Genomic DNA, 72,089 nt, shown 5'->3' on the forward strand with positions numbered 1-72,089 from the left:
TGGTGTGTTACATTTCTATATAATTAAAGTTTTGCTGTTACCTGGAGGAATACCCTTCATCTCATTAAATTCCTGAAAGAAAACTACCATATTTCTTTCCTCCCATGACTTAGTGATATGTCTCCATGTATAACTATACCCTGGAGCGTAATTATGTGTCTTCAATATAATGCAAGTCAAACTATTAATTATTTGTCCTTGGAAGTCCTTACTTTCAGGTATAAGAAAATAAGAGAGAAAAAAACAACAGAATGAATTTTCAATCCTGAACAACAAAATAACAAGTTATTTTCTACACAGGAACTAGCCCCCAATTTAGCAGATATGTTCTATTTAAATGATTAACATCCTGATTTCATGCATGTTCAAGTATTAGTTTGAGCCAAGTGAGACTGCAAAGTTCTTAAGTAAAAAATGGTTTAATAGCAGTAATTTTATATTGCTGAACGTAGCAGAATACTTGATTTCCAATTATTCTTTTAAGAAACATTAGCCTACATTTGGGTTATCATTCACTTGAAAGGAATATTTGTTTCCCAGATTGTTTTTAAAACACCTTGAACACGTTTGTGTAAGAAGAGATTTCATCTTTTCCAAGCTTAATTATAATCATATTTTTCAGCATATGTCTAGACTTGAGGCAACATAATATTATATATAACACCAACTAGACTGCCTCTTGACCGAGGGGTGCGCCTGCAGCTGACACAGGCCCATATTTGTGTTCAGCTGTCTATGATTTTCTATAAGAACATGATTCAGCCTTTTACCAGGACTGAGCTTCTCTTGTGATCAGTGGAACATTTGGCCAACTTGATTTTTTATTTCATTTTTTTTATTACAGATATAGCATATTCTCACTGTGGAGAACTGGAATATATAATTGGATCAAATGAAAAAATTAAAACAAGTTTTTACCTAGAACACCTCTGTTACTATTCTGATGTATGTTCTTCTAGTTTTTCCCCTATATTTACATAAATCAATATAGGTGAATGCATTATTTATTTGTGTGTGTGTGTATGTTTGTGTGTAGTTGCATAGAAAAAAATGGATGGTTGATGGACATACCTTATGTTAACATGCTGTTTTATGAATTCTTAGTACTGTAGTATCTATCTTTTGCTCCTCTGCATCTATGAACATTTTGGGGCAAACACTAACCTATTAACAATTGCCCCCTTATTTTAGAAATATGAACATCTGTATATCCCTTTGAATCTAGTATGCAAATGTGTTCTTCAACTCATGTAAAATCAAATGTAATGGAAACAAAGCTTTATCTACTGAGTTCAAGGCAAAATAAAATTAGCTGACTACTTAATAAAGTAAAATTAGAAAAAAATTAAAGATTCTGGGCTAAATTACTTCTCAATGACTATGAGAAAATAATTGCTAAAACTACATTTTAATTTGGATTAGATAGCCACTGTTACCTAAAATGTTTCATAAAATGCTATGTCAGTTGTTCTTTTTAGGTGTAACGGAGAAGAAAGGAGTTTAGTAACTAGGTAAGTTTGGACATAGGTATCTTAAGTAAAGGAGTTTATTTGTCATGGTTGTTTCTTAGTGTGTATTTCTTTTGTTCTTAATACAGACTCTCTAGCTCATTTTCTTGTTTTTTTTTAAGTTTATTTATTTAGTTTTGAGAGAGAGAATGAAAATAAGCGGGGGAGGAGCAGAGAGAGAGGGAGAGAGACAGAATCCCAAGCAGGCTCCACACTGTCAGTGTGGAGCCCAATGCGGGGCTCAAACTAACACACCACAAGATCATGTCCTGAGCTGAAATCGAGAGTTGGATGCTCTCCCAACTGAGCCACCCAGACACCCCAGACTCTCTAGATCCTTTAATATGCAAATGCATACTGCAAATGTCCAGTAATGGAAAGTAGGATGCAATAATTCCCCCAAACTTTTGGCCAAGGAACTTCTCCACTCCCTATATTTAGAAAATCTGATTAGTCCTTCAGTGAAAAATTCTTGACATTCTTTTTGTATGCTTGGCACATTCTTTTTTGTAGCTTCTATTTAGTTGTCTGTCTAAGTTGGACTGTTAACCTTATGCAAATTTTCTAACATGATAACCTCATATGACTAAACTCTTAAATTCAGTAACCTTTACTCGTTAGTCCCCAAGGTATTTCAACATCAATTTCTACTGCTTAATCTTCAACTCTGAGATTTTCTTTTATCACCTCTTCTGTCCCACCTCTCTCACTTCTCTCCTTGATTTGAACAAATTTCCAATCACTAAACATCACAGTCCATATTTCAATGTACTTCTTTCTTCTTTCTTCCACCTTGGGTTTGTTTATCAATATAATCAATTGGAAACTCTTTAAAAAAATGTGTATTTATTTTGAGAGAAAGAGCATACGGTATGTTGGGGGGGGGGGGCAGGGAGACAAAGAGGGAGAGAGAGACAATCCCAAGCAGGCTCCACGCTGTTAGCACAAAGCCAGACAAGGAGCTGGATCTCATGGACTGTGAGATATTGACCTGAGCCAAATCAAGATTGGCTTAACCAACTGAGCCATCCAAGTGGCCCTGGAACTCTTTTAAAAGTCATTGTAATGAACAGCCTAGATTTAAGGCCACTGCTTTGTGTATTTTCTCCTAGTTACAGCAACAAGTTTTTCAATTCTAACAATGCCTTAAAATCAGCAAGTCAGAATATTGTATCTTTTTTTTAATATTTATTTTTGAGAGAGAGTGTGTGCATGTGAGCAGAGGAGAGACAGAGAGAGAGAGGAGAGACAGGATCTGAAGCAGGCTCTGCATGCTGTCAGTGCAGAGCCTAATGAGGGGTTCAAACTCACCAACTCCAAGATCATGACCTGAGCAGAAGTGACTGAGAACACTGAAATGACTGAGAATCTTTTATCTTTTACCTGTTCTTGATTGTACTGGATCTCAGTTGATCTACAATTTTGTATAGCTTTTGTTTCCTTCCTCAACCATGACTCAAGTTTTCAAACACTTTCTTACACATAATATTGGTGAACATCTCTCATATCTTTTCCTGTATATTCCCAACTGCAGCCACCCTTAAGCACCTCATCGCCTCCTGCCTATGCTTTTGCAATAGCGTCTATGCAGTATACCCTTCACAGTAATAATCTCAAAAATTTTTTGGTCATGTTATTGCCAATTTATTGCCTATTCAAATCAAATATAAACAAATGAGATACTTTTTAAAATCGCTTTTCCCAAGTACATTTCCTTTAGCCAGACTAGACTCCACCGATCTCTTGCTTAGTCATTAATCTTCTTACTCCTTTGCTTATGCCTTTTCTCTCTAGTTATAACTTTCCAAGTCTTTCAGGATCCAGAATGAGATTTTTGACTCATGCATTTAGTTTCAAATCTGACATTTTTGTTGTTGTTGTTATCCGTAAGGTTGAGATGATATCTCTCAGGGCTGTGAAACTGAAATGAGACAATGATTGTAAAGTCTCTCGCTAAATCTAGATCCTCAAAATGTTAGCTTCCTTTCCTAACTGATTTTCCTTCCCATATCGGCCTTCTTTAAATTTCTGTTATGTTTCCATTAAAATCATCATTTGATTCCTCAGTAAGCTCTTAGGAGGCTGCACCCCTGCCTTGAGTACTTCTTTTGTATCCACCATAGTACTTAACATGTATTACATTCATTGTTAGGATCATCAAATATTTGTTGAATGGATTTTGCTAAAGAAATTATGATATCTTCTACTGAAGTACAAATCAAAATCTTGCAAGTTTAAATTGTGAAGAATCTCATGGGAACTCTTAATATGTACGTTAAAAAAAAGCCACCTAACTTTTAGTATTTAAAAAGAAAACACAAAAGGAAGGAAGAAGGAAGGAAGGAAGGAAGGAAGGAAGGAAGGAAGGAAAGAGAGAGGGAGGGAAGGAAGGATTAAAATCTTATTTTTGAAAAGCAAAATATGTATACAGTTTAATACAAGATACTGACATGAGAAAGTCAAAACTCTGGTTTTATTCTCTGCCTACAACATTAACCATATGGTAATATTGGGAGGAAAATACTCTGGTGTGCCCTAGTTTTAATATCTCTAAAATGTAGGTAAATTCTCTTTTAACTGTCTTTCATGTGAGTTATGGTGATAGGACAATATCAAATACAGAGAAATTTTAAGGCTTTTGTAAAATTTCAAAGAACTACTATACATAAAATGAGATCATCATTGTATATACCATAAATATTGTATAGATGTGTTTCTTCCCAGATTTCTAATATTTGCTTGATTCTTATGATTTCTTATTAGTCATAGTTTTATGTTTACATATCATTCATGACACATGATATGATCTACTTTCCTCCCCTGCCTCCCTTGCTGAATGTGCTACCTCAAGTTGAGGCTCAGCCAAGTTTGGCTTCTTCACCCACCCCTAGGGTTGTATGCATTAAGTTTCAGACTGTGTCTTTATTATGATTAGAGTACAGTAAACTCTCAATTATCTGTGATAATGGGTTACTTGGAGAGCCTAAATAAACAAATTGCTTTGGGGATCTGTCACCTTGAGTAAACTCTCCGATCCCTTGGGAGTGGCAGAAAGGGTAGGGTAGGAGAGGCAGGCCACCTGAGTCCTCACAGGGACCAGAAGCTGCAGAGGGTAGCTTCACAGGTAACTTCTGCAATGTCCCTGGGTCATTCCTTCTCATGGATGAAAAACCTGACAAAAGTCAGAGCCTCCAGCAGCAAACATTTGTTCAGTGGATGAATAAATGAGATTTACTTGGTGAGGCTTCATGAACGTGAAATAAATAAATACATTTCACAGAAGAAAGATGGTAGTAATTCATACTCTTCAATAAGGAGACATTTATCAGAGACATTTATCATTTATCATTTATCAGAGACAATTGTCTCTGAATTTGAGACATTTATCTCAGGCGGTCTATCAAATATAGTGACTGCAATAGGGCAACAAACAACAATGAAGCATTTTAAAACCAATGCTAGGGGGGCCTGGGTGGCTCAGTCAGTTAAGCGTGGGACTTTGGCTCAGGTCATGATTTCACCATTCCCGGGTTTGAGCCCCCCCACCCCAAAAGAAAATGACACTAAAGTAAATATTCTTAGAAAATTAGAATTGGAACGCCAAGAGCTACATTAATGCAAAGACTGTGAGGAAGTCCCTTTCCTAGAGACAATATGTGGAAGAAAAGAAAAGGACACTTGTGAGTTCAGAGGCCCGAATCTCAGTCACAATTCCATTATTAACTATTTATAAACCTTCAATTGTCTGGGGCTCTGTTTACTCTTTTATAAGATAAGACATTTGGAGCATACGATCTCTTAAGTTTGTTTCAGACCCCAACTGTACTAAGACGATGATTAAAGAAAGATGGGATTTTTGAGAAATATGTGGATGCCAGAAGGCAGTGGTATTTGGAAACATTGAATATGAGGATTTAGTAGAGTGGGGAATCTAGGAGATCTTGAGGGTTCCAATTTGGATAGCAGATACCCAGGTAACAGTTTTAGAGACATTAGATCACTGTTACCTCCCTCAAAAAGCAGGCAAAATGAGGAGAAAGCAGCAACCAAGGTGATTCACATGTTTGACAATTAAGCACTGATTGCCTGGGAGAGCTATAACCATTTTTTTTTTCTGTCTCTGACTTGTGTGTTCTTGTTCCACCATTCTAGAAATTCCCCTGGCATAATGCATAAAAACTCATTACTCACTTAGTATGGAGAAAGCATACACTCTTCAAGCCTCATTTAATCTGTATTTACAAGGAATGATGACTACTAAGCAGGGGCTTGAATTATGATTGTGAGATAGTGGGGTAAAGCATAAAGTAGTGACCACCCATGATCTCAGGTAATGGTGATATTATGTGCACTAAGGTGAAGACAAAGGCTTACACAGCCAGTTTCAGCTGAGCTTCATGGTGACAAAGGCCCACCTGAAATGCTATAAAAGTCTACATGGAATGGCATGTGATGGCATGAAGGCTTTAATCTTATCACACACTCCGATTCCATTATCTACAAAAAGCTCCTTGTTTATTTGTATGTATATGACAAGTGTGAAATATTTTAAGTTCAAAATAAGTAGATAATTTTAACTCTTAATAGCCATTTGATAATTTTTCATTCTCACTCATTGTAATTAATATTTGGTTTATATGTAATAGTCATGTGATTTTTCCCCTATGGTATTTTTTATCCCTTTTATCTCCATTACATCTAAAAAATTTTAAGATTTATTTATTTTTTTTTATTTATTTATTGTTTTATTTATTTATTTTAAGAGAGAGAAAGAAAGAGAGCAAGGGGGGATCAGAGAGAGAGGAAGACAGAGAGAATTCCAAGCAGGCTCTGTACTGTCACTGCAGAGCCCCATTTGGGGCTCCATCTCACAAACTGTGAGATCATGACCTGAGCTGAGATCAAGAACTGGATACTTAATCAACTGAGACACCCAGGTGCCCCATCTCCAACATATGAACTGCTAAAACAATATTTTTAAAACTTTGACATCGAGAAGAAGGTCAGGTTTGGTCTCTATCCAATTATATCACACCCACTGTGTAATTCCTTCCAGGCCAAAGTTCACTCACAAATTGTCTTTTCTCTAGCTCAACTAAAGCAAAGTAAATTTAGAGGAAGATGCTTCATTTGGAAATTGGGATCTTGATAATGCCATTCTTGATGTTATCTGTTATAAAATATTTGTTATAAAATAAAATGTACTATACTTACAATAATGCATATTTGCTCAATATGTTTTTAAAAAATTTTTAATGTTTTATTATTTGTCTTTGAGAGACAGAGAGAAAGAGAGTGAGAGAGAGAGAACAGGGGAGGTACAGAAAGAGAGAGAGACAGAATCCAAAGCAGGATCCAGGCTCTGAGCTGTCAGCACAGAGCCTGATGCGGGGCTCGAACTCACAAGCTGTGCCTGAGCCGAAGTCAGACGCTTAACTGACTGGGTCACCCAGGCACCCCAGAAGTGTATCATTTTTTTTAAATTTTTTTTAACGTTTATTGATTTTTGAGACAGAGAGAGACAGAGCATGAACGGGGGAGGGGCAGAGAGAGGGAGACACAGAATCTGAAACAGGCTCCAGGCTCCGAGTTGTCAGCACAGGGCCCGACGCGGGGCTCGAACTCACGGACTGCGAGATCATGACCTGAGCGAAGTCGGACGCTTAACCGACTGAGCCACCCAGGCGCCCCAGAAGTGTATCATTTTTAATACACAATCCATCTTCTTGGCATTTTGGAGGAAAAGAGTATAAGTCACATCAAAAATAGTTGCCATACTCTTATGACAATAGTTGTCCCACAATAGCCTAATTTCTTCTATCATTTTCACCTCCGATTAAGAACTATCTAGAAATGAAACAATAACCCTCTGTCCTTGGGCACCCACAGTCTCTAGAGCTGACTTTTAATAAGTTTCCAATTTCAGATTGCCTTTGGCTTGGGACCCTAGAACCTTTTACATCTTTTTCAAAGCCAATGACCTCTCTTGGTAATCTTGAGACTGCTTGCTCTTCACATCCTTTTATTTTAGCTTGATGAAATCTTTAGTCACCAGGTCTACTAGAATCCATAAACCACACTCAAATGGCGTTGCTTTAGAATGATTTGGGTAGCTATTTGAAAACACAAAAGATGGGGCCACATTCCTGACCTCCTTGATCACATTCTCCAGGGTGAAATTCAGGAATCTGTCTTTTAAATAGCACTCTTTGTGATTCTGTTGTGGAGACAGGTTTGGGAACTACCACAGAAAGACTCATGGCTCAGGATGGCCTCACATGTAAATATCCAGCCCAAGGACATTTTCCTTTGTGATCTGTCCTCTTTTTAGCTGACAACTGTACATTTCACTGGATGGACTCAGGAGTGGGTAGTGTTGTTGGATGCTGATATAGCCTACTTGTTCATTTTTGTGCCCTTTGTCCTTAAGGTAATTTAGTTTTTGGTCAATGATCTATACTTGAAAAGCAGAAAAATCATTAGCAATGGCTATACCAAATATCTGCACATAACCAGGGGAGAGTGACTCATGAAAATTTCACATACATAAAAGGTAATGTTGAGAAGCATTTTAAAATCTTAGTTTCAATTCTAAAAAGGTATAAAACTTTTTCCACTCTCTTGTCTGAAGTATGACAAACGCTACTTAGAGTGGGGGGAAAAACCTTTAAAAATAGGACTTGGAATGGAAAAACCTTACTTTGAATATGTACCTGTATGAATGCCAGTGTATTTGTGCTGAATGATAGACACTATAATATGTACTTTCCAAGATACTTAAATTATAATAAGGAAAGAATGGATTTGCAGGAAGGGAAAGAGGTATGTTCATTTTGAATCTAGTTTGTAAGCATATTTTTCTCAAGAATAGAAGTTTCACTGTTATTTCATTACTTACAATAATAATAGTTAACATTTATAGAACAACTCTTATGTTCCAAAATCTGTGCTAGCCCTCTTGGCAAATACTATGTGCTAATCTCTGTTAGACACTTGGGCAATATAAAAATAAAACAGGTTATTTTCCTCTCCACCTCTATTTCCAGCATAGGGTTTCTGTTGTGGAAACACAAATGGTGTTCTCTTTTTCCTGGCCGTATATTGTTTAGCTAACATAAATGTGACTTTTTTTGTCTATCAAGGTCTGTGCTAATAATGCTATAGTCCCACCCTAAGTAATTTGGAAATAAATGAGATAAGAGTGAAAATGTTGGCAGAGACAGAGTTTTGAGTTTTAACTCCCTCTTTTGTTAGTGGGCTATTTCAATTTAACCATGTGTAAGCTTTACCAGAGATAAAGAGAATAAGACCAAGAACAATAAGCAAATATCTAGTATTTGTTACGTATGTACTAAACCATTGAATGCATTACCTAATATAATTCAAGCTGAGAAAAACTGTAAGGGTTATCTAATTTGATTTTTTAACTTTTTCTTGTCTCAAAAAACATATATAGTTGGGAATCTGACATTCTGGGATTCAAATGGTTTGCTTACAGCATTTAGGCTTCTAGTTCCCAGTTAGATCTTCTCATTACACATCACTCTCTAGCTGTTTGATGTTGTAAAAGGCTCTAAAGAGCCTTAGCAAAGATAGAAGAGGGATATCATAACACAGGAAATTTTTTTAATGTGTTTAAATTATAAAAGCTCTATGTAGGTTTTCAATTTTAATTCCAGTATACTTAACATACAGTGTTATATTAGTGTATAGTGTATTAGTGTATTAGTGTATAACATACAGTGTTATACAGTATAGTGATTCAACACCTTCTATACATTACTCAGTGCTCATCATGATCCCCTCTACCTGCTTCACCCATTCCCCCAACCCCGTCCCATCTGCACCTCCCTTCTGGTAACCATCACTTCACTTAACCTCTATAATTAAGAGTCTAAATATTCTATATTTTAAAATATATTTATAAATTTTTTTAACATTTATTTATTTTTGAGAAGAGAAAGAGAGAGGTGGGGGGAGGGGCAGAGAGAGGGAGACAGAGGATCTGAAGCAGGCTCCGTGATGTGAATGCAGACCCCGATGTGGGGCTCGAGCTTGCAAACTGAGATCATGACCTGGGCAGAAATCAAGAGTTGGCTGCTTAACTGACTGAGCCACCCAGATGTCCCTAAAATATACTTATAGTGAAAAGAAATATACTAAGCCCAAATTATCACTTTAATTAAAAACTCTCGGCAAAAATTATGCATTTCCATTTTCATATGTGTTTGCTCTTTGGTATGCATGGGTTTTTTAAAACATAGTTGAAGGGCATCTGGGTGGTTAAGTTTGTTAAGCATCTGACTCTTGGTTTCGGCTTAGGTCATAATCTCAAGGTTCGTGAGTTTGAGCCCTGCATTGAGCTCTGTGCTGACAGTGTGGAGCCTGGTTGGGATTCTCTGTCCCTCTCCCACTCGCATATGCTCTCTCTCTCAAAATAAATAAATAAACTTTAAAAAAAAGGTGCTCTGTATACATTTTAATTACTCTCTTTTAAACTGGATTACATTATAGTATAGTCTCATCAACATCAATATTTACAAATCTCTCACCCAAATAATACCTCAGAACTTAACTAAATTCATGATCATGCTTTTAATTTGCTGTTATACATAAAGCTAGATGAATACCTAAATGCATTTGTTTTCACAAATTCTGAAAGATTTTCTTTCATTTATGATGAATGATAAGAATACTAATTGAAAACTATAATAAGTGTGGATTGTTGATAGATGCCAATATTTCCAAATTACTTTCTAATGATTTATAGCCATCATCATAAGCAAATTTAGGTGACTATTTCATTTATTTTATGTTCCAAGTGGAAAATTCTTCAGTAATCTGAATGGTGGAACTGGTGCCTGGTATCAGCTTGAATCCTAATGATGTCAAGAAGCATAAGAACTAAATACCAGGAACCCTGATAGAAATCAGAGTCACTATGGGTAAATTTAGTAACTGTTGGTTCTTTAATCCTCTACCTTTTTGTTTTTCTTTCTGGCCATTGTCTGGAATCTCAAATAATAACTTCTGTAAGCAACATTCTCTTATCTCGGAAGAATAACTAGTGTTTGAACCTATTGTCAAGCATCCCTATAGATAAGGATTAAACAATACTGAAGGGAAATATGCTTCCCTCCACTGACAATTTTTTTTGAACTTTGATTTAGTTGTAGCAGAAACTACAGAATAGTCATAATGAGACAGTGGTTTCAAACACTGATAACTTGATTAGTGCTTTCTCAAGCATCAGTACCTATGGAAGCATAATAACAAAGTTTTAAAATTCTTGAAATCAACTTGGGCTGGCTGAATTCCTGGCAAATGCAGATGGTGTCAATTATTACAAAAACAATCCTAAATTGGACTCCACCCTCATGTTTACCTCCTTTTTTTAGTGGAATGTTCTATGCATTTGTAGTCAATATGGTTCTTTTATTTTTAAAATATAAAGGCTGTTTTCTTTTAATAATCATCAAACTCCAATATTACTACCTTGTTTGTAACTAAGGACAATATCACCCTCTCCCAGAGGGGTTAATAAGGGTATTTTTGTTTGTTTGTCCCTATGTAGGGTTGGAGGCATGCTACTGACATCCAGCAGAAGGACACAGGGGTGCTAAATGTTCTGCAATTAATGAGTTGCATGCCAAAAACTCTGCTGCCAAAATGCCAAGAGAGCTAATGTTGAGGAACATTAACAGGTTAAGCATTTTTGAGAGCGTGCACAAGCAGGGGAGAGGCAGAGGGAGAGAGAGAGATAATATTTTATTTTAATTTTTTATTTCTTTTTGAGAGAGAGAGAGGGAGAGAGACAGAGCATAAGCAGGGGAAGGGCAGAGACAGAGGGACACACAGAATCCAAAGCAGGCTCCAGGCTCTGAGCTGTCAACACAGAGCCTGACGTGGGGCTTGAACCCATGAACCATAAGATCATGACCTGAGAGGTAGTCATACACCAATGGAACCACCAGGCGCCCAAGAGAGGGAGAATCTTAAGCAGGCTCCATGCTTGGCATAGAACCTGATGCGCAGTAAATAATAGCAGGGAAGATTTACAATCAAATATTATTACATTAAAGTGGATTTCATTCTAGAAAGCAAGATATCAGGCCATAAAACCAGCCATCCAATATATAAATGAGGACACTTTTCATGACAAATTGAAACAGAGATGTATGAAACCTAATAAAAAGTTTTATTAGGTCTCATTTGCTAGGTATTCTTATGAAATAATACCTGATCTTAACTTGTGTAAGTTAGGTCAGTAATTATAACTCCAAATAATAGAAAATTTATTTTTAATATGTCATATAACATACTCAGAAAAAACAAACAATATCACATGAAAGGGTATAACTATTTCTTTTATTATTCTGGATTAGTTACATTTGAAGAAATTATATATACTTTATATTTGTCACATCAGATTTTTAAACCAATCAGGTAGTATAAAAAGAAATAGCCTAATATTTTAAAAAATCTATATCTAGATTAAAAGGTATTCCTTTTGTCACTAGAAAAATACATTCTAAACAAAATGATAATTCTACTTTGAAAAACTATAAAATGCAGCCACAGAAATATATTTTGTCATGCACAGTAGATATTTAAATAATATAAAAATAAAATTTTAATGCATTAGAATAGCTTCTACACACTGGCCATTTATTTTTTATTTTTTGAATTAGAAAGAGAAAATAAAATAGATATTTCATCTAGGATATTTCAGGGTTTTTTGGTCTACTACTATATTCAGTTCTACAGAATATATTTTTGCCCTACATGCATACAATGCAGAGGAAAATACCATAATTTAACAATTTAAGGTCTTTTACAAAGACAATAATTGCATTCCCTTAAATCAGTAACTGTGAATTAAAAATAAAGTTAAAAAAAACCCTGCCAATTTATTTTTTTTCATAATAACACAAAGACTTAGTGTCTCCCCTAAAGAATCTATAAGTCGGATTACTATTAATGCTTTAAGTCTGCTAAAATGCATATTTATATATAAAATGCATGACCATTATTTACCATGTTTTAGAAACAATTTTTAAAATGGTTGCAGCCTTCAAAATTTAGCATTTCAATGCAAAAATTCAGTATGGGCAAGGAGGTAAAGAGGTTGATTGGAGGGAGTATGGTTAACAAGATAGAAGATAAGGTGATAAAATGATAAAAAATACATTGGTAGGGGGAAGTCCATAAATAAATATAAGCTAAGCCGTAATATATGTGCTCCTCTATGAAAAGTACATCTAAAATAGTTCTGGGCTCAGAAATCTCACAACTGATTGAACAGAATAAATGTTTCATAGAAGAAATAACATGTTAAAAAGACAAAATGGGTACAAAATGACAGATGGAGGGGAAAAGAGGCATTCCGAGGGGAAGGATGAACAAGGTACAGTCTATGAAAATCAAAGTTGTTCCATGAAGGAAGAATAGTCAGCTTTGGTTTGCTACTTCTTAGCTGCATACACCAATTTCATAGTTAACCTGTCAGGTTACTCAATAATTTATAAACACTTTGTTTTAAAGATTCTCTACATGATTAAAACATTAACGTTTCTATCAAGTTCTGTACTTATAATTCAGATTCTCAATTTAATAAAGAATAGTTCCGTCTCCAGAGATGAGGGCATTATAGTTTAGTATATTTATTTGTATTATTATTCTAAATTAGAGGTGCACCATGGTGAATCAGAAGCTCAGACACATTTGTATAACAAAAGAACAACTAGAAATTCTAAAGTGAATTTAAGTCAATGCTTCTGCTTTCTGACAAGAGTTTTTAACATAAATTATTGTAGAAATATAGAAGTGTAATTCTTAGAATGTATCACTGTGCTTAACTATATATAAAAGCAGAATTCAAAGATTCTAAAATCTAGTCTAATACTATTTCTTATCAGAACTTCTTTTGAATTCAGACAATTAATTATATCATATAGCAGATAAATAATGTTCTTTTTATTATTTTCTCACTGAACAGTAATCCAAAGAAGTGGCTTTCACTTTTGGAGAACAACATTGCAATTGGTTTATCATTGATAATGATCTTCTGAATTTAATCCCCAGTAGTGAACAATGAATATATCAGTAATTTGCCTCATTGCTGAATGATTTAATGGGATTTTTGGAAATTTCTCTTTCTCAGATGACTATTCAATAACCTGCTTTTTTTTTCCCTATTAAACCCGTATTAGCCTTATTACTTACTCTATTATCACTATATTTTCCCTGGAATGGAAATTCGTACTTTCTTTACCAGCCAACTTCAACTAAGGCCTTTAGCATTATCTTGGTGCAAGAAATGATAACACAGATGCTCCCCAAAAGTGAAATACTAAAATATTATATGTATCTTCCCAAAGATTGGTGAAAAGCCTGGAGGATGGAGTAATAAAAAAGTAGGCTAAGAAACTGAGTTAAACATGCACTACAGTAAGCTTGGGAATAAAAGGGAAGAAAAAAGAAATACTGGATCTTCACCAATATCCATATATTCAAACTAAGTAAGATAATGTGCTTACTTACATGTGCACTGACATATAGGAAAAGTGTCAGGTAAAGAAAAAATAAACTGCAATAGTATTTAACAGTACAATAAAACAGTAAACTAATTGTTTCAATATGATTACATCATGTATTTACTAGTAAGAAGCAAAGAAGGGAGAGAGAGAGAAAAAAAATCTTCCCACCTAAAAACCAGGTGAAACCAAACCTAGTCTCATACTATTGAGTGTCACTGAAGGAAGGATCTAAACAAGCCATTCAATTTGTTAGACATTTACCAGCAACCCTGGGGGAGGAGTGGGGTTAGAACTAGTACTTTTTTTGTTTGCACCTTAGATGAAGTTCTACAAACATAATCTGAATTCTAGTGTACTAGAATAAAAGATTTTTGTCCATGTGAGCTCCTCTCTGTAGGTTCAGAGACAAAATGCTAATACTTATGGCAGATAGACCTCTATTTTACCCACACAGAGGACCCCAAGTTGCCTCTCTTCGACTTTTGCAGACAGGGCATAAAGAAACAGAACTGTGACCCTGTGATTTTCTCGGTAACCCACATCATACCTCACTCACAAAACAAACCTGCACAGGTTATTTGTTTGATAAGATTTGCTTTGTCAGAGAAAGGCCATGCATATTTCAATTTTATTAATTTTAGGCTTTAGAAAAACTGCTATTGTAATGCAGCACTTGGCCCTCTCTCATCCAATCCATCCATCCACTGCCAGAATTTGCACATGTCCCAAAGGCAGCCTTTCCCACCTCCTGTCGTCTAGGTCTAAACAAGTAGAGAGGTTCAGAAAGTGAACAGAGATGATGTACATTCTAAGCATCAATGAGAAAAACCAAGACTTGAATCAATACACTTACTATACAATAGCTTTCATGTACTTTACAGATTTAAAAATTCCGATGATAGCGCTTTGAAAAAATATAGTACAGCACATTTTAATTTTACTTGTTCACGTGTACAGTTTCAATATACTGACTGCACTATGAAGAATTAGTTTTATTTGTATAAATCATTTCCTGCAGAAGCTATAAAATATTATAATTCCCATCAAATCATTTCTGTTATACACCTGCAAGCTATTTGTGTTGCATTCCTAATAAACAGCTCATCGTCTAAACTTGTAATCATGAGGTCACTTTGGAAATCTTAAGTCAAAAATAAACTTACAAATTTCTCTAGCTTTTATTAACTTCCAGATACTTAACATGAATTACATCATTTTTCAGAACGTGATGTTTAAAATAAGGTTTCCTATTAAACAACCGTGAACAACGTTGCAGTAGCTCAGAAAGAAGCCATTCAAATTACGTTGACAGAAGCAGCACGTCTCCTACAGCTGTTTCTGAGTCCTGACTATGGTTAGAGCTGATACCAGTGTCTGAGTCTGTGTCATTTGTATACAAGTTAAGTGCTCTCGGAGTAAGGGAAGGACCATCCCCACCGCTGTTGGGGACCTCAGATTCCTTCCCTCTGTTTTCCTTCAGTTGGCATCCATCTTTGTTGTTAAGATGAAGTGAACTGAACTCTTTGGCCAGGAATTCATATTCTTTTGCTTTCATCTGAAGCAATGAGTCAGTGTATTTAATCTCCTTCTGGATGCCACTCAAGTGAGAGTGGATTTTCAAACCGGCTTTCATGCTTTTCTCCAAATCACACTTAACATTTTCTAAATTAGAGCTTTCAAGTTCACTCGCAGCTGCCCCTTCTGCATCTTCATTTATCTCTGTGCAAACACTTTTTACCTCTTTTTCTATTTCAGCGGAAAGCTTATCAATGAGCATTCTGTAATATGCTAATTGCTCCTCCAGGTGTACAATTCCATCGCTTTCAGTCAGGTCGTCCGGAATCTGGTTTTCATCCGAATGCAAGTCCAGTTTTTGCTTGACTTCGCTGAAACTGGGCATTAAATATGCATCCTGGACATAATTTTCTCCATCATTTTCTACCCTATCGAGATGGAACTTCGCTTCACACTTCTCAATTTCCAGATCCAGCTCTTTCATTCTCTTGACTTGCTGATGAATAGTATGGTCCTGGGAAATAATCAGATGAACTAATGTCTCCATACTATCTCGATCATGGGACACAGTGTCCTGCTTAATTTTAGCCAGTTTCCGGAAAGTTTTTCTGACTATTCTCTTTTGTTTATCTGGCGGTAACGTCTTCATGTAATTTGCTGGACTGAGTTCCCACACTTTTTCTGTGTTTTGCACTAATTTGGCTTCTGCTGTTCGCCACAGTGGAACTGGAAGGAAAGCATCTGCTTTAACCAAAACAAATTGCATATTGGGCTGCTCCTCTCCCCAAGCTTTCCAAAGCTTCAGGATTCTAGTGAGTGGAGGAAGAGCCCGTTCTGAGCCTCTCCACTTTTCTATGATGCAGTAATCACTGGGCTTCCCCAGCAGAAATCGTTTCTCTCCCAATGTAGTCTCATGTTCCTCAAGCAAAGCCTGGATGACATCAGCAGAGGTGGTGCGTTTAGTTAGCCCACAGACAATCTTCTCTTCTTGGCAAACCCAAACCACAATTTCCTTCTCTTCTGAATCCATGTCTTTAGTGGGAGATCTGAAAGAAAAACATAGTACATTATATTTCTGTCATCACCTGTGTAAACTCAGAAAGATGGTTTAACTTTAATACCCTTTCTAGATTTTATCCTTAATGAGAGATGCATTTGAGGCTGAGACTACATAAGAATCAGAAGTTTTACTGCAAGAAAAAAAATCAAGGAAAATATCATAACTTCCTTTTATTTCTTAGTGGGCTCTGGAAAGAGCAGTTGTCGTCAAAGACAACTGAGGCCATTTTATCTATAGAAGCCAGAGGTGATATAACTATAATTAGAACTGCTAGAGTTAAAACAATAATCAAAGTATAAATGAATAAGGGAAGATAAAATAAGATAAGTTTTGTTGGAGCCTTGGGACTAAAGACCATGGAAACATAGCATAGGAAGGAATGGTGGGATGATGCTGAGGATCACAGAGTTAAAAACAGTCCATTATTGAAGCACGTGAGTGGCTCATTCAGTTAAGCATCTGACTTTTGATATCGACTCAGGTCATGATCCCGCAGCTCATGGGTTTGAGCCCCAGGTTGGGGTCTGCTCTGACAATGCAGAGCCTACTCTCTCCCTCTCTCTCTTCCCCTCCCCTGCTCTCTCCCTCTCTCTCTCTCTCAAAAATAAATAAACATTTTTTAAAAAGCCCATTATTGAAAATAGTCATTTTTTCATTCAACAAATGCTTATTATGTGCCAACCGTGTGCCAGACGTGTCTGAAAATACTAAAGCAGTACACAAAGGTGAGAACGGGTATAAATGTGTGATCAGTATAATAACAGGTAGTGGTAAATACTAGAAAGAAAATCAAACAGGATGAAGATATAGGGAATCATTTGGAAGAAAGAGAAGTCAATTTTATCCAGAGTATTTGGGAGATACTTCTCTAAGAAGATGACACTCGAACAAGGGCATACATTTTGAGAAGGCAATCAGAGACCTAAGGGAAGAATTCTAGAGTGAACAGAAGTGCAAATGCCACAAGGTACATTCTAGGGACAGAAAGAACAGGAAGGTAGTTGGAGGCTGAGGGTAGTAGAGTCAGGGGTTGTTGCTGGAGGGAAGGAAAGGTCAAGTGATAGGTGATGGCATCTAGCAGAAAGGCATACCCATTATGAGGAATTTGGGTTTTGTTCCAGTTTTAGTGAGAAGCCATGGGAAAATTTTAAGTGTAGGAGGGATATGATCAAATTTATGTTTTAAGTATATCTGGATTGTTTTTGGAATGGACTGTAAAGAAAAAAAGGAGCAAAAGCAGAGGCAGGAAGACTTAGTTGAAAGCCTAGTGCTGACATATAAGAAGAGAGAAGAATTGCCTGGACTAGGGTTTTAGCTGCAGAGGTATTAGGATGTGGTCAGAGTTGGGACATACATACAAGTAAAGACTTGCTAATAATTTCTTTTGTAGCAAAGAGGGATGGGGAAAAATCAGTTTTCTGAAGAAAAAAAAAACACACAGTAAAAGAAGCAAGAAAGTTCCGTGCTTTGTAGGCTACACCTAGTAGAAAATTTCTGCGATGATATTTGCATCATGAGTGTAAATCAAATTGACCGTGTCTTTCATTATATCTATTTAAAAGAACGTTAAGAAAAGATGGTATAAAGTGAGTTATCATCCAAAATGATTTATGGAGACAAGATTTTTGAATAGAATTGGCTTGTTGTGAGTTATGTTACTTTATTTATGTAGCACCCTCAAAGCATATGACTCATGAGGCATGTATGGAAGAAATTTTCCCTGACTTCTAGAATCTTTTAACATTTAGAATTTACAGTATTTATGTTTTAATACCAATAGTAACTAATCCTACATTATTATCTTTATTGACTGTCCTGAGGTCATAAGATGAAGGAACAAATCACTGACACCAAATGACAAAGAGTCCCCAGTACAATTTAAATATCCAACTGTATCCAAATTATATAAACAAATATTCAAAAAATCATACTGGGCTATGATTGTTCTCTTATAAAGTATTTCACATTTAATGACCCAGCTTTGAATAATGTGATATTTGATAATATCTACAACTCATTTAATAATTTGAAGCAGTCAAAAAGTAGGTAGAATTTAGGATAACAGAATTGCTTTCATATTTCAATTAGTATAAAAACAGCACACAAATGCATTCTAAGCAAAAACAAATAATTACTCAAAGTAACTTGATACTAACTACTATCTGGGTCATGGGTCTACAGCACAAATTGCCTCTACATTAATCATTACCTTCATCTGTTTTGACCGTGTATATATAATACCCAAAATTAACAAACTTTGTTTTTTTTTACTTTATGAAGGTAGAAGTTCACTTACTAAAATGCATGATTTGAAAAGAAGAAAGGCACACTCCATGCACTTACTGTATGTTAAATTATAACTATTTCAATATGTATTTTTTGTAAGTAATAGTAAAAATAACAAAATTGAGTAATTGTAATTATCTACCTTGTCAGATGACGTCAATAGCTATTACATTAAAACTAAGACTGTAGGGCATCTTTATTTTATTTTTTAGTGTTCATGGTTAAACTCTAAAAACAATCTTACTAAAAATAAGTAGCACTAATTATAACAATCAGTCAGAAAACATTTAATAAATAAAACTGTTCTAAACTCTTTGCATTTATCGAGTTATTTAATCCTTACAAATCTGTAGGTAGGTAATAATATTGTCACCATTTTACAGATAAAGAAACTGAAGCACAGGGGTTTTTAATGACTTATTTAGTCAGTTAGTGGTGCATTGAGAATTTAAACCCAAGCAAGAAAACAAGCTCTAGAGTACAGGTCTAACCTTGATATTATAAAAACAAGTTTATTGGTTTGATGGTTTTCTTTCTAAGATTTTTTTTTAAGTAATCTCTATACCCAACATGGGGATCAAATTTACAACCCTAAGATAAAGAGTCACATGCTCTACTGACTAAGCCATCCAGGCACGTCTAGTTTGGTGATTTAGATATGTGGATTAAATTGGAAAAAAAAATCATAAAATAAACTATTTTTTAAAGAAATGTATTATATAAATTTTCCAGAATGGAATGGAACAATGGAACTCTAATTTGCCGTTAGAACACTCAGTTGATCAAGGGAGGGCTTTTCCCAATGGCCAGCTATGGAGAAAAGTGTGTAAGACTATGTTACCTTCTGCACTTTTTCCTTATTAAGCATGTCCCTACTCTGATGCAGTACTAAAGGATTTCTGACAGGTCTGGGCATCTCTGTTGGCTGACAAAACTCATATATATAAGTCCTTACTGTTGTCTTTGAATAGTCCCCATGTCCTGTTCCAGTTTTTGGATGGGAAGCATAAGTTCTGGGTCTCTAAGAAAGGATGACACATGACCTGTAAACTCTTCAGCCCTACACTACAGTTGTGAAGAAGACTGGGAAGCAGAGGTCAGGAAATCCTTTGGTATCCTACCAAGAATAAGAATGACGATGTACATGACAATTCCCCAATACAGCCACATCCACATCTACTCCACATCCACATCTACTCCAGTTGGGATCTTTTTTTTCTTTTGGAAGGATGGAGTGTTTCTCTATTGTGGCCTCCCCTAGATATCCGCTAATTTTCAGCTCATGTGGATAACGTAACCCTTATGGTCATTTTGCACAATCAAAAAAGATCACATTATTTCCACATTATTAATTCCATATTATTAATTCTGCATTATTTCCACATATGAGAAAATTAGTGCCTTTGTGATAAGCTCACATTCTGACTGGTTCCAAACCTTGCTTTTTAATATTTATTTCTTTATTTGAGAGAGAGAGCAAGCAGGGTAGGGGCAAAGAGAGAGGAAGAGAGAGAATCTCAAGCAGGCTCTGTGCTGTCAGCACAGAGCCCAATGTGGGGCTCACTCTTATGACCATGAGCTCATGACCTGAGCTGAGATTAAAAGTCAGACACTTAACCAGTTGGGCTACCCAGATAGTTATCTCTAAATATTTAGAGCCAGTTATCTCTAAATATTTTGAGGAATTTTTACAACCATTATTCAAACTTGATAATATTAAAAATTCTGCCTCTTGATTGAACACGTTTAAAAGTAATGACCAGTGAATTTCAGTAATAAATGTTCCATACCTAGTAGAAGATTCATCATGTTTAAATTCTACTTTTTAGCAGGCTTAAAGTATTTAAAAGTACTGTATTTATTTTATAGTACAGCTCCAATTGAATTTCTATCCATTTATTTGGCAAATATTAGCGGACACCTCCTCTGTGGTTAACACAATCATGGAAATGCAGATGACAAAAAGACATGTATAATTTCAAAGGCAGTATTCCTGGCTTATTGTGGGAAACAATGCTAGGGTTGGGAAGGGAATACTTGTCAGTTGTAGTTTTAAGATTATTATTTCATCAGTGGTTTCTAAATGCTAGCCTGATGGCACCCAGCATCAGGCCAGTGTAATTTGGCAAAATATTTATAAAATAGATATTAATCAAAATTACACCAATTTAGGAGTCTTAAATAATCACTACCTTGTAGAAATAATTGTTTTCATTTGATCACATACTCAACAGACATAATCATGTGATATAAAGAATTTAATACTAGGACTAGAACTCTTAAAATATTCCCTTCCCAACTTTTGTGATTTCACCATCTAGTATAAGTAATGACAACTGCAAATACATATGCAACAAAAGGTTAAAAATAAAAACTTAGACTAGAAAAACTAGTTTGTTAGCAATATAATGTCACAAACAGTTCTCACCTAGTGATTCAAATCTAGTAGTTGAGACATAATCTCCAATTTTAATGCAAAAGAAATACACAAGTAGCATGCCTAAGAGTGTTGTTAATTTGGTTTTACTTTGTTTCGTTTTTAAAAAAAAATTTTTTTAACATTTATTTATTACTGAGAGACAGAGACAGAGCATGAGCATGGGAGGGGCAGAGAGAGGCGGAGACACAGAATCCAAAGCAGGCTCCAGGCTCTGAGCTGTCAACACAGAGCCCGACGCAGGGCTCGAACCCACAAACCACGAGATCATGACCTGAGCTGAAGTCGGACACTCAACTGACTGAGCCACCCAGGTGCCCCTGTATTGCTTTTGTATATGTTTATTGGGGAAATAAGGGATAAAAATTTTACTGGACCTGAAACTTTACAGAGAATGCACTATAACCACACAAAAAGTGAAAGGTAATAGAGCTTTAATTTATAAATGCCTTATCTCAATAATTCATTTCTATTTTCTATTTTTATCGCAGTGCTTTAGTTTCACTTATAGACACATTGTCAATCTGATTAACAATATTTTTTTTTCTTTTTCTTCTCAGCTCTCTATACTTTGCCCTTGCTCACTCAAAATTACTTAAGAGCACAAATTATTTTTTTTTCCTGTATATTGGAAATGTGTTTGTTAATATTTGCTATTTTTAAACCAACAAAGTTACTTTTACTTTAGGCATTTCTTGACTTGCAGCACCCTTGATTTTTAAGAACTCATGTGTACTGTAGACAGTAATATCATCCCAATCCTACAGATGAGGGAACTGAGACAAAGAGAAGTTAAGTTACTTGCCAAAACTCACAAAACTAGAAGGTAGAAGTGTTCTTTCCAACTCTGGCTTTTGATATCAACTTACGACTAATCCCTGAAAATAAATTATAATAGCCATTATGAATACCTACTCACAAATATTTCCCTATTTATGAACTGCTTACACTCTTAAAATTATTTTTAAATTAATTGCTTAAAGCTCAATGCATTTTTCATATAAAATTAATTTTCCACCTAGTATAATCAAACTCCTGGCTTTATTATAAATATACATTTATAAATATAAATTTGCCTGCCTTCAAATCTGTAATTATTTCATTGACTTTCTAGGATAAAAGCAAGTATTGAGAGAGTCTTATGTATCTAAGTGTATAATATGAAAGGAGTAGTGACAAAGGGATTAATGGCAGATGGTAAGGTTAACATGGATGGAGGCTGCAGGAATGATTCTCTCTAGATAGTCTAGGAGGGAGTAACCAACAGGTGGACATCCAGATAAGAGGTTATATAAAAATACCATAACTGCAAGTGTACATTATTCATGCAGTTCAAATGGTTATAAACTGGGGTTTGCTTGGGTTATAGGATTTAAAATTTATAACTTTTAGATTACGTTGTAAAGTAAAAACATTTACTCAAAAATTGTACATGTATAAGAATAAAATAACTACTATGCTCACATTTAATTGACACCAATCTAAATTCTCCGTTATTTTGATAAATGTTCACTCATACAAACTGTAAGAAGATATGAAATTCTATAAACCAGAATTTAGTCAGATCATGGCTTCAAAGTACAGTACTCAGTGGGGCATTTGGCTGGCCCAGTCAGAAGAGCATGTGACTCTTGACTCTTGATCTTGGGGTCATGAGTTCGAACCCCATGTTGGATGTAGAGATTACTAAAAAATATATAAATAAACTTCAAAGTATGGTGCTAAACATTCCTCATATCTTATTTTCAATGAAATTTCCTGAATAAATAATATAACCAGGAAGATGTAAATCAGTTATCATATTGTCACATGTACCAAGGTTATTTATGTTATGGTATCCATTTTAAGGAAGCAAAACCAATGAATAAAAAAAAATTAAATGCCTTACATAAAGTAGTGAACCTCAAATTTTGCTTCTAATTAAAAACAGAAAGATCAATAAAAATTAAGGAATTGTACAATGAAATATATTTGAAAAATTGAATAAGATTATATTGTGTTTTGACTTGAACTCGTTGGTCTATTTCAAGAATGATTAATGAGAAATAGAGGAAAATGCTATTAATATCTAAATATCTAAGTGTCTGTGACTCCCATCAATACAGAACTGTTTCATGCAATCATCTTTTACTATGTTTTACTCACTGGAAACTGAATTAAAACTAAACTGAAATATTCAACAGATTTTACTACATATTCTAAATATATATTACACTATGTCTATAACTATGTAGTATACGTGACATTTCTTACTCGCATACGGTTTTTAATTATGTATTTTAATACTTTATTAAATATGATGATATTGCATATACCCCAAGATTCTCATGAAAATATTCTGTTTTCTCACTTATCACACCTCTGGTTAATTTATTTTAAACTAGGTAGAAAATTAGTTATTTATACAGAAGAAAATAACATTTACAGCATTTTATCACATGCTTCAAATTTTTTCCCTCTGAAACATTAATAACATTTATTTGTGAAGATGTGCAAAAAAGTGTAGTGGGAACAAATGGACCTGAAATTTTCAATTTATGATTTCATCTTAGCTATCACTAAGTCATTGTGAATTCCGAGAAATCATTTTTTTCTAATCCTCTGTACCCTTCACTGTAATACTGTAATATCCGACTCACATTTTTCACAAGGTTGCTACAAATATCACATAAGAGAATGAGTAAAAGAGCTTAGAGAATTGTGAAAAATGTACTGGGTAAATACAGGTTATTAAACTAATAACAAAATTACTGTTATTATTTAATGCAGAGAGGGGCGTAGTGTTTTTAGTATGCTTATTCAGCAATCTTACTGACCTTGCTATAGTAGTTAACAATATTATTTTACAAATACTTTCCAACCTGTCTAACAATATTTTTCCACCTGGTTCCACTTGTCAATTTTTTTTTGCATGTGTACTTCCAATATAACTAACTGGCGAATAAGAAACATTTAAAAACATCATTAATATAATCTATAGCTCACAGATGATCCAAGAATGCTTTTAATCTTTCTCTCATTTTATAACTCTCTGATTTTGATTAAAATTGTGCTAATGAGTTGCACTACACTAAAATATATATATTATTCTGCAAGAATTTCATTATTCAGTGTGTGCCTTTAATTAAGATTTCTATGCTAAGTAAAATTCTTCAACAGCATGTATTAACTTTACTTACAGGTACTTTTCCATATTCACGCTGAAATAATAATTAAAATTAAATACTGGAATTCTGAATTCACTCTACTGTCAAACCGGAAATTAAAAATATTTCTCCATTGATAATTAATATTAACATCACAAAAATAATCATACAGAATTAAGATGAGTTGGCTTGTAATTACAAATGCAATATTCACACACTCAAGTATTTCTTCAATATACTTCTATTGAGTAATTATGCACAAAGCATCAGAAAATAAATTGTCTAAATCAGGAAGTTTTAAGATAAAGAATTTACTAAGATATTACAATGCCAACTTGAAGATCTCAGAAAATATATATTTACTGACAAAAAATTCAGTATGAAAGCAGAGAAAAATGAAGATAAATGGATAAACTTTGGCCATTTTTTTAAGTTTATTTATTTTGAGAGAGAGAGAGAGAGAGAGAGAGAGAGAGAAAGAGACGGGGAGGAGCAGAGAAACATGAAGAGAAATAGTCCCAAGGAGACACTGTGCTGTCAGCACAAAGCCCGATGCAGGGCTCGAGCTAACCAACTGTGAGATCATGACCTGAACTGAAACCTAGAGTCAGACACTTAAAAAACAGCCACCCAGCTGTCCCAAACTTTGGCCATCTTTATTCAGCTATCCAGAGGAAAAGGGCACTGAAGTTGAGGCACAGGAGAATAAATCAAAGAGTAACATTTATTCCTAGTACATAGTAGACATTAAACTTTAATTGAAATTTGACATCTAAAACTAATTAGGACTTGGGGCACCTGGGTGGCTCAGTTAGTGAACCTGCGCACTCTCTCTCTCTCAAAAATAAACATTTTTTAAAAATCAAAATAAACAAAGAAATAAATAAATAGATACATAGATAGATATCTGGTCATTTGTGCCGATTGCTGAATACAAAGCAAACATTATGAATATTCCCTTCAAATTATCTCTTAAACCTCAAAACACATTTCTAATCCTCTATCAGAAGATAGAGGAGTTAATTTTATTATGATATCACTGTGCAGTTCCATGCCATATCAAGGAACACAACTGGAACTGATACAGTATGAATACATATGTCATTCATTTTTGTGTCCTCTATTCTGATAAATGAAATACAAATAGCAATACAGAAAGAAAAAAAAAAGTTCCTGCAAGGAGATTCTGATCCAGGAGAAAGAAGATTTTAATGCCTCATAATAGATTTTTTTTATAGGTACTATGGATGAGTATGAAGTTATAAAAAACATTCTTAGGCAGTTCTTTTGCAAAACACCGTACCCAAATAAATTATAACTCTCACAGGGTATGAAGTCCCGTCCATTTAACTCTTCAACATGTAGCTCGCTGTATGTGGCATTCATATTAAAAACACATCAGTAAATAACACATAGAGATAGAATAACCCAACAATGAAAGTTTCAGAAATGATGAATAGAAAAGAGAGCTACAAAACAATAATAAGAAAAGAAATTTGATTTCAGTATATTTATCTCAGGCTCAAGTCTGATAATACCTTGTAGGAATTCACATTTCTTTGAATTAAAGCATATAATTCATTAAAGAATAAAAATGGATGATGATAAAAAGCAAGTTTACCAAATTAAGTTCCATACCAAAGGTTATAAACTAATATTTGTGTTTACAAGCTTAACTCCATACCAATGATAAAACTTAAAATGCTGAGGATGCCATAAATAATCAATTTGGTTGCTGAATGTTTAAATTATAAGTCACAGGCTATTTTCAAAATAAAATATCATACTTTCAAATTTAATAGCATCTTTTCCCGATAATCAAAGTTATCACAGTACAACTATAACTAGTTTAGCTAATAAGTTACTTAGTTTTATCATTATTATGTTACAGAAAATTTTTATTTTGTATATGATTGGGCAGCTTTGTAATAAAAGTAAAGGAATGACCCAAACACAAACAGAAATCTAGAAAAAAAATTGGGTAAAGATAAAGGCTTAAATGTATTTTTAAAAAGGGATGCTTGGGTGACTTTTGGCTCAGGTGATGGCTCCATGCTGGGTGTGGAACCTGCTTAAGATTTCCTCCCCCTCTCCCCCTCTCCCCCTCCCCCCTCCTCCTCTCCCCCTCTCCCTCTCCCCCTCCTCCTCCCTCTTCATCTCCCCCTCCCTCTCCCTCTCCTTCTCCTTCTCCCTCTCTCCTTCTTCCTGTCCCCTGCATCCCTTCTTGCACAGGCTCCTGAGTATAAAATCTCTCTCAAAAGAAAAAAAGGTATTAAAAATAAAAAGTTCTATATAAATTAACTGAATCCATACCAAGTTAGCTATCCTCCAAATAAGCTTTCCATTCTGAATTATGGTGTATGAGTTTTTATAACTTGCTTCAACATTCATTTGTCAATGAAACAGTAGTTTTAGCTAATGTGAATAAATGGGGAGGATAAAATGCAAGATAAGACGATCCTTATGTTCAGGAATTTGTCATATAGCTCAGAAGCAGCAAAGATATGCTTACAAAAGAGAGATTTTGAAAATTCAAGATCATCTTAAACAATATTGAAAATCATGAGATACACTCTGAACAAATATGCTATGGAATTCCAAAACCTAAAAAAAAAATAACAAAACTTAAATCCTATTTAATAAATAATAATAAAAACAGTAATTGACCTCAATGTTTTCAATATATTCTCCACTTCTATAACTCTTTGTAGAAAGTCCGAGTAAATAAAAGAGGTTCAAGAGATTTAATTTGAGCAATATGTTGATTTAGATCTTGTCCATAGGGGTGCTTGGCTGGCTCAGTTGGTGGAGCTTGCAGCTCTTGATCTTGGGGTCATGAGTTCAAGCCCTATTTTAGGGGTAGAGTTTACTTAAAAATAAATAAATAAAAATATTTCAGATTTATCTGTAAAGTAGACCTCACACTTTTTTTTTTTTTTAAGTATGTACCCAGTGTGGAGCCCAACAGGGGACTTGAAATCACAACACTGAGATCAAGAACCGAGCTGTGATCAAGAGTCAGATGTTCAACCCACTGAGCTACCTAGGTGCACCAAGAAGATCCTTTCAAATAGTAATTTCACATGATTTATGTGTGGACTTGGTAATTGAAGGACTTAAAAAAATAGTAGAGTGACTGGGGAGAGGTGGGTGTGTGTGAGAGGATACATTGGATAATAGCTCACTTTGTTGAATGCTTAGTACATGTCAGGCATTGTTGTAAGGGCTTTATATATATTAACTCAGTTAATTTTAATAACAACCCTACCATATGGGTGGTATTGTTAAATCTATTTTACAGATTAGGAAACTGAGGCACAGGAGGTTAAGGATACACGCAAACACACACACACACACACACACACACACACACACAGAAAAAAATCACTAGGTTTATGTTCTAATGCTAGTTTAGTTTTCTAGGAAGTAAGCCAAGCATACGGAGTAAGAAAAGCCCTCTACATAAAATAATTGCAGGGTAGCTATAATACATAATTCCCATAAACAGACAAAAGGGAAAGGAATGTGTAAAGAATGTGTATTGGAGACAATGGGGGTTAAGTAAACCAGGTTCATGGTTCGGATTCCGGAAATTGATTTAATCAAACTATAAATATTTAACATGTAGTATTTACCAGAAGAAATGTTGAGCAAATATCTAATCTCATTGGAAATTCTTATGCTTATTTCCCAGTGTTACCTGTGCCTGGCAAATAAGTTTCCTTGCTGATTTGTACTTTTCAGAGAAATATTTTATAACAAGAAAGCATATTCATTAAAGGAACATTGCTTAGCCTGAATATTTAGTTTAATGATAGTTGTGGTTCTGTCAACTTTTAACATGAGTTTTCCTGTGGGCAGCTAAGTCCATAATTGGTTTTGCCTACTTGGTGGAAGATATTTCCTGATGATCGTGACTCTTTTAGCTCGTATCTGCCGGCAGCCACTTACTCTTCCCTCTCTAAACGTATTCTGAAATGTGTTGGCATGGCACTAGAGACGTGTAAGAATTTGAATTACCCAATAGGATAGCTGAAAACACAAGATGAGACCCTTTATCTCTGATTTCCACTTTCTGAACATAGTCTATAATAAAAGGTAATAGCACACAGCTTCCAAATAGAAGCTTCATCTGAAATAATCAGCCCTTCAGATTAGTTGCAAATAAATTACCTAAAGGGCAATAACAACTTTACAACGTGTAGAAATATGAACATACCAGGGCCGGTGATGCCATTTTGTTTTTAAAAAGGAGATACTTGAAAATATCGCTGATAAGAGAATTGTTCATCCATGTCAAAAGCATCCTGAATCCGTTTACCTTCCCCAAACCTTAAATTTTAAATATGCTCCGAATTTCGCTGCCTCCACCTCCTCTAGAACTTTGCTTCAGAATTTATCCCTTCTTTTTTTTTTTTTTTTTTTTATCTTCTACCTTTTCCTCTGGCCCTTCTGACTATCCTGTCATGTTGTAACCACCCTCATTTTGGCCACATATTCCCACCACCTATCTTTTGTTCACAAACTCAAATAGGAATCCACAGTCACTTTCTCTAGCTCTTCACTTTTCAGTAATAGCAACCCACAGTAAAGTGACTTCCGCCCCACCCACCCCCAACAGACACATTTCTTCTTAGGCTTATCGGAGATCTCCTAACTGTCAAACCCAGCAGCCATTTCCGGAACTGATCTGACTTGACCTCTTTGTAACATTATGCACCATGACCTTTCCTTCCCCTTCTTGCAGCAATCCATCTATTGACTTCTGGATTCTACTCTCCAAGCTTCTTGCTTTTCCTTTCTAGCTTCTTCTTCTCAGATCCTGCATGGACTTTGCTTCCTCTTCATATTCAATAAATGTAGGTATCATGCAGGGGTGGCCACAGAGTCTCTGCAGCTCCTGCCATCAAGAGATGGAATCTATTTCTTCCTCCCCGAATGGACCTTGGGACTTGCTGTGGCCAAGTAGCATGTAGTAAAAACCATGCAGGCAAGTGCTGGATTCCTGGTCTCAGGAAGTCTTGGCGCTTCTGCTTTCTTCCTCCTGGAATACCAACTGCTGCTTGTTGAAAAAGCTTGAGATGAAAGACCATATGGAGAGAGAGAGCCAGTTGTCTCATCTGAACTTAGCCCTGGGCCAACCTGCTGCTCATTGAGAAAGCCCAGGTGAAACCCGCAGAAGAACCACCCCCAGTTCACCCACAGAATCAAGACATATAAATAAATAAATAAATAAATAAGTAAGTAAAAATTTAAAAATAACAAAAATAAAAATAAAAAATAATCCAGACAGTGGAAAAAAGGAGAGACGGAAACAAACCGCAAGAGACTCTTGATGATGCAGAACAAACTCTGGGTTGACAGAGGGAGGTGGCAGGGGAGGATGGGCTAGATGGGTGATGGGTATTAGAAAGGCACTAGTGAAGAGCACTGAATATTGCATGTTAGTGATGAATCACTGAGTTCTACTCCTGAAACCAATATTGCATGATATGTTAACCAAAATTTAAATTAAAAAATATCTCCAAAGAAAAAAAGAATCAAGACAAATAACAAGTTGTTTTCAGCCACTGATTTTTAGGATGTTTTATTATGCAATAGGTAATAGCTGATACAAATAAAATCCCCCAAGTTCCTGTGACTCATTTTTTTGTCTCACTGTACACATTTTGTGGGTAGGTCTAATATTGTCCACAACCTTATCAGTCAATTGTATGCTAATAATCCCAAATCTAAATATTTTGCCCTTGAGCTGTGGATCCATATTCTCAACCTCCATTTTTCATGCTTACTTCATATTTATAGTGTATAATCCATAGGAAACTCGAATTTTACTGGTCAAAACTAATTCATCATCCTCTCCACTCATATTACAAACTATTATTCACCTTCTGATTCCCCACCCTACTGACTGTAATCACCATCCCACCACCTTTTCTCTCAAGCTTAAAAACTTGGATCTTTCTAGATTCTTTTCTTTTTTTTAATTTTCTTTTTTTATTTTTAAAAATTTACATCCAAATTAGTTAGCATATAGTGCAACAATGATTTCAGGAGGAGATTCCTTAGTGCCCCTTACCCATTTAGACCATCCCCCCTCCCACAACCCTCAGTTTGTTCTCCATATTTATGAGTCTCTTCTGTTCTGTCCCCCTCCCTGTTTTTATATTATTTTTGTTTCCCTTCCCTCAGATTCTTTTCTCTATCTCATCCCCCTTTAACAACCAGTCACTAAGTCTGTCTTATTCATTCTCCCAAATGTCTCACATACGCATATTTATGTCAATCACCACTGCTATGATTCAGATAACTCTGTTTCACAACGGATTACTATAGTAAGTTATTACATATTGTCTTATTACAAACTTTTGCCCACTTCACATTTGTGCTTCACAATATCGCCAGGCTGCCCTTTTTAAACTGTAAGTCTACCAGTATACCTTCCTTCATTAAAATCTTTAAATGGTTTCTAAGTCCTTTTTCAATTTCTCTATCTTCCTCTCCTTCTCCCCGTCTCTCCTGTCTCTGCCCTTCCCCCTCTCTCTCCTGCTCTCTCTCTCTCCTGCCTACTCCTAGGATTCCTTACGTGATCAGATTCCCCCATATCATAGGCAAGCACTCTTTGATATGCATATTAATATGCACATAACTAGCTACCCCTAACTTCTCCCTGATCTCTCATAGTTCCAAGGGATGCCATATGTATCACCCTATGGATTTCTAGACTGGACTACATCTGCCATGGTTTTGTTTTCATTCTGAGATTTTCTATAACCTGTTTCCTTGCCTGAAGCTAACTCTTACTCTTCTTAAATGTCACTTTCACTAGGAAAATTCCCTTACCTTCTCTGAATAACCCCATTCCTGCCACCCCAGATGGAAATGGGTGCTCCTTCTTGATGCGTTCAGTAATAGCATTTTCTACCTTTCTTTTTTCTAGTTTGCCAGGTAGGTCCTGGACTGAATCATTCATCTTTGAAGCCTAAGTGCCTAACACAGTCGATGTTAAATGTTCTTTCTTTTGTTTTGGTTTGGTTTTATTTATTTATTTATTTATTTATTTATTATTATTTTGCAGCAGGGAAGTAGAAGTGTGTTTGGGGGAAGTAAACAAAAAGAAATTTTCAGTCAACTAGGGCCTGGTAGTTACAGTCGTCCCACCACCTATTTTTGTAAATAAAGTTTTGTTGGTATATAGTCATGCCCATTTAATTATATATTGTCCGTGGTTGTTTTCATACTACACTGACGGAGTTGAGTAGTTGGGATGGTGACATTATGGCCCCCAAAACCTAAAACATTGGTTATGTGGCCTTTACACAAAATGTTTGCCAACTCCTGACCTAGATGATTTACCTGCACCCAAAATCTAGATTTTATTTATCTAAATACTAAGACATTATTTAAACTCCCATATCTACATAATTCTACATATGACTCTCTAGGGGATATAAAGGTCAAAATAACCAAATCTTTAAACAGAAGAAATCTGTAATCCCTTAGAAGTGACGGCCATGCTTGGAAGTAATTTCAACTAAGGTGATAATTAAAGGATCACTAAAAGGATGGGCACTAAATGCTTCCTGGAGATTGAGTAGGTTTGACATAGGATTAGTCAGCTTGAAGGCCCTGACTGGGAAACCAATGTTTTGCCTTTTGAGCCCTGTTCCAGGTGCAGTATGCTCCATATTAATCAGTCCCATATAGATGTCAAGAGGCAGCAGAGTAGGCTGGATGAAAGGCTGCTTTCACAGTCCCAACTCAGGTGTGTTGTGTCCAAACACCAGGTGTTTGGAGGTGGAACATTTGCAAACACACAAATTACACCTTGAATTTTTCGCTCTTCATCCTGATGTTCTTCCCTTCCTAAAATTACGTTTGCCATTTTTTTCTGTTCTTTATGATCATACCACTATGTTCCCAGTTACCCAAGCCCAAATTTATAGTTATCATTGATTCTTTGTTTTTCACCCTGATATTGTCTACTGCCCTATCCACTCAGTGTTGAATTCGGAAAAATTCTGCCTCCAGGGGTGCCTGGGTGGCTCATTTGGTTAAGCATCCAGCTCTTGGTCTCAGCTCAGGTCCTGATCTAGCGGTTTGTGGGATTGAGCCCCACGTCGGGCTCTGCATTGACAACGTGGAGCCTGCTTGGGATTCTCTCTCTCCCCCTCACTCTCTGCCCCTCCCCTGCTCACTCTCTGTCTCTCAAAATAAATAAACTAATAAAAATAGTTAAAAAATTCTGCCTCCGTAGTGACTCTTTTAACAATAATCACTATCTGACATGTCTTGTTCATTTATTGTTTGTTTATTGCCTGCCTGTCCACCACTACACCATCAGTTCAAGAGCTGAGATCTTGATTATCTTTCTCACTATTTCATCCCTAACATCTAAAATAACATGTGGCACATATTATAAGGTAAATAAATATTTATCATTGAATATACTTTAAAACGCCTGCCTTGTACTTTAATAATTTATGTATGTCTGTGTACCTGCTAACCAGCAAATTCCTTAAAAGCATGATCCATATCTGATTCTTCTTTGTTCTTTCATCATGCCCCCCAAAACGTGTGGTTAATTTAATATTTATGAATTTTTAAAAATCATCAAATAACCATCATCTTGAGTCATCACAAAGCAAATATATGTAAGTAGTTGCCAAATCTGACAAAGCAGGATAGTTGATGAATGTTTTGTTTTTAGAAGCTAAGGCAGATAAGTAAGTAGTCTGGTAGTATGCTCAGACTTTGTAAGGTATCATATAACACACACTGTCATTTCACTTAATCCTGGAAACTATAATCACGTTAAGTTCTCCTAACTAAACGTAGAACCAGTAAAGATGATCAACATTTTGGGGCGCCTGGGTGGCTCAGTCGGTTAAGCGGCCGACTTTGGCTCAGGTCATGATCTCTCGGTCCGTGAGTTCGAGCCCCGCGTCGGGCTCTGTGCTGACAGCTCAGAGCCTGGAGCCTGTTTCAGATTCTGTGTCTCTCTCTGTCTGACTCTCCCCTGTTCATGCTCTGTCTCTCCTTGTCTCAAAAATAAATAAAACGTTAAAAGAAATTAAAAAAAAAAAGATGATCAACATTTTTTTTAAAAAGTAACTTAGTCTAAATCTCATGCCTATTATTAATAGCCCTGGGAAGAAATTCTTTGACTTTCACTACTAGAATAGCCCAGGCAGTCAAGAAACCAAGGCTAATACATTGTGGCCCACTGCTAAAAAGTGCCTAACTTCCCACACTATTAAAAAGGATGGAATCTCAAACATCCACTATAGCCTCATAAGTACTTTTCCTAATTGTATACAACTATTTTCTTCATATGAGATTGTGGTTATTGTATGTCTACCCATGGATTTTCAATATCATCTTTCATGGCTTCTAGGCAAATGTAAGATCCTTACGTGCAGATCTGAGGGTGGGTATCCTCAGACTCTACTATGAAAGACCATGGTCTCCCCAAACTAATGCTCTGCTATTGGATCTTAAGTACCCTCAGTTAACCATAGCTGCAGGGAATTTTTGGAAAGAAAAAAATCAGAGTAAATGAAGAGTAGAGTAACTAGAAGTATTTGAGGTGGCTGTAAAAAATCCTAGTCATTGGTTGAGAACAAGCATGTACTGTGCAGTGTATCAGGAAGGCGTGGCCACAAAACTCCTGTCAACTGTATACCATAATTAGTGAGCATAAAAACTTGCTAAAGTTGGACCACTATCGCATTAACAAAAATTTAAAATATTTACAAAGCAGAATAACTCAGTTTTATGAACTGATAAACTGACCAATGTAATATAATTATTAGATTGTAAATCTAATACTGCTATATAGACACATCCTTAACTTTTTTCTGTGCACTTCCTCAATTGTAAATGCTTTCTTTTTACCAACCCCACCAAGATTATGGATTCTTGCCAAACTGACCATATTTCTGTCTGCTTCTCGATCCTTATCTCTTGATTATCCTATCTTAGTCAGTCTTACCATTGTGTGATTCAGCCCCCTCCTACATCTTTTTACACATCTTACTGTGTTCCCTACTCTTGTCCAAGCCTGTCACCTAACTGTGGGAGTTTAATAAATGCTATCTAATTATGATGATGCTCCTTTTATTATTATTTTTTTTCCTCCATGCACTCCTCTTTTACTTACTTCTACTTAGAGGCAATCAAAAACATTTACTGAGCACCTAATGTACCAAGGAACAGCCTTCTTCCACTGCAAGCAAGTATACTCTCATCTTCTTAATTGCATCATAAAGATTGTGATTTTACCTACCCTGTCAAGGACAGTTTCCCATGGAAGGGTGATTTAAAAGAAAGTTCATGCTTGAGATATTTAACTACAGTACTGTTCTCTCAATTAGTTTAATCTCTTAGGAATTAGGTTGTGTCTTTGCATGTCTGGTACAATACCAAATGCAGAGTTTACCAATCCTAAAGAGCTAAAATAAAAAGATAGCTACTCTTAACATTCATATATTTGTTTTATTAAACTAAAACTTGTGCATATCAAATAGCAAACACTCAATAATTCTTAGATAGTATAATTTATAAAGTAATCCCATTTTTTTATAAGTGGAAATAAACACTTTTGAGCTTTACCATAAGGCAACATTTTGTGGTAGAGGTTATGTGGCAGTGCATCATGTTTTAGGTAAAATAAAATTATACACGCACAAAAAAAATCCTTCTTTTAATGCAGTTATTAAAAGTTATCTTTAAAAGGTAAAAGCAAGGCAAGAGAATTAAATTCTACTCTTCAGAGGACATTTTAGAATCATAGAAGTTTAGAAATTAAAAGGATTTAAAAATCTAACTCAATCTTTCATTTTATTAGACAAAGATAAGACAGAAATATTTAAATTATGTATCCTTTCTTTTTATGAAAACTTCTCAAAGACACATAAGGAAACATCCCTTAAACTATGGTATGTTACACATTGCAAAATCATTAATGGTATCACAATTTGGCTCTAAAGAAGTGTGAGGATTGAACCTAAAAGCTGTTCAAATTCAAATATTACATCAAGCTCTAAAAATAGTTTTGTTTTCTTTTTTTTTTTTTTTTTAAGCAGGTTTCATGCCCAGCATGGGGCCCAAACTCAGGACCCTGAGATCAAGAGTCAGACTAAACATCTGACTGAGTCATCAACTGAGCTACCCAGGTGCCCCGGCAAAGATAGTTTTGTACAACTTTAGTAAACTCATTTCTAATCATATTCAGTAATTTATAATATACTTATTTGTATCTAAGGAGGAAAAGACATCAGTGGTAATACAGAAGTTCTGAGTTGAGATTTCAAGGCCCAAAATATCATACCATGTGTAAATATTAAAAACTTAGAGATATAGTTCATAGCATTTCAATCCTACAGGCCTGAACAGGAGTGAATATTTACTGAGATTTCATTACTATCTTAGTACTGTGCTGTCTTTTAAATATAATCAGATTTAGTCTCACACTAGGTGGTTTAGGATTAACACTATTTTATTTATTTATTTATTTATTTTTTAATTTTCATTTTATTTTTCAATTGTTTTCAATTCAGATTGATTACTTTTTCACTTTTCAGATCTAGCTTTTCTTTTTTTTTTAATATGAAATTTATTGTCAAATTGGTTTTCATACAACACCCACTGCTCATCCCAACAGGTGTCCTCTTCAGTGCCCATCACCCACCCTTTCCTCCCTCCTACTCCCCATCAACACTCAGTTTATTCTCAGCTTTTAAGAGTCTCTTATGGTTTGGCTCCCTCCCCTAAATTTTTTTTTCCTTCCCCTCCCCCATGGTCTTCTGTTAAGTTTCTTGGGATCCACATAAGAGTGAAAACATATGGTATCTGTCTTTCTCTGCCTGACTTATTTCACTTAGCATCACACTCTCCAGTTCCATCCACGTTGGTACAAAAGGCCATATTTCATTCTTTCTCATTGCCATGTAGTATTCCATTGTGTATATAAACCACAATTTCTTTATCCATTCATCAGTTGATGGACATTTAGGCTCTTTCCATAATTTGGCTATTGTTGAGAGTGCCGCTATAAACATTGGGGTACAAGTGCCCCTATGCATCAGCACTCCTGTATCCCTTGGGTAAATTCCTAGCAGTGCTATTGCTGGGTCATAGGGTAGGTCTATTTTTAATTTTTTGAGGAACCTCTACACTGTTTTCCAGAGTGGCCGTACCAGTTTGCATTCCCACCAACAGTGCAAGAGGGTTCCCATTTCTCCACATCCTCTCCAGCATCTATAGTCTCCTGATTTGTTCATTTTGGCCACTCTGACTGGCGTGAGGTGGTATCTCAGTGTGGTTTTCATTTGTATTTCCCTGATAAGGAGCGACGTTGAGCATCTTTTCATGTGCCTGTTGGCCATCTGGATGTCTTCTTTAGAGAAGTGTCTATTCATGTTTTCTGCCCATCTCTTCACTGGATTATTTGTTTTTCAGGTGTGGACTTTTGGTGAGTTCTTTATAGTTTTTGGATACTAGCCCTTTGTCTGATAATGTCATTTGCAAAAATCTTTTCCCATTCTGTCAGTTGCCTTTTAGTTTTGTTGATTATTTTCTTTGCAGTGCAGAAGCTTTTTATCTTCATGAGGCCCCAATAGTTCATTTTTGCTTTTAATTCCCTTGCCTTTAGAGATATGTCAAGTAAGAAAATGCTGTGGCTGAGGTCAGAGAGGTTTTTTTTCCTACTTTCTCCTCTAGGGTTTCGATGGTTTCCTGTCTCATATTCAGGTCCTTTGTCCATTTTGCGTTTATTTTTATGAATGGTGTAAGAAAGTGGTCTAGTTTCATTCTTATGCACGTTGCTGTCCAGTTCTCCCAGTACTATTTATTGAAGATACTGTCTTTTTTCCATTGGATATTCTTTCCTGCTTTGTCAAAGATTAGTTGGCCATACTTTTGTGGGTCCAATTCTGGAGTCTCTATTCTATTCCATTTGTCTATGAATTAACACTGTTTTAGAGATGAGAAAACTAAGTCCTAAATGGGCCATACAGAATAATGGTTAGGTGCATGGATTCGAATCCTGTTTCTGCCACTTATTATTTGTTGCACTGCTCTGTGTCTTAATTGCCTCAAATGGAAAATAGGAAAAATAATAGTACCTTCTTCACAGCATTATTTTAAGTATTATGTAAACCACTCAGAACAGTGGCACATAGTGTTATAAGAAGAGCTAGCAAAGGTGGATTTACCCTGAAGCTAGCTAATGAAGCTTAAACATAAGTGCTGCCTCATTTGCATAGCTGTTTTCCCCAGAATAATCTTAGTAATACTTTACTCATAATTGTGTATTCTATTAAAGAGCAATCCTCCTCCAATTGCCAAACCTGGATTTTCCTTTGCATGCTATCATTATTGTTGTTCTTGCATTAAAAAGATTAAATATTTGCCCTAGGGCACACAATTAGTAATGGCAAATGGGAGATATAACCCAATGCCTACTGGAATCCTTCCTTCCTTCCTTCCTTCCTTTCTTCCCTTTTTCCCTCCCTCCCTCCCTTCCTTCCCTCCTTCCTTCTTCCCTCCCTTCCCTCCTTTCTTCCTTCTTCCCTTCCCTCCCTTCCCTCCTTCCTTCCTTCTTTTCTTCCCTTCCTCCCTCCCTTCTTTCTTTCTTTTGAGAAAGCACAAGCAGGAGGAAGGGCAGAGATTCAGGGAGAGAAAATCCCAAGCAGGTTCTAGGAGCCTGATTAGGGCTTGATCTCATGAAACCGAGAAATCATGACCTGAGTCCAAATCAAGAGTCAGATATTTAACCAACTGGGCCACTCAGGTGCCCCTGCTGGAATTCTTATTTTTCTGCCTAGTTCTAGAATTTTCCGTTTGTGTCATGAACTACAATTTTCTCACACAAAGAGAATAAATCCTCATATCATGTAAGAAAACAAATAGTTCCCAATCATATTTTCCTGTTATCTCAAAAAGAGGAGGCAATGTTCCACACTTTGCAGTGATATCTATAATAACCATTCACCATCATCTGCCAAACCTTACCCATATACATACATGGTTGCACTCAAGGAACATGAAGGGAAATAAGAGCGTTTCTTGAGAAGAATGACTTACCCTGCCACTTGGTTTGTTTTCTATCAGAAGCCTGGTAAAGTCTATTTGTCAAATAGGGCCATTCACCATTTGAAAGAGAGGAGCTGAGCCTAGGAGCAGGTATAATGAGAGGGCAACCTTGAATTTAAGGATTCATTCTTTAAGTTATCTATGCGTCCACTCAGTGAAAATGTACTGATGTACTCTGATCCAAGTACTGTATGGGGACCAGCTGTATTTGAAGAGTATATGTTGAATTCATTTATTCAATCAACAGATATTTGAGAACCTATTCACTGATTATCTAGGTCCCTGTTCTTACTGAGTATACTCAACAAGAATTTTTTATAGATCTCTTAAGTCACTTTATTCATAAAAACAGAGGGCATTCTAGCCTGCAGATATAAACCATTGAGGATAATTTCCCTTGTTTGTCAGAATATTTTATCCTCATTGATCATTCTTATTCTTAAAATATGTTGCTTATCACTGCTGAACATGTACCCAAGATTCTATTCTATCTACACGAAGTAATTACTTTGCCCTTGGGTGACCATTCACATTAATAATTTTTCTTAAATGATAATAAACAAATATGCAAATGTTGTCTAGAAGGTGTATTATTATAACAGGTTACACAGGAATGACAATCACAACCTATTTTTTTAAAAAAGGAAATGTTATATGTGTGTGTGTCTTTTGCCAAAAACATGTCTTTAAAAACTCCTAAGAAAACATACATTAAAGAATATTAGAGCACAGAAGCATGTTGAACAGTACAGATAACATATTGCCTTGTTTCAGAAACCCAATATGCTAGAGACAAAGAAATTCCCTATCAAGGACTGGTATCCGCATACACCCGGAAGAGGTAAATATATGCCCCTCCTTAACTTTATTCTATTTTCAGAACTAAAATGAAAACAAGAGAGACACACTCTTGTGAATTTTTAGAACTATTATCAGATCTCCTGGAACTGCATACCAATCAAATAACAGCAAAACTTTCTGTAATGTGGTCCAGCTAATAAAGATGTTCTTTAAATCAAAATGTTAACCAGCTATAATTTTAAACATTTTTCTCAAAAAGTCCATTTAAGAACATTTCACCTTGACATGTTTCATGAATTGATGCAGTACATAATACAAGATCTTATAGAGGATTTTTAAGTTGGCTGATAGTTGTTTGAGCAACGATTCAAGATTTAACCTAGAGCTCAATTTCACTGCCTTCCCTGCTCTCGGTATATTTTTGCCAGGGATAAAGCATTCCAGTCATTGTTCCTAATGGGCTGTCTGTTGCCAACCAAGAACTACTTAAGTTACCAGGTATCATCAGGGGAAATCTCTTTCAGAAACTCCTGGGAACTAAAAAGATGCACATACTCAAATACGTGGCATTTCTTAATCCAATTTCAGGAACATTTTAAGTGTTTATTTGAGGTTAGACAAAATAGTACATGATAGCTTTCCATTCTGCTGAATTCACAAATAACCATACTTCTAATTTCAGAGAAAACATCCATCTTGCCAGCAACTTTTATCCTAACCGCAAAACTTATTTCTTCCTTCTGATGAAACATCTGTGGCATTGTTACTACAATTAGAAAATTTAAAAGGTTAATTCTGATCATGAACAGCAAGATTTTCGACTGGCTCCATTTCTTTTATTTATATGAAAGGTAGAAATGAAAAGCATACAAAGTTTGTGTGCCAAAATATAATCATTTGTGATCATACATTATTCTCAAATTCCCAAGAGACTGTTGCCTCATTTTTTAAAAAATTTAAATGCTTCTTAAAATTTAGAAAAGATTATCTGGTGGGGTAGGATTAACTTGGTGTCCAAATCTATAAAATTATTTGTGTATTTATTTGGGTTTTAGATTTTACCCTTTATGAAGTATTCACTTTTATACAATACCTGCTGACCTCAGATGATGAGCACAGAATAAAATAGTAACAAGGTTTTTATAAGGTAATTTATAAAATTATATAAATAACTGTATTACCGATCCATAATAGGCCAGGCACTGTCCTACGCACAACACAAAATGGTGATTACACAGATACGGCACTGCCCTCTCTAAGCTTTAAAGTTTATATTTTCTATAAGATTTTCTGCCTCATGCTTTGAAAAGACAGAAAGAGAACAGATCCGGAAAAGTTCGATACAAAACTTTGCCAAAATTTCATGATCTCAAATTCCTGATATTTCTTCTAGTAATCTGTATTGTTTCCCTGCTGACAAAGATGCATTTATGGTCAAATTGTAGAAATTTTACTTGGAGAAATTTACTTGTAGAAATTATGTATCAGGAGATACACAAACACTGGAATTCTTCCTCTGCATTCTACAAGGAATTCTATACTATATATTTGAGGAATGGCTTATCAGATGAATGTTTTATCACCAATCACATTTGCTATCAAAGGATGAGTCACCTGTCATATAAGGAAAGATATTTAGTTCCTATATGTCCAAGTAAGATTATTTAAGTCATTATGGAATGCAGTAAACAAAATGATAGACTTAATCATGTAACTAAGTTTCACCTGTAGTTTCACCTTTGAAAAGGTTAAAAAAAACAGAACAAAAAAACACACAAAAATATCTCATCTATAGCAATACTGGACACTGAAAAAATATATATATTTATTCTATCTCAAAACACCAAATGATTTATGTGCTGCTTAGTTTGAGATATCCATATTTTATCTTTCTGACCACTGCTGTGGCTTAAATTTCTCTTAAGGCTTGGAAAAATACAAATTCGTAACAGGAAACACTCAATTATTAGAGCAACTTACACATGTCCTCACTATTACCGCTTTCATCAAAACATGTTCACAATAAAGCATCACCACTGGGAACACCATTCCATTTTCTCAGAGAAACCTGAAATACTATTAAACTCCACATTTTTTATTGTTCTCTCCATTTTTCTCACAATTTTGTATAGAAAATATCATATTAAAAACTGTTATACACACCTCCCTGAATGAAAGCTAGTTTAATGGTAGAGGGTACAGTGGCAAAATTGAGATAGCGAAAGTGGACGCACTTCCCTGGGCAAACTCTCAGGGGTGCACACAAGGTGATATTGAACTGTTATTTGGCTTACCATTGACAGAATTCTAGAATTAATAGTAATCAAAATCAAAAACAAAAACACACACATGCAACAACCCTGAACTACACAGGTAGTTAGTATTCAGAAAGCATGCCAAAAACACAACTTGTTTTATAAAACCACGAACTTTTCCCCAAGTGATTTTTTATATATTTTGATTGCATTTAAACAAACATACTTCAAAAACAGTGCTACTGAATAATCACTTAAAAAGCAGGAAGACTTTCTGTTGGCAAGAGAAGCCTTCTGGAATATTTTTTAATGCATTGACAGTAGGAAAATACAAACTTATTTTTAATAGCCATTACTAATATATATTTTTTAAATAATCAGACATATGTCTTTATTGTAATCTATAGTTTCACTAATTACCAGAAATGCCATATTTGTGACACATTACCAAATCATTAGCAACTAAAACTGGTTTAGAAAGTTTTGTAGTACTAATTATTGTTGCTTTAGTTTCTTCAGAAAACTTAATCAACTAAATCATCGATACATTTGGAATAAAAACAGGTAGATATTTAAGCTCAAAGTATGGAACTTTACTTTAAAACTGTATCACTATATATTACCATGCAGACACCTTAAAATAATTGTATCATTTCCTACCATGTAATTGTTTGCTTTTAAGTTTACCCTAAGTAAATTATGACAAGTACAAACAGGCATGATGGAAAGAAGAGTTATCGAAAAGCCTTTATTCCAAAATAAATACATTTTAAAAGAGTAAAGCCCATGTCTAAAATGATCCTCAAATTGTTTTGGCATAAAAATGTAACATTTGAAGTGTTAATAAAATACTTAATAGGGCTGAAACACACATACTAACTCAGTGAAAATCTGTGTGTGTGTGTGTGTGAGAGAGAGACAGAGACAGAGACAGAGACAGAGAAAAACAAAGAGAGAAATACATTTTTTTTACACATTTACACTATGGGCATTGCAGGCTTGAAATAGCAAAAAAAAAATCAAACCAAAGTAAAATTCTAATAATGCAGACAAAGGAGGTAAAATTCTAATAATGCAGACAAAGGAGGACAGCTGACTGAATCCTCCTTTGGTGCCTACAACCACCTAAAGTTCCCAAACATACTGGAAAGAATCAGTTCACAAAAAGTTTCTTTACAAAGTATTTTCACTTTGGGAACTTTCCAGGTTTCAGGAATGCCCCACTCAAAGGGGAGCCAAAGCATTGTTTCCGGATTGTATCTACAGCTGTGTTTTTCCTTCTACTTAGTGGCCAATAAATTCTAGTTCTATCTTCATCAAAAATTTAACCCTTCCTATAATATGCTAAAACTCTGTCTGAACCAAAATGAAACGTGCCTTCCCACTTCTCTCAAATATGCCCCGCAACACAAAGAGAGATTCTGATGATGCTAGTTGTGGAACCAGGACTGGTCAAAAGGGGAACAAAAAGAATATATATGTTTTTTTTTTTTTTTTTTTTTTTTTATTTTCAGTGATCCTTGAGGCCACTGAGATCCCCGTTACTGGAATAATAACCTCACCAGTTGAGTATAAATACAAAACCTTATTCCCTAGAGCTTTTCCCCCTAACAGTTTTCATCATAATCTAATTGCAACAAAACATAACACTTTCACACAGAAGCCCCCGAGGACACACACGCTGAACTTTACCTGTTTTTATGCCGAGTCTTCAGCAAATTTCTTCCAAAGGGAGCCATGGTCCCCCAGGCAAGCGAATAGCAAGGACCGTATCTCAGAGTTATCTGGGGTGGGGGGTGGAGATATCTGGATTTCGAATTGGAGGGAGGAGGGCTGGAAGCTTCCTCTTCACCTCCTCAGACGGTCCTGGCTTTCAGCTCATTAGCAGCAGGCTCAGAGAGTTGCTGGTAGTTGTGCAATTGCTGCCTGACTTTGAACTGCTGGATTGTTGTGGCTGCTGCACCTTTGGAGACCTGCCCAGCTTCAGCTTCGAAGAAGGCGTTTGGAAGCAGGAAAAGAAAGAGAGAGAGGAGAGAGAGAGAGAGAGGAAGGGAGGGGGGCTCTATTGTGTTCTGTAGTTATTTGCAGACTTGTTAAACTTTAAGAACTGCCAACCCCACGGGCATGGTAATACCCATGGAATGGGAATTTCACTCCCTTTGGAAACCCCCCTCCCCCGCTTTCCACACCCAACCACACAAGGTGAACTGAACACATATAAAAGGATTAAAATACCCCCACCTCCCAACCAGCTCCAGTCTGTGAGAAGTAATCTGATCGTAGCAAGCAAGAGTGGGGGCCAAGAACTTTCTGTCTACCGATTCGACACAAAATTCCCCTGCCCAGAGGAGGGGGGGAGGGGGTTCAGGGCTCTAAAATGCGTGGAGGAGGAGCGAAGCCGGAGACTGGATCAAGGTGGACTCAGAGGAGCCCCCGAGTTCAAGATTCTAAGAGTTTCCCCCAACCCCACGCATCCACACTTTTCAAGTTCATTTTCCGAAAGTTGAAGGACCTAAAAGACCAAAGCGCTCCAGGGCTGATCACAGCACGGGCAGTCAGAACCAGACGGGATTTGGGGTGTTTACACCGACCCCTGCCGCATCTTTAACATTACTGAGATTTGGGGGCTGTGTGAGTTTGAAGGAAGAGCCAGCCAACTGTGTGCTCCTGCTTCTCAAGTAGTGAACTTGGAGGATTTCGTGGAACTTGAAGCGCGCAGTGAAGGTCTAGCGGTGAGAGGAGGCATCACCTGTTCCCACACGAAATCGAACCCACGACCCGCGCAACCTGGCAGAGCTGGGCGAGTAGACGCGGGTGCGGGAGGCCAAGGTGCAGTGACCACCGAACTCCCTTGCGCCCGCCACGCTGCCGTGGGAAAGCGCCGTCCAAGGGCCAGGGCCCGCATAATTTCCCCAAGGACATCAACGCTAGGATTTCGGGCCCCCCACCAACTCCTTTCCTGCTGACCCTGGTCCGGCCCCATCACTTCCCCTCCTCCCACCAACGCCAGCTTGGCTTCCCAGGCTAGGGGAGGGAGCCAGGGAAAGGAAGTCTAAGGACTGTGGGTTCCGTCTGGCTCACACTTCAAGCTAGCGGATCTCTGGACCTTGGCAAAGAAGCAGGCATACACTTTCTTTGAATCCTCCTCACCCCCAACGACAGCAACCAAAAGTGATCTTAAATGTTTCTATAAGTTTTATATGCATTGATTTAGACAAGATTTCACAGAGCTCAAAAAAATCATTTCCCCCTGAATAGTTACTATCATAATTGCTCTCCAGTTCTCCATATCTTATATATTATATTTCTACATGTATACAAACACATATACATTTTATATGATGTTATTTTATTTTAAATTTGTTATGTATTTTTTATAATCGAACTTAAATATTATATATAAATTCCAATTGTTATAAATTAGAAAACATTACAACAGCTAATCCCTCAATTCAATGACTTTCTCTTCTATTACTGGAAGAATGGATAATTTTAAGAAAATATACTCATCTTTTATTTTATTTTTTGAAGTTTATTCATTTTTGAGAGAGAGAGACAGAGCATGAGCAGAGGAGGGGCAGAAAGAGAGAGAGACACAGACACACACAGAATCCAAAGCAGGCTCCAGGCTCTGAGCTATCAGGACAGAGCCCCAACTCACGAACCATGACATCATGACCAGAGCTGAAGTTGGAGGCTTAACTGACTGAGCCACCCAGGCACCCCAAAAATATACTCACCTTTTAAATGGATCTATGGTAGTGTTACCAGAGAAAGCCTTTAAACTACTAAAAGCAGAAGTGATATGTTTTGTTTTATACATATATGTTACATACACACACACAAACACACACACACTTTGTATACAACATAATCGAGTATACATTAGTTTCAGTTTTTTATTTTATTTTACAAACACATCACAAAAACAATGATTTTAACTATTATGGATGATTGTCCAGTTGTTCTAAATTGTTCAAAATATAATCCCCTAAAGCTATACTGTTTACTTATTAATATAATGATTAATATAGTTACTGATTAATATAATGATTGCAGTCAATTTACAAAGAATTTTGCATTTACAAATATCTCTGTGTTTCCTGTAGTTTCGGTTCTCCACCCTTATTAACATTACTTGTATATACAGTTTTCATTTTTCATTAAGAGAGTTTTAATGGAACAAGAGGAAACAACATTACATCTTTATTAGCATAATCTTATGTTGAGTTTCAAGTTAGCACAGATGAATCTCATTTAGGATGTTATTATTCCTCACATAAAATATTCTATTAATACTATTATGACAAGCCCTTTGATGGGTAAGAATTAAACACGAAGTCTTAATGTCCTTTAGATATTAGAAGCTGAAAGGAATAGAAAACATGGGCACTAATACTTAGATCGAAAAATAAGCAAGTAACAAATTAGAAAAAATAATAAAATCATGTTCTAAAATATGAACTTTACGGGCACTTGGGTGGCTCAGTCAGTTGAGTGTCCTGCTTCAGCTCAGGTCATGATCTCATGATCTCGTGGTTCATGGTTCGTGGGTTCAAACCCACACATTCACACATGGGCTAGATGCTGTCATCCTGTCAGTGCCCAGCCTGCTTCCGATCCTCTGTCTCCCTCTCTCTGCCCCTCCCCCACTTGTGCTCTCCCCAAAATAAATACATATTAAAAAATAAGGTAAAATAAAGTAAAATATCAACTTTATAAGTAATCAGATATTATGTGGATAGATTGAAATGAGGTCTTATTTTGCACCCACCAAATTGCATGATTTTTAAAATGATGAGGCCCAACTCTGTCAGTATGATGGTCAGAGTGGACTACTCCTCATGAGTAGTGCAGATAGCCCTATTCCTTGTAGAAATGAATTTGGCTATATGTATCAATAACCTTCAAAATATTCGAAGTCCTTTATCCAAGTTTAATATATGAATTTTTCCCAAGGAAATAATCATTTTCATAAAAAACCTTATGCTTATTGACATTCATTTGACAACTAAATGATATATTGTTTACAAAATGTTGACACATAGTATTAGACAAAATACTATTTTTTGTACATGGTAGAGAATAGTGTGAAAAATTATCTCAACTTGAAAATAAGGCAAACTAATGAAAGTGTATCCTTTCAGTGATATAGTGGAGCATTGTCTAAGAGTTCCTCCCAAAGATTCTGCAATTCTCTGGAATAACACATTTTTTTAAACTCACTATTTACTATTGATTGGGCCCAGACTCTGTGAGATTAGGTGTTAAATTGCTTTGTTTTGTTTTTGAAGGTATATTGCAAATGAATTTCGTTCAGGTTATGGTTTTATTGCCCTATAGGATATCAACCAATTTAATTTTTTTTTAATGTTTATTTTTGAAACAGAGACAAAGACAGAGCACTATCGGGGGGAGGGGCAAAGAGAGAGGGAGACAGAATCTGAAGCAGGCTCCAGGCTGTGAGCTGTCAGCACAGAGCCTGATATGGGGCTCGAACTTGTGAACTGAGAGATTACAACCTGAGGCAAAGTCAGCTGCTCAACCAACTGAGCCACTCAGGTGCCTTGGACATCAACCAAATTTATACCCAACCTATTTTAATTTCAGCATATTTTTATTTTTATTCTTTAAATTTATTTATTTATTGTTGAGAGCAAGAGACCATGTGTGGAGGAGATGGGAAGAGGGAGAAAGAGAGAATCCCAAGTAGGCTCCATGCCCAGCAAGGACTCTTAGGCAGGACTTGATCCCATGACCCTGGGATCATGACCTAAGTGAGCTAAAACCAAGAGTCAAATGCTCAATTGACTGAGCCACCCAGGCACCCCATACATTTCAGGTTTTTTTTGAAAATTATACTTTTAATAACTCTAAGCTTGCATAAGTTTTTTTTTTCTGAACCAGTATTAGTTTTCATAGAAGAAAGATGGTTACTTATCTCTGCAATCCCTACTTTTCTTAAAAGGTGTAATGTGTAAAAATGAGTTTTGATGGTAGAGATTAGAATAGTTAGAATGTCCTTGCACTCATCTATGAATATGAAGCTCAGGCAAAATAAAGAGCTATTACCTTACATATTTAGATTAACATATGAAAAATCAACAATGGAAGATGGTACATTATGTGTAACGAAAGAATGAATACTCTCCAATCAAAGGAAGATTATGTACTCTGTGGCTGAGTTGCTATCAATAGCTAAACAGTATGAGAATATGTATTCTGATGGAAAACGTGTTTTGAAAGAGTAAAGAAAGAAAGAAACGAAGAAACAGAAATTAAGTATGTCAACTCTTCGTCTAGTAAACCCAGCCTCTCTTTGTATTAGAAAGTTTTTTTAATTGAATTTTTCCCCAGTTGTATAGAGATAAAATTGACATGCATCACTGTTTAAGTTTAAGGCATACAGCGGGATGGTTGGACTTATAGATATTGTGAAATAATTACCACAATAAGTCTAGTTACCATCCATCAACTCAATAGGTACAATAAGAAGAGAAAGCAAAAAAGAAAAATAAATATTTTTCCTTGTGATGAGAAGTTTGAGGAGTTACTCCCATAACAACTTTCATGTATATCATGCGGCAATGTTAACTAAAATCATCATGCTCTACTTTATATCCCTGATACCTATTTATCTTGTAACTGGAATTTTGTACCTCTTGACCACCTTTTTCCAATTCCCCCTTCCTCCACTGCCCCCCACCTCATTTCTCATAACCACATTCAAGGCTTTCTGTTATTATGTGAACTTGTCTGCCTTTTAGCTCTAGCACATATGATTTCATTTAAAGAGTAGTAGATATAGGGATTTAAAGGTCATAAGTTTTGAAGCTACGTCGACAGGGATCCAACTCATAGCTCTGCCACTTTCTGGTAAAGATCATGGATAAATTAATTAACTTAAGCCTCAATTTTCTGATCTCCAAAATGAAAAAAAAATGATAATAATGCATTCTCATTTTCCATTAGATGCAAATTTAAAAGAATTTTTTTTCGAAAATACTGTTTTGTGCCAATGTGTTGTATTCCTATTACCAGAAATTTACTCTTCACATTTTAATGATTACTTTGGCTTACTGGTATAGTTATCATACACATCGGTGCTGGTAAGAGCCAGTTTTCCTCAGGGCCTGTATAAAAAAACAAAAACACAGTAAAGCTGAGATGCTAGATCTTGGCTTATACACAGATACTTAACTCTGAGCTCATTTGTCACCACTTACATGGTAATCTGTGAGGAAATAACACACTACATGGCTTGCTATAATCAGTTTATCTGATTTACTCAAAAGCCCATTCTCAATTAACGGAAAAATAGATATGGAGCCTGTTTTGTTTTTGTTTTTGTTTTTGTTTTTGACAACTGAAGACTCAGAAATAACTAAAACTGACCAGAAGAGTAAAATCAGACCCGGAATGAGAATCTCTGGACTATCAAGACATGGCAAAGGGCACTCTACTCATTAGAGCATTGTTTATAGTGGAAGGTAGAAAACCACCCCCAAAAGTTAGTAGAGAATAAGTAGCTAAACTGAACTCCAGAGCCATTATTATTAATATAATTGTGATGGCTCCAATGAGTATCCATCTTCTGAATTTCCCTCCTGTCTTAGTTGTTCCTGATAATAGAAATCATGTTTAAAAATTGGAATGGATGTGACTTTTCTCACAGAATGTTTTGATTAATGGAGTTGGTGTTATGGGTTGTGAAATAACCTATCTAAAAGATTAGAAATAAGTATCTTGTGTAGTTTAGGAAAAGCCCAGAAGCAGAGATTCCATTTCATCCCTTGAGTTCTATATTCCTTTGCTTCTCCAGAAAAGTTTAGAATGACACTTCTAAGCTTTTGTAGGACTTATATAATAATGCGTCTAATTAGTCATCCAGCCTCAATAGGCAGCTCCAACCTTTTAATTAATTAAACAGTATTTGAATAGCTGACTAGTTGGGTGTTGTCCAGATACCTGTGTCCTAAATAAAAGGCCAAATTTCTTCACTTACTAGCCTTGGCTTTTATTAACTCTAATGAGATAAAGTGACAAATCTGTATAAGGGTGGTTGCTACTGGAAATTGCTCAACTTCAAAGTGTTCAAAGTGTTGTGAAACACAGATACTTTAATAAAATTAGATAGGTGCATGTCAACGTATGAACACCCTCAAATATACATTCACTTACTACACAAAATAATAGAATCATTATATCCTGTTGTAGTGCTTTGCACAAATCACTTTTATGCCTGACATCTCATAATTATAATCTGCTCAGTAAAAAGAACATATTATTTCAATTGTATAAATAAGTAAACCAAGGTTTGAGCCATGGGATAAACTGATTTCACTATTGCTCAAAACAAAGAACAGTTAAACTGGAATCAAAGATGATTTTAGGGTAGGTAAGAAACAAATCAACTCTGTTTCAAATCTCTCATTATATAAATGAAGAATTTGAACCTCAGAAAAAATGCTCTTGCTCATGAACATGTGTTAGCATAGAGTAGAACCAAGAATAGAACTTGTGGACTATGTTAGTAACTCAGATACAGGTTTTCAGTTAACATATAAAACAGAACAAGATAAAAATCTAGGGATTTTTGTAAGCAGACCTTACAATTCATCCATGCCAGGACTCATTTTTCTACTAAGGGAAAGGTTTTTGAGTTCAGAAGAGAATAAATGAATATCCAAACTTCACACTTCACACAGTAGTAGGCTTGAAAGACAATTCTCAGTGTTCTTTTTAAATTATATAACTGTATATACTCAGTCTCTTTGCAAGTATTTAAATAACATGGGTGTGAATTTCACAGGGCTAAATATCCTCTATTTCCAGTTTTACAAAGAAAGGAAATAGTTGTAATCCATTGATAAGAATTTTCATGAATTCATGAAACATTAGTACAATTAAAAAAAACAGTAAGTCTTATAAAGATATATGATGTGCAAACAAACTAGATATTTGTTCGTTAAATTTTAATGTGTCAAAGACTAATGATTTTAAAATTCATAACTCTCCTTTAACAAATATGGGATAGATAGGGAAAGAAAGGTATTATCATGTTTCCAGTTGAGATATTAAGTTAAAATATTAGTTAAGATATTAAACTACTAGTTTAAGATATTAAACTACTTTAAGTATTAAGGCCAAGCAAAGGTTGATTCAGAGAATTGGTTACGAAGGTGTTGTAAAGAATGGAGAAACAGAAGCAGAATACCAAGAAGCTGCTGGCATATTTGTGCTGGAACCCATGAGCCAGCAATGACTTCTTAGGCGCTAGAGAAACTTCTTTGACCTTCCATTCCTGTTAGAAAGTCTGCTCTTTTCAAAAGCCCTGAAGTAGGTACTCCAACAGAGAAGGGACAATATTTGCATGGTTCTTGGCTCCTCCTGCTTTTCAAACCTCTGCTAATATTTCTCAATGTTAGAATTTAAGGGTAAGTTGTCACTTAATCCTTTAGTTTGGCAAAGTGTCTCTGAAATACAGTTTGTGGACTTCTAACCCTGTTGGCATAGGAGGAAACACAGAAGGATATGGAGCTGAGAATAATTAAATCATGCACAATTTGACATTTGGTAGTTTTGCAATATATTGTTATCTGGAAGATTACAATGACAAAAGACACATCTTGTATGTATGAACTAAGTGAGGATAAAACAATTCAGGACCGTGGTACATACTTCCAAAGGAGAGAGGCTGAATAAAGGCAAAGCTATTGGATATGTCTGATTATATGATTGATGTAAATTTAAAAATATAACAATGGGTGCTCAGAACTTAATAGTAGAAAACTTCTAGTTAATATTCCCTTCCCTCAGGAAAGGAATGTACTAAGAGAATGAACTACTGCCATATGATGTCATTCCTACTGACTTAGATCATGAGTCCTGGAATCAGACATATCTGAATTTGAATTTGGCTTCTGTTATTTAGTGGCTCTGTGATATTGGGGCATTGAGTTATTTCAACTCTCTGAACCTTATTTTCCTAACTAACCTCAAATGGATAGAATCCACACCTAATATTATTGTTGTGAAAATTGCAATAGGTTGCATACATAGTACACTTAATACTTGACCAAGTACATAGTACTTGACCAATAAAGGTTAGCTCGATCTCCTGCAGTTCCTGCCACCTTGAGTTTGTATGATTCAGTTTAAGATTATTATGTTAGAATGGATTGTTCCTATACAGAATTAGGATCACTAATTTTCTTTTCTTACCTCTTCAACTATTCACACACGAAAATGCTAGAATTATTACTTGTAAGGAATTAAAGTTGGTGATCAGTCTTCAGGTCTGACTAGGTTATAGATAGCATCAGTAAATATTAAAGATGAGTAAGCATTTTTACAGGGGAAATAATTTAAATATTCTTCAATATAGAGCACTTAAATATGTTATGAAGAATAATCATTTGTTGGTTTAAGACCATGGGGTTTACTTCAAATATTATTAATTCCAAAATAAAAATCTTATATCTGGTTTTCCCCTTTGATATGCATCATGTGAGAGATTAAAATTAATTTGTGGTAATTTGAAGTGAATATTGTGTAATAACAGATGCTAATGATTTTTTAAATGTTTGTTTATTTTGAGAGAGAGAGAGAGAGAGAGCACACACGCTAGTGGGAGGGGGCAGAGAGAGAGGGAGAGAGAGAGAGAGAGAGTGCACACTAGTGGGAGAGGGACAGAGAGAGAGGGAGAGAGAGAGAGAGAGTGCACACTAGTGGGAGAGGGGCAGAGAGAGAGGGAGAGAGAGAATCCCAGCAGGCTTCATACTGTCAGCTCTGAGCAAGCCCGATGTGGGGGTCCATCTCAGAAACCCTGAGATCACGACCTGAGCTGAAATCAAGGGCCAACACTCAACCAACTGAGCCACCCAGTCACCCTTAGATGTTAATGGTTTTTAACAAAGGTTAAAAATAGTTAAATTATTACTGTTGAAAAGATCCAAACATAATCTTAAATTTACCACTCATTACTTCTTACCATGTATTGTTCATGTTTTAAAAAACACATTGACTTGAAGCTAATTAATTATTTGATATAATAAATATTTATTGGATGACTAGAGTATTGGAAGAAAACCTACTATTCAAAGATGGGAAGGCGCAGTTCCGGCTTTTAAAAAGCTTGACTAGAACAGGAAAAACAATTACAATATAAAGGATCATTGCTTGAATTGAGCTATTCAGAAAGTACAGTGGTGACATGGGAGGGAAGCAATTAAATCTATTAAGGATAGTTGAGAGAAATTTTAGTAAGTCTGAGAAGGAAGTATTAGTATTGCTATTTTATAGATTTGACAACAATAATGGTTTAAAATTATAATACAATTACTTGCCTCGCCTTCGGATTTTTTTTCTTAATTGATACTTAATAAAATATGTATTAATTAGATTTAGGAATGTTTTATTTTTAAACTTATTAAAGGTTGTGTGAGTGCAAGTTTAATTCACTATACCAGCAGCCGCCTTTCCTCTGATATGGAGAGCATATTAGCTTCATATGTGTCAAAACACTAATACCAATTGTACCGTGTCCCCCCAAAATTAATATGTTGAAGCTCTGATCCCCAATGTGACTTAATCAAACATAGGGCATTAAGGAATTATCTAAATGAGGTTACATGAAGTCATAAGGGTGGGGCCTTAATCCCATAGGGCTAGTATCCTTATAAGAAGAGAAAGGGACACAGAGCTCTCTCTCACTGCAAGCACACACAGGAAAAGGTTATATGGACACAGAGAGAAGGTGGGAGTTTACAAGCCAGGATGAGAGTCCTCACCAGAACTGAATTTTCTATAACATTGATTATGGACTTCTAGCCTCCAGAACCTTGAGAAAATGAATTTCTGTTGCTTGAACCACCCAGTCTGTGATATTTTGTTATGACAGTTCAACCAGACTAATATAACAATAACATGAAGCATATGAACTTGGACTAAGTTTCCTTTAGGAAGAACATCACAGTATCTTTTCCCCTTTGGGAAAAAGAAAGAAAAGCTACTTCCTGTTACTTCCTGTAATGTCAAATAGTATTCTGGGAGAAGAGGTGGATGAGTTGGCATCTGGATCTGGGAGCCTCCTGGGCTGTTCAGGGTTCTTGGTTCACACCTTCTTTTTGAGACTCAATGTTATAGACTTTCTCAATGAATAAAAGTGCCATTCTGGACTGAAAGGGTACCAGAGTTGCTAAGAGTGATTCAAATTCAACTGTCAGGAAGTTTGCAGGTTGTATCCTCCTCACTAGAGTACTCTATGCAGCCTTGTAAGGGAAGACTCCTGGAAAAGTTAGACACAGCTGCCATAGCTTTTCGAATTCTAGCTAAGTTTTTTAGTGTAGGTTAGGAAGAAATGTATGATTCTCAAAGTTGCCTTTTCTACATTTTCAGGGATCTGAGCTTGTTTGCAGTGGGCACAGATCTGACTTTGTGGATCCAGTCTTTGAGGCCAAAACTTTGTGAGAGCAAGAGCAACACGGGCAGGTAAAAAGAGCTGCAAGTAAGATATTCACGTTTTCAAAATTCCCTTCCCAGTATTCTATTAGCAGGTCTGCTTTGTTTTTATAGATGAAGAGGAGGGAAGTGAAGGAAAAGTAGCTGATATTAGATTTCATGATGAATATAGGCATTTACTCAAATGATTAATAGGAGATATATTGAGATGTCGTTCCACTGCTACCCCAATCTAGTGACTTAGATCTTATAGATTTTCATGTAAGTGTAGGAGAATGTTTAAATAAATGTCACCCCAATTACAGATAACTCCGTGAATATTAAAAATAAAAAGTTATATGTATATACAATTTGAAGAAATGATAGCAGTAATCACTTTCCTTCCAGTTACCCTATATATCAAGGATTGCTAAGGACAATGCCTGAGGTTGTTAAGCACGTGATACTAATGAATATAGTGGCCTGGATAACTCTAGTGGATCATCACTATGCAGAATGTGGGTCCATTATTTCTATATATTTTTTATTTTTTTCAAGAGAATTCATGAAAATCTCGATTTTTAAAAAAGTTTTTATTTAAATTCCAGTTAGTTAACATACATGTAATATTCATTTTGGCGTATAATATGGTGATTCAACACTTCCATACAACACCCGGTGCTCATCACAAGTGCACTCCTTAACCCCCATCACCCATTTAACCCACCCCCCTACTCACCTCCCCTCTGGTAACCATCAGTTTGTTCTCTACAGTTAAGAGTCTGTTTCTTGGGGGGCGCCTGGGTGGCTCAGTCGGTTAAACGTCCGACTTCGGCTCAGGTCATGATCTCACGGTCCAGGAGTTCGAGCCCCGCCTAGGGCTCTGTGCTGACCTCTCAGAGCCTGGAGCCTGTTTCAGATCTGTGTCTCCCTCTCTCTCTACCCTTCCCCTGTTCATGCTCTGTCTCTCTCTGTCTCAAAAATAAATAAACGTTAAAAAAATTTTTTAAATAAAAAAAAAAAAGAAGATAACAGAAAGAAATGGAAAAACATTCCATGCTCACGGACTGGAAGAACAAATATTGGTAAAATGTCGATACTACCCAAAGCAATCTACACATTTAATGCAATCCTTATCAAAGTACCACCAGCATTTTTCACAGAGCTAGAACAAACAATCCTAAAATTTGTATGGAAACACAAAAGACCTCAAATAGCCGAAACAACCTTGGAAAAGCAAAGCAAAGCTGGAGGCATCATAATTCTGGACTTCAAGTTATATTACAAAGTAGTAGTGATCAAAAGAATATGGTACTAGCACAAGAATAGATACTTAGATCAATAGAATAGAAAACCCAGAAATGAAACCACAACTATACGGTCAATTAATCTTCAACAAAGCAGGAAAGAATATCCAATGAAATTTTAAAAAATAAGACATCTTACGGGGCGCCTGGATGGCTCAGTCAGTTAAGCATCCAGCTCCCGTTCTGGTCATGATCTTACGGTTCGTAGGTTTGAGCCCTGTGTCAGTCTCTGTGCTGACAGCTCAGAGCCTGGAGCCTGCTTTGGATTCTGTATCTCCCTCTCTCTCTGCCTCTTCCCAGCTCGTGCTCTGTCTCTCTGTCTCAAGCTCAAAAATAAACATTAAATTTTTTTTTAATATGCCATGTTACCATATTAAATGCATGGCCAAAATTATTATTTTAAAGATTCTAAAGCCAAATACAATATTACTGAATGCAGAGACCAACCGGAGTGTTCCAGGTTGAGATCTTACTATAAATTAACAATAATCGATTAAGGAGAGCTATTCAAGGCCACCTGACAAACTTCACTGAAAGAAAATTAAATTCATTATTATATATAAAGAAATAAGGACTTAATCAAAGAGACATTAGCCAGCTACTGAAATGTAGAAAAGTAGAAAGAAATGACTTGCCCAAGCAATGTCAATACAAGTACCGCCCATCCCCAAAATCAATACATCAGATCTTGCTATAGTAGACTCTGTATAAAAATATAGCTGAGAGACTGAGCGTTTGGGTTTTTGAGCCAGACTCCATATATTTGCATCCTGCTACCATTTACTAGTTATTAAAGCTCTCTGTGCCTCAGTGTCTCTGTGTGAAAAACGAGGATTATTGTGATATGTATACATCAAAATGCTGTGAGAAAGTAACGACTTCATAAATATTGGCTATTATTCCTTTAAGGATGAAATATTAGATTACCAGAGCCTGGTGCCAGAAACCATTCTTATCATTGAATGGTCTTTGTGCTGATTTCATTCTCACAGAACAGTTCCTGATTATAATAGACGTGGTGTGCAGTGAAAGAATCCTTGGCTTGAGCATGTGAGAGCAAACACTATGGTAGTTAGAGACCTTAGAATAATTTAAGAATTGCTATTCTAATTAAAGTACTTTATTATCTGGTGAGTTCAGTTATTATGAATTAGTTGCCTAGAATTTTATTATATCTGGAACTAAGACATGATCCAGTTCTCTGGACCCTAAACCATGGCAAACTCACCAAGATAGATGCCAACCAAACCGAACTATTGGCATCTAGGGCAGTTAGAATATTCTTTTTTTTCATCAGTAGATTTTTATTTCAGATTTTCTCTTTGCAAACAGTGTAAAAGAACCATCGCTCTTTTATTCACTGTTTAATCTCCAATCTTTAGCTCAGTGCTTGACAAAAAGTAAATTGTCAATAAATATAAATTGAATGTATTAACTAAAACTGAATGATTACTTGAAAAACAGATTCTTTATATCAGTTTGTTTGCTGTTTACATTTATCTAGTTTTGGTCAACATGTTACTTAGCGAGGTATTTCATTGATGGTCCCATTTAACTGAGTTCCAAATATTAAGTATTTTGCTGTGTTTTGTAATTGGAGCAGGCACTGAAGAGTGGAAGATGAGAACAGGAGAAAGGAAAAGGAACTAGCTTTTTGAGGTAATATCTTTCACTGGGTTGAGGATGAAGAATTGCAATAATGATGTGTGTGTGTGTGTGTGTGTGTGTGTGTGTGTGTACACACACACACTGCCAGTTCTGGCCACAGCAGAGTCATGGACATCAGGTTTATTGTCCTGACATAAAAAATCAGCAAAATAGGATTAAATATAGAAAAGAACTCTTAGGAGGCTTTAGGAAAAGCACAGCATCTGACTATACTTCCTGAAGGATGGATAACTGGTGAGCTGAGTCCCTTGTTCGCCCTGATTTTTCCTCTGAGCACTTCTCAAACCACAGCACCAGGAAGAAGGGCCCAAAAGGAAGACAGTAGCCTCGCTGGACAAAACAAACAGTGGTCCCATTTTGGAACTGCTGAGGCTTCTGGGACTCTGTGGCACACGTTAGCAGAAGTGAGAGAGTTGCATAGAGAAAGAGTTTCAGAAATCTGCATATTTCAGACATTTGGCTAAACACAAAACAATGGTACAAGGCTTGACTCCACAGGCCCACCACAGAATAATTGTTGGAAGGATGAGGAAAGAACAGAGATTCTAGAATTAGCCAGGTGTTGGGAGAAATTTGATTTCCAAATCACTGGAGGTCACACTTTAAGAATAAGAATGGTGCCTGAAAGCAGTGGTGTCTCAAGTCTGGTCCTCAGAACAGCAGTGTCAGCATCATATGAAAACGTGTTAGAAATGCTCAATCTCTGCTCCAGCCCTATCTACTGAATCAGAAGCTCTGCAGATGGGATCCAGCACTCTATATCAAATTAAAGTTCACAAGAAAACTAGAAAATATTTTTAAATGAATGGTAGGATACAAATTATCAAAATTAGTGGAAAAATAACTAAAACCATGATTTGATGGAAATTTATAGATTTAAGTGTTTATATTATAAAAGAAAAAAGTCTTGAACTCAATATTCTAAGCCTAACATTAAAGAAAAAAAAAAAAAGAAACAGAAAAGGAATAATCCAAGCCAAAAGTAAATAAAAGAAAATAATAATAAGACTGAAAATCAGTAAAATAAAGAACAAATAATGGAAAAAAATAACATAGCCAAAAGTTGGCCATTGAAAAGATAAATAACACTAAAAATTTTCTAACAAAATTGATCAAAAAAATAAAGAAAAGAAAAACACAAACAATGTCAGCAATGAAGAAGAGAATGTTGCTATACATCCTCCAGTCAATAGGAGATAATAAAGAAATACGAGCAGATATCTATGAATGCTTGATAATTTAGATAATACAGTAAAATTCATTGAAAAACATTAATCACCAGAACCAGAATAATCCAGCTGGGTTCTATATATGCATTTAAAAACAGAGATATACTTACTGAAGCAACATCTTAAACTAGTATTGTCATCAAACTAATATTGACAAATATTGTCAGAATTTGCAGACAATTTCTTAGCATGATCATGATGGAAGACAATTATTGAGATGTGTTAGTCTTAATATTTATGTTCATTTAAACTGTTGATTATCCATGTCTTAAATAATCTGTGGTACTCCTTCAGCCTCTTGCAAACTCACATGAAAGGACTTAAAATAAGCACCAGATGACCTTTCTGTTATCTCCCATGATTAGTTTTAGCTAAAGGATAGATTAGATAAGATAAATAGAACATATGAATAAGACTAGATTTGTTTTTTAAAAATTCAAAATTCCACCAGACCAAAGTATTTTTACTGGTAGAGTCTAACGAATGATAAAACAAGAACACAACCTTTTACAAACTTATCAGAATATAGAAGAACAAAAATAATTTCCCACCTCATTTTATAAGGCCTGAAAAACCTTAATACTAAAATTAGTCAAATATATTCCAAGAAAACAAACAAACTACGGACCACTATCTCTCATGAAAAAACATGGAAAAATCCTTTAAAAAGTACAAGGAAATTATATTCAATAATATGTAAAAATATAATGAGAAGACATAGGAAGGTTTATCTCAGTAACAAAATGTTGATTTATTATTTTTAAAAAATCAGTACATATAATTCATTACATTAACAGAATGAACAAAATCCATATGATCTCTTAATAGATGTGAAAAAAGTGCTTGACAAAATTAAATACCCATTAATGATAAAAACTCTCAGCAAATTAGAAGAATAAGGAAAAACCTGCAATTAGCATAAAAGTTAATTGTGAAATATTGAACTCCTCTCACTTGATATCAAGAATAGGTTAAGTAATTCTGCTCTTGCCACTGTTGCTCAACATTGTACTAGAGATTCTAGCAAATTCAATTTGGGAGAAAAAGAACACAAAGAAGCAAATGACTTAAAGTTTAGAAGGAACACATAAAAATTACTTTAATGATAGATACTATGATTGTTTAAGAAAAACTTAAGAAATATACAAAAAAGTTAGTAGATCTAATAAGTGAATTTAGCATGATTGCGGGACACAATGACAAAATACAAATATCTATCTGGAGTCTATATGCTAACAATTAACAATTAGAAGATAAAATTTAACAAAACAGGCCACTAGTCTGAAAACTGCAAAACATTACTGAGAGAAGTTAAATTTAAAAAGACCCCCCCAAATAAATAAAAAGACCCAAATAAATGGAGAATATGCCATGTGGAAGACTCAATATTTCAAACATATCTATCATCCTCAATTTGGTCTCTAGATTTGCATCAAACCTGATCAAAACAAGGTTTTAAGATTTAAACAAAACCCAATTTTAAAATTGATGGGAAAGCACAGAACCTAAAGTAGCAAAAATGATTTGGCAGAAGACAAAGTTGAGGAATTCATACTTGTTGATTTCAAAGCTACTGTAAAGCCACAGTAATCAATAGAGTATGGCATTAGATTTCATCAAACCTTCACACTTTTGTTTATTGAAAGACATTCTTATAAAAATAACCAAGTTGCAAACCAGAATAAAGTATTTGCAATACCTATATATGCTCAAAAAAAAAAAAAAAACATATAACGTAGCAATAAAAAAGACAAGCAATCCAGTTAAACAATGGGTAAAAACCTGAAAAAATACTTCCCAAAGGAAAATATAAAAATGTTTACTATGCACATAAAAGAGTTCCACATCATTAGTCATCAAGGAAAAGCAAATTAAAATCAGACACCAATTTATACCCAACATAATGGCTAAAATTAAAAAAAAAAAAAAGGCAACACCATATATTAGCAAGGATATTATTGGTGGAATTTTAAAATGGTACAACCACATGGGAAACTGGCAATTTATTTTTAAGTTAAGCACACGCCTACTCTATAACTCAGAACATCCATTCCAAGTATTTTATACAACAGCAATGAAAATATATGTCCAGGAAAATACTTAAACGTGAGTGTTCATAAGAGTTTTATTTCTAATGACTCCAAACTGGAAAAACGCAATATTCCTCTCATAGAGAATGTATAAACAAATTATAGTATATGTCTACAATAGAATAATAGCAATAAAGAGGTACAAACTGTTCATATGTGCAATATCATAGTCTGAAAAACATTACACTGAGAAACAGTAGACACTCACAAAAAAGTACACAATGTTTGATTGCATTTACATGAAAATCAAGAATAAGCAAAACTAAGTGTTTGCTTTTGGTATCAGAGGAATTCACTGAGAAAATTTTCAGGTGTGACAGAGATGATCTTCATCTTTAATGAGTTGTGAATTGCATAAATTCATTAACCTTTACACTTAAGATCTATGCCTTTCACTGTGTGTACATTATACCTCAATTAAAAAACAAGCCACAGAGGAACAAAAGTTATATATCGAATTACCATTAAAAGATCTGGCGAGGGTGGGTGATGGGTATTGAGGAGGGCACCTTTTGGGATGAGCACTGGGTGTTGTATGGAAACCAATTTGACAATAAATTTCATATATTAAAAAAAAAACGCTAGGGGATTTTACATTAAAAATAAATAAATAAATAAAATTTAAAAAAAAAGAATCTCTGAGATGGAGTCTAATGTAAGATCTCGTGAACAGATAATAGAATGATCTGAAAAGATTAACATATGTAAATGTCAAGTAGGAAGTTAGAGGACAGGGGAAATTATAAATGAGAGGAGTGTTTTTAGCTTAGAATCAGATGCATAAGCTAACGTATTGAATGCTCGGTCCATACACACTTTGTGATATATGGTACCCGTATGTAATTACATTGCCATGTTTTAGACAGTAATTATTATTTTTATATTTACTGATGATGGAAAAGTTTCAGACGGTTAAAATTTAAAGACACTGCTCAACAGTTATTGGCATAAGACGTAAACCAAGACTAGCAAAATGGTGGATCTTGAGGTTGAATTCAGACATAGACATTTCAACTTGTCCTGTCAGGGAGCAAGATTTCTTGTCTCCTTCAAGGGTCCTTGTAGCTGGGGTAAGACTCAGATGGACATGAGACAGACTAACAGGAGAAAATCAAATTTAATAACGTACATACAGGGAATTCATACAGTATAGAAATCCCAAAGACAATCAGGCAAAATGAGGTATAGATGTCGTCTTGAACTAAGGAGAATGGGAGGGGGTCGGGAAAGGAATGCAATGCATAGGGCAATGAGAAGAACAGATGTTTGGTAATTAGATGTTTGCCTTGCCATACGGTTGTGTCACTCAGACAAAGTTTATTTCTGCTAATAACTCTTGTTCTGGGAAAGACCCCCAATTTAGATTCTTTTACATGGTTAAGGGAGGGGCAAAAGTTTCTGCTGAGCTCATAGTGTCTCAATTGCCTTCCGCTCAGAATACCTTTCAGGCCAGAGTGGCCCACCTTGGCCCCTAGAGTTTGCTGAGTGTTGTGGAAAAGAAAATTGAACTAAATATTTTCATGTAAAGATTGTGACATTTCCATAAAAGTCTGAATTTCTGTGAAATGTTGAAAAATTGGAAGATTTGCCACTTGCGTCTATGTTTACATGTATATATGAAGAAAAATAATTTAAGCTCAGTTGCAAGTAGCTAACTCCCTTAAATAAGATTTTTTTTTAATTTTTTAATGTTTATTTATTATCGAGAGAGAGAGAGACAGAGCATGAGCAGGAGAGGGGCAGAGAGAGGGGGAGACACAGAATCTGAAGCAGGCTCCAGGCTCTGAGCTGTCAGCACAGAGCCCAACGCGGGGCTTGAACTCACAGACCCCGAGATTATGACCTGAGCCAAAGTTGGTCGCTCAACCAACTGAGCCACCCAGGCGCCCCTCCCTTAAACAAGATTTAAGTGGGACATATTACCTGCCTGGTCCCTGTAGGCATTTGAGTGTGGGTCCTTGATTTATAACCATGGTTATCTGACATTAAGGCCAGAGAGGACATAGAAAACAAGGTGATGATATTATAACATAAGGGGGAGACAAAAGATCATATGAAGAGAGAATACATGATTTAGAAGCTAACAGATTTGTGTTTTCTGAAAGTTAGCAACAGAAACTGATAATGCCAAAAGCAAGACATTTCATACAGAAAAGGACAACAGGAGAGGACTTTCCAAAAGGAAAGCACGTGTTATAGTGACTAATACCCTTTGGATGTTTCTCAACTCGTTGTGGAAATGCTGTACTAATAATAGAGAAATTCACAGAAGATTAATTAATTTCTCAAAATAGCTTGACTGATGTTGGAGAATAACCTTTCTCTTAGCATAAGAAGTGAGGTTAGACTGAGCAGTCGTGACCAATGTGATGAAAGGTTGGAAGGTGGAGGGAATGTGTAACCCACTTAGAGTATCTAGGTCTGTATTTCCTTCCCTGTAAAATTAAAGTAGAATATAGCTGTTCCAAACAGCCCTTTTTCATTTCCTACATTCTTTGATTTAATGAGTGTGGATGGCATTCAAACATGCTCTAGTACCCCAAAGAGTGCTTTTCTGGTGTTTTTATTCTATACATACCAGTGCTTCCACCTAGAGTACAAAGTGGGAAATGTTCTCCTTCCCAGGCCCACTTGGACTCCCCTTGGGCTGTAAGTAACTTTGCTTTCTCCCTCATTCTTTGTTCATATTTTCTCATTCTCCACCCCAGTTTAAACAAGTCAATGCATGTAGAGCCCACTTAAGTTCTACATAGTCCTTATAACAGGAAAAAGGACGCTGACATAAAAAGTTTCTTTATTTGTTTAATATGCATAAAACACATCTAAGCCCAGAAAGGGAGAGAAAAAAGCCTAAACTGATGAATTACAATCAATTTGAAAATACAATACAATCTGACATTTTTAGTAAAATTTAGTAATGTACTTTTAAAGTTTAAAGTGTTAGCCTGTCTTTTACTTGGCATATTATTTTCTCCAACATGTTAATACCAGATATTCTTTAACTTGTACCTGGATCCAGTATTAATATTAGAAAGATCAGCTGTTGTAATAGAAAGCATTGTTTAGTCTCATCCAGGCTCTACTTAATAAATCCCCTTATCCTTATTTAAATTCTCTACCGCCTTTTCTATTGTTTTTTAACCTACACAATGGAAAAAAAAAAAAAAATCACTCTGTGCATCTTCTTTCACAGTATGCTCTGTTACATGAAATCAGATTAACCTGATGACAGTGACTGTCATAGAGTAGGTTCTCAATAAATAAATTTCAGGTTTAATCATTAGATTACTCTGAAGCCTGGGGTATTGGTTATGGTGGCTATTTCTAGGCTCAGAAGGCTATCTTGTTCCCTCTAGACCTCTGCCTCTAACTACTTGACCTTACCTGCACTTTCTGCACAAATTGGCTCACCACACTGGAAAGAACAATATGTGCCTTTAGGACTACCATACTCTCAATTTTTTAAATTGTAATTTACAAAATGTCAATTATACTTTAAAATAATATTCAAGACTCCCTTGAAGAAAAGCATTCTCTCATACCACGTGGCTAGGAGTCTCTCCAAAAGCAATTTGCTTCCTGGGTTTCATTCTTTATAGATTGGAGAATGAATATGTCCTTGTGAGAGGTAAGGGAGAGATCACTACCCTAAAACCATCAGGGAGAGGTACTTAGAGTTGCATTAGTTTATTCATTCATTTAACAAACTAATTGCATTAGTTTAATTCATTCAATTAACAATATTTAATGAGTTACTACTAGGGAAAATCATTATTTTGTGTTGTGAAAATATAAGAAATAACACACACACACACAAAGATTATTATTGTTACTTACAAAAGACAAAATATTTTTTTAATTTTTTTTAACGTTTATTTATTTTTGAGACAGAGAGAGACAGAGCGTGAACGGGGGAGGGTCAGAGAGAGAGGGAGACACAGAATCTGAAACAGGCTCCAGGCTCTGAGCAGTCAGCACAGAGCCCGACGCGGGGCTCGAACCCACATACCGCGAGATCGTGACCCGAGCCGAAGTCGGACGATTAACCGACTGAGCCGCCCAGGCGCCCCAAAAGACAAAATATTAATGGACAAATAAAGACTATAGAGATTGAATGGGGTAGCACTGGGATGGGTTTTAAAATGGAAGGTTGTATCATTAGCCAATTAACACCACAAAAAGGCTGCATTGCAAACCACCCTAAAACTCAGTTACTTAAAACAAATTGTTTAATCCCATTTTTATGTGAGTTAGATAAGGCGACTCAGCTTTAAGCTCAGGAAGCTCAGTTTAACTGCAGGTTTGCAGGACAGCTAGTTCAGCTTTGATTCATTTTTCTCCTCATTTGGGGACCATCCAAGAAAAGTTCTTCTTGTGGCAGTGGCAAAAGAGCAACGAGGCAAGCCCTATGCTGCAAACACGTTTCAAGTCTTTGTTTTCCTTTTGTCTGCTAACACGCCATTGACTAAAGAAAGCCTCATGGCCAAAGTCATGGCCAGAGAGTGGGAAAGAATATTCGACTCACTCTAGGAGGAAGCAGGGAATGAATATTTGCTAAACATTACAGTGTTCATTGAAAATCTTTGAGGAGAATGGTTGGTATGCTTGAGAAGGAGCCAGAGGCCAGTGTGCTTGACATGGACAGACAGAAGGGAAGAATGTTAGGGTATGACAGTAGAGAGGGAAACAGAGGCCCACTCGAGATGATCCAGACCACAGACAGAAATTTATTCTAAGCACAGTAGGAAACATTTATAGGATTTTAAGCAGAGGGTAACGAGAATATGTTTACATTAAGAAAAGAGAGAGAGAGAGAAAACACATTTCTGGCTACTGTGTGGTTACTTCATTGAAATAGATCAAGGCTGTCGGTGAGAACACTATCCTAGTGGCTCTTTTGGCAACTCAGGGGAGCACTGACGGCTTACACCTGCATGTGATAATGGAGTGAGGAAAAGCACTTGGATTCGGAATACATACTGGTGGTGGACCTACACCTCAGGGGGGTTTGATAGCTTGGAAATGATAGGGAGTGAGAAAAAATTATAAATAGCTTCTAGTTTTTGATGTGTGCAACCTAGTGAATAATGCTTCCAACAACCGAAATGGAGAACACTAGAGAAGAAGGATATTTTTAGAAAGGTGTTCGGAGGAAACTAAACTTGTTTTTGGAGGTAGGTTTGCTTAATGGTCTTCTAAGTAGGGCTGCTGAGGATGTGACAGAGAATATGATTTGGGTTGTCAGGGATGCAATTTGGGAGGTTGTTAGGGAATAGATAGAGTTCAAAGCAGTGAGACTCTTATCAGGATCACTCGGGAAAGAATCTAATTTGAAAAAATAGGACCAAGGAGTACTAATAACATAAACCATCATGTTCCAAATTCAGCACCTATTACCTTCTTAAGGTAAAGAAAGAAAAAGTGTTTCAGTAAATCTGCTCTTAGCAAATGGTAGCTCTAGTGCATCTGTTCTGTTTTGGGTATTACAGGTGCTACAGAAATTTTCTCAGACTTTGTAACATTTCAAAAAAAAGGTAAAATTTTTCTTTGAATAAAAATCCGTCCTAGTTTTTACTCTAGATTACATTCTAGTTTGTAAAACTAAGAAAAACAAAAGAAGAAAGTTGCTAGGGACATTTTTTTTTTCTGTAATGTTTTCATTTTGATCTTACTCTAAATGGAAATTTATAAGACAATTATTTGAGCATTACACATGGGCTGTAGTGATTTTGTAAGCATCTCAATATTTTCTTTGATATGAGAAGATTATAAGTATGATCAATAGTAACTAGAATGTGGAGCATCCTTAGTTAAATATGGCAGCTCATTAACGTGTGGATTGTAGGCAAAGCTTGTGTTATAATTGGAGTTAAAGTTGCAAAATACGCTTGACTCCAAAATCCATCATCAGTTTTTCCAAGTTAATTACCTATAAAGATGCAAGAGTGGAGATAGGAAGAGCCAAAGGGAAATGAGCTTGGAATTTACAGAGATTATGGGCAAGGCATGGTTACACATAGATGAAGAAACTGGGCATCTGGTTTACATTTACCTAAGTCTCCAATGTCTGGGTTACATGCATTTCATGTGTAAGATAGTATATGTGGGTGTGGGTGTGTGCGTGCACATAACTGTATGTCTGGAAAATGGATTTTAATTGAATGGAAAAATCAATTGAGTTTACAAAGAGATTGACATCATTGTTTGTTCAGATGAATCAGAGTTACAGTTCCAACCAGAGGCTCATTTAGAGGAATGGAGTAAGCCCACAACTTATCGTAAGTAGTCAGCTGATGAGTGCACATGATCCCAGGGTGTTCTTCATAAATAATTTTTGAAAGTTGACTTTCCCATCTGGAGGGTGGGGGGGGGGGAGAATGACTAGAGAAAAAGTTGAGAAAACTGACTTAGTTGAAGGCTCACATCAAATATTAAGACTAGTGACAATAAAGGAGTTTTAAATTGAAATTAAAGTAGAGATGTGGCTGAAAGAGATGGTACAAATGGAAACATGGAAAAATATGTGAGAAATTTAAAATAATTACTATTTCAGTTCAATTTATTAAATATATGTTGAATAGACTGTAAGCCTTGCAAGAATACAATGATGAATACTATCCTATCCTTCTAGAAGTTTATAGTCATAGAGGAGGAAAAATAATTTTCCCTCTACACTTCTAAGTTCTTGGCTAAGAAACCCTGTAATAAAAGACGGATTAACAGGAGAAAAACAAACAGAAGTTTAATAACATGCCTACCTCCTGTATACATGTGAGATATCCATGGGAGATAACTCACCCAAATGGCCAACCTACCACCTTAAATGCCATCTCCAGCTAAAGATATAAGACAATGTTGAGGCAGATGAGGGAGTCAGTTATGGAAGACTACCAAGAAAAGCACCATAAACAAGTGTAAGGCAGCTGTGCAGATTTAAGTCCTTCTCCACTGATAAGAGTTTCTAGAGAGTTTATCATCTTTCTCTCTCTGGTACAGAGAGGGAGGCACCCTTACCAATGGAGATTTTCCTTATTAACACAAATATCTCTTACAAAAAGGTAACTTCTACATGTTTTTCAGAGCTTCTGTGTCTGCTGTTTCTTAAAAATAACCATTTCAAGAGACTCAATATGCCAAAGGGACATATTTTGGGGTGGCAAATTCTCTTCTCCTTCATGGTTTGTCACAAAGAGATGGGCATTTAGTAGAAACTGGGGAGAGTAGTAGATGAAACTACTGTCAGAATTCAAACTCGGAAAGGTTTACTTTTATAAGGCCATAAAATACAGTCTTTTAAAAAATGAGAGATAGTGTCAGAAATGACAACACGGAGGTCAAAGGGAAGATGGGAGGCAGATTCCAGATGGTAGAAACACCACAGGGAAAGTTTTAGGTATTAAGGTATTAAAATCCTAGCGAGCTCAGGAAGCTGTTGATGAGGATGACAAAGCCTCCACAATTACAGGAAGAAATCATCTGGAACAGAAGAACTCATCAAGTTGTTTCTGAGCCTTCCCATCTCCAAATAAAATAAGTCTGTTCCAGACCACTCTTTCCAAATGCCAATGTTTCAGCCATTTCTGTGGACGGTTTTAAGTAATTACCTAATAACAATCTGACTTAATTCGCACTAGAAGCTCTGAAATCTACACAGGTAGGGATGTTGTGATCTACAGGTACCCAGATAAACTTATTTAGATGTGTAAATATACAAACCCCTTTAGAGTTAGCTACTTGTGGTGACCTCAAACTGGAAGGCCAACGCATCAAGACTATCAAAGGGTGATGTTCAAACTCCGTAAGTTATTTTAAGAGCTAAATAAATGTTAGCGGGATTTTGGGCAGAAAGCCTTTGAGTTAGAAACAATTAGGGCACCTAGGTGGCTCAGTCAGTTAAGTGTCCATCTCTTGATATTGGCCTAGTTCATGAACTCACCATGAGATCATGGTGAGATGGAACCCTGTGTTGGGGTCTGTGCTGACAGTGCAGAGCCTGCTTGGGACTCTCTCTCTCCGTGCCCTTCCCCTGCTCTCTCTCTCTCTTACTCTCTCTCAAAATAAATAAATAAACTTTAAAAAATAAAGTAAAAATAGTTTACCCATTTTTATAGGAAAACACCTCAAATCTTGCTTTAAAAGCATCTCTTGGGTACTTTCTATAATATTTTTTAAAGGCAAATATCTACACATAGCCTACTCTCTTAAATCATTTAATTGGCTTTTCTATTGCTTGAAGTCACCAGAGCTAAAAAAAAAAAAAAAAAAAAAAGGAAGGGGGTAATTAACAGATTTTTTAAAATATACAAATTAGAGATCAGATAAAGTTTATCTATATCATAATTTTACCACAAAAATTTACGTATCTTTTTTTCCTTTAGAAGAAAAATAGTTTCTAGCGTCTATTTGATTTTGGATCATTTGACGTTAGTTAACACATTTTCCCTCAATTCTTTCAGATTTATTATATATTTAAAACAATTCTCACATTTACAGCTATATTCAAGTGATATTTTGTCAACATTCACTTGAGCTTTATTTATTAATCACATGAGGACAATAGGAATCGCACTTCCTTTTTACGAGTAGGCTGCTATCACACATTTTTTAAAGATTATTCTTTGTATTGGCAATCCAAAAGCAGATAAAACAACTAATTTAACTATCACGCAAAGAATAATAATATAAAGTTCCTTTATTTTTTTTAATCAAAGTGGCTTTAAGGGATTCTATCACTAAGATAATGAGAAGAAAGTAAATATAATCTTCAGAATTCTAATTAAGTGTAAATAAAAAAACCTTTTAAATTTCTGTTGCGCCCTCTTGTGGTAGGAAAGCAAATGTTTAGAAGTATACATTTCACATTTCTTTGCCAATTAATTACCCTTCAGTGAAATTTTTTCAAGTGAGTCATGTTCAATATTGTGTTTTATGTTAAGTTCATAAAACAAACTAAAAGTAATAGAAATATCACCTATTGTTAAATTCCTGAACATTAAATTATATGAATGATTCCCTGCTATTTTAAATAATTACTAAATGTTTGGAATTTACCCTTTTTCTTAAGTTTAAAGTAAAATAGAGAAGTTACTATCATAGAATATACCGTAAAATATAAATCAACTCTCTATAGAGAATAATCCAGATTATTTTGTCTATCATTATTACATGATTGATATATTTAAAAAGTGAACAAGTCTCGGACACTTTTACCTTCAAATATTCACATTCCTAACAGCGTGCCATTTTCAGATCATTCCATGTATCTTGAAATACTTAATGCAAGAATAAAGCTTCACTTCAAAAGAGCAATTATTTTCCTGAGAACCTAGGAAATGAGCATCATTGTGGCTTACAAAGTAAGATGTGAAGACACTGTCTCAGAAATCTGACTTTGGTAGATGGTGGTTATTTAGGATTGTTTCCTTTCCAAAAGTACAATTTCACTTTTATAACAGGGAAAAAAAAATATGCAATGGTGAAAAACAGTGAGAAGGGGTTATAAGAAGATTAGGATATAGCATCCAATGAATCCAAAAGGGGCAGAGCAATGCAGACAGAAAAATGAGTAAAGTATCAGAAAACATCAATCAGTGATATAATAATATGCATTTCCACCTATTAACAGACAAATAATTTACAATTGGATTTCATAGACATGACATTGTTTTTCTAAGACGTTTAACCAAAATTCAACATACACAATTCAGTCATTCTCCCAGTTACTTAAAATAAAAACTTACAATGTGTTAGGAAATAATGTCCTATTCCTTAGAGCTACTAGTTTTTTTTTAATGTTTATTTTTATTTTTGACAGAGAGAGAGACAGAGCATGAGCCAGAGAGGGGCAGAGAGAGGGGGAGACACAGAATCCGAAGCAGGCTCGAGGCTCCCAGCTGTCAGCACAGAGCCGACGCGGGGCTTGAACTCACGAGCCGTGAGATCATGACCTGAGCCAGAGTTGGACACTCAACCAACTGAGCTACCCAGGCGCCCCTAGTTTTTCTTTTTTAATTGTATTTTTTCTTAATCCCTATATCTTAACTGATTCTCTGATCATCTTCCAGTTTCTCCCTTTTTCTAGCATTCATTATCTAAAACCTATATTAGTCCCTAAATCACAAAACATTTGCTCACAAGTGTGGGTTATCAGAAAAGAACCCCAGGGGCGCCTGGGTGGCTCAGTCGGTTGAGCTTCCGACTTCGGCTCAGGTCATGACCTCACAGTTTGTGAGTTGGAGCCCCGCATCAGGCTCTGTGCTAACCACTTGCTCAGAGCCTGGAGCCTGTTTCAGATTCTGTGTCTCCTTCTCTCTCTGCCCCTCCCCTGCTCACGCTTTGTCTCACTCTGTTTCTCAAAAATAAATCAATGTAAAAAAATTTAAAAAAAAATCTTTTAAGAAAAGAACCCCAACTCCTTAAGCACTTCCAAGCCTTAAAAATAACTGATTTCATGTATTTATCCTGGAGATTGTATTTATATTAGAAATATCAGATCCCTTGCCTCACAAAATCAAGATAACAACTTCTTGGAGTCAGGAATGAGAGTAAATGGGGCAAAAGAGATCCTGTAAGTTTTTTTCCAGTATGCTCTATATGGAATTGCTTTAGAATGACTCCTGTGCGTCAGAATTCCGGAGCAATTAGGGAAGATGTCACTTTCATTTGAAGTTCAGAAGTGGGGGAGGAGAGTGGGGGGGACAAAGGAAAAGGGGAGGAGGAAGTGGAGAGAGGAGAGGAGGGGTAGAGACGAAGGAGGGCACATCCTGAAAAGATAATCCCTGTACTATCATGACATCATCCTTCTACATGTATATATAGGGAATGGCCAAAGCATCTCTCATAGTTCACTTTCAAAGTCAGCTGAAGGCAGAGGAAGAGCTAGAGAAAGCCCCTTTCAGAGCATCTGTGACGTTTATGGACTTGGCTTGCTAGAATGCTCAAGATGATGGCAGCAATGAAAATCCAGCTGGTATGCATGATACTTCTGGCTCTCTGCTCCTGGAGTCTGTGCTCAGGTAAGCGCAGCTGCATTTCACAATTCCCTGAAGTGATTTCTTTTTTCTTTTTTTTACACTGTGCTGCTACTTATGTTAATGCAGCCGGGAAGAAGAGCTTCTCCTTTATTCTGTATTTGCTTTTTAGTGATAGAAACTGAATATATTCATTCTCTGTCTTTATGATTACAAAAACTGAAAGATTTCATTTCTCTTTTTAAATCTGCAAGGTAATAAAAAGATTTCAATGAAATCTTCATGCTCTCCCTTTGGAATGTGACCACCAGAGTAGGGAAAAAAAAATATGTAGAACTTAAATTAGGCTGGTCACTATCTGATGAGAAGTACAGAGGCAGTGCCTGTCAAAGTGCAAAACCATAGTTAGAATCCATTCCATTCAAAATGCTTTTTTCTCATCCTCAGTCATTCTCTTAGGAAGCAGTGGCTTCTCCCTCCCCAAAATTATTTTCTGAATGGTGTGTATATGTTAAGATACAAACAAAGTGAAAACTGATGTTTAATGAGTAAATGAATGAACCATTATTTATAGAAAATTATTTCTAAAAAACATATAAATATTCCAAGTACTTTTTGAAAATACACTTTATATAGTCTATGTGACAAATAAACATCTTATTAATTTAATTTTCTGCATGCTGTTTAAGTTGATATAAAATGTAATTGGAAAATTGGCATGTTTACATTAATAAAAATTC

General features: G+C 35.7%; 2 protein-coding genes across 2 annotated transcripts in view; one reads left to right on the forward strand and one right to left on the reverse strand.

Annotated features, from left to right (window-relative positions):
• Positions 1-11,812: 11,812 nt before the first annotated feature.
• On the reverse strand, positions 11,813-43,669 carry RASSF9 (Ras association domain family member 9). Its single transcript, XM_049626033.1, has 2 exons — positions 43,337-43,669; positions 11,813-16,608 (listed from the first exon to the last, which is right to left on the reverse strand). Exons 1-2 carry the CDS (start codon positions 43,381-43,383, stop codon positions 15,348-15,350), a joined length of 1,308 nt encoding a protein of 435 aa, XP_049481990.1. The 5' UTR covers positions 43,384-43,669; the 3' UTR covers positions 11,813-15,347.
• Positions 43,670-71,205: 27,536 nt separating this feature from the next.
• Positions 71,206-72,089, forward strand: part of NTS (neurotensin) — a 12,045-nt gene continuing 11,161 nt past the window's right edge. The window contains exon 1 of the mRNA XM_049626034.1: positions 71,206-71,394. Within this exon, the coding sequence (XP_049481991.1) occupies positions 71,313-71,394 (82 nt within the window). The 5' untranslated portion in view covers positions 71,206-71,312. The remainder of the gene's footprint in view (positions 71,395-72,089) is intronic.

This window comes from Panthera uncia, chromosome B4 (genome assembly GCF_023721935.1).
Source record: "Panthera uncia isolate 11264 chromosome B4, Puncia_PCG_1.0, whole genome shotgun sequence".
NCBI classification, from domain to species: domain Eukaryota; kingdom Metazoa; phylum Chordata; class Mammalia; order Carnivora; family Felidae; genus Panthera; species Panthera uncia.

What these genes read in the sequence shown, in the direction of transcription:
- RASSF9 (XM_049626033.1), bottom strand. Translation starts at nt 43,383, where the DNA reads ATGGCTCCCTTTGGAAGAAATTTGCTGAAGACTCGGCATAAAAACAG. An exon ending in AAGACTCGGCATAAAAACAG is followed by an intron (nt 16,609 to 43,336) that starts GTAAAGTTCAGC and finishes TTTTTCTTTCAG; the next exon opens with ATCTCCCACTAAAGACATGG.